The following is a 72,089-nucleotide window of genomic DNA, read 5'->3' as shown; positions in this document are numbered from 1 at the left end:
AAATGAATAAAATTAGCACCTTCAGAATTACTGTATACAGAATGTTGAAGCTACTATTGATCTTGTATCAACTTGTAACTTGGAGTACCAGCTCCTTTTATTTTCTGCGTAGCAGCACCTTTTTTTCATAGAAAAGCACTGGTTAGATATATTTGAGATAGACAGACAGAAAGTCAAAACTTTTGGAGATTTAACTGGCTCTTTAAAAAAAATGATATCAAATGAAGATTACAAAACAAATAACTTTAAAAACACCAATAATAATAATCGCAGAAAAAAGGCATTTTACGATAGCATTAATTTTCCAGGGTGATGAAGGAATGTAGCATCTATTAGTGGCACCTAAAATTGCCAAAATTATCACTGAAAATATTTTTGCCTGTTTCTGACAGATGAGATGGGATAAAAAGTAGTAAAAGCAGTAGTAGTAACAAAAAAAACAATAAGTAAAAAAATCTATGACCCCAAATATCCAAGATGGATGCTATTAGTGATGAAGTTGATATTTTACTGATTCTGACAGGATTTCTATCAGGAATATAAAAGATGACAAAGGAGAAATTTGGTTGAGAATTAATATTTTAGACAGGGCATTCGAGCAATATGTAGAGTTGTTCACAGGACACAGAGACATTTTAGAGAAATGTAATTTGTCTCATCATTCTGAGTTTGATGTGATAGATAAATTACGACTGAACAGAGAGTCCATTTTATCATTATAGGGCAAGTTAACAATTTAGCCCCGGTAATCATAATTTCTTGTCACCACATATTGCGGCAATGAGAAGTGATATATTGGTGGAATGTTTCAAAAAACACACACATGAACAGGGGCTCTCCTGAAAATAGTTGCAAAATGTAGCCCATAGGCTATAATGGCTAACCCATCGCCAGGGCCGTAGCTAGGGTAGTGCGGCCGGTGCCATTGCACAGGGCACAACAGGTCAGGGGGCACTGTGTGGGCCTGTCAAATTTCTGTCGATTTCCTGGCCCTTCCCCATAAAGCCATGGCCCTTTTTTGGGTGCATTATGTCCCTTTGAAAAATGAGGGGGGCACCAATGCTCTTTCTGGCACAGGGCACCAAAAAGTTTAGTTACGGCTCTGCCCATCGCTATAATGGCTAACTCCATCAAAAGATGGCATTGGCTACCGGGGCTTGGTTCATTTCATATTTTAGTAGCCCACCTAGAAACCTATGGGAACTGTTTTTGCAAACAAAATGGAGGGACCGCAGCAGATATTTTTGATATTTGCTGCTGTCAACTTTTCTCACATTTATGGGATAATGAAATTACTCAAAAAACAGCTGTTTTCATAGGATTTCCAGCAAAATAGTTTTAATAGATTTGACCTATTGATTAAAGATGATCTTGAAGTTGAGACACCACTATAACAGCCAGGGCCGTAGCTAGGGTAGTGCAGCTGGTGCCATCGCACAGGGCAGTCAGGGGGTGCTGTTTGGACCTGTAAATTATCTGTTTATAATCATTCTCACTTGTAGCTTTATCTTATTTCATCCCCAGCTTATCCTGGCCTCCCCTATCTTTTCCCTGGCCCTTCCCCATAAGGCCATTACCCTTTTTTAGGTGCATTATGTCCCATTATGAAAAATGAGGGGTGCGCCAATGCTCTTTCTGGCACAGGGCACCAAATGTCTAGTTACGGCTCTGATAACAGCCCACACTAATGCTATTCTAGGACTTGTAAAATGACTTGCCAGCCTACACTTTTTTGACACCGGTTAATTTCAACTGATTCTTTGCAAACAACAACATATTTTTGTGCGTTTTAATTGTTTTATGAAAGCACTGTATAAAATAGGTCTAAAATGTATTTGTTTTCCATCAACAGAAGTTATTAGTTTATTAAAGACTAACGACCTGTCCCAGCTACGCACAGGATGAATTTTGAATTTATGGTGATGGTCTTTTTTAACTAAGGTCTTATAAGATTGCCTTGTAAGTGGCATTAGTTGTTTTTCCTCCTGACGTCGACACGAAAAAATTTAGTTTTGATGTGACACGCAAAAAGGCCACGTAAAGTTGTCCATGAGCAAACCAGTCTCAGCTTAGGTCAACTCCAGCCACGTTAAGTGTCTGTCCCTGTGCTTTATTTATTGTCATGCCAAAGTAGACTCTTACCGGGAATTAGACTTGTGTAAAAGTAAATAATTTCACATAAATGAAATAAGAACGTAATAAAAGGGAAAAATTAAATTCTGTTTCAGTAATCAGGGCTTACATCAATTTTTCCGGAGAAACTAGATAATGCGTATCAATCTTTACATGGCGTAAAGTAAAGTCCATCGTTATGATATATCTTTAATGGTTTAGGAAGCGTAAGCTAAGAAAGCACTCGGATGTCTGTTTCTTCATTGATTTGCTTCACTAAACTTGTCACTGCTCGTCTCCTTTTTGACATACATTAATGTTTCATACACCTAAACCTTCCTCAACAAAGGCTCTGTGGTATAGAGAAAGCTGCATCAAAATCCATCCACTGGTTCTCGAGATCAGCCCAAACAAATAGACAGACATCTACAAGGGACTTTATTTTATACTACGAGGGTGAGTCAAAAATGATCCACACTCCAGTTATATTAAAACTTCTGTTGGCCGCACTGTCTTATCAACGATTTCCGTACTAGGTCGCTGTCTTCCCAGTCACTGCTGTGCAGGTTTGAATATGTTACGTCAGTTCATTTGTGCCAGCAGTGCAAGAAAAAAATAGATGCCCCACTTGTGATTTGCACGAAAGAAGAGCAGCGTGCAGTGATTCTTTTTTTGTGGCGTGCGTCTGATACCAATATTTATCGAAGACTTTGTGCACAGTATGTAGAAAGTGTTTTGTCGCGAAGAAGTGTGTATGAAACTATGAATGGATACAGAAGTTCAAAGAAGGTCGCACAAGTGTCAGCCATGAAAAAGGAGCCAGACGCCGCTCCACATCCACGACTGATGAGAATAGTGAGCGTGCATGTGAACTGATTCTGTTGGATAGACGAGTGACAGTGGATTATGTTGCAAATCATTTGCAAATCATTGCATTCGTGGCTCGCAGACTAGCCTAAAACATTGGGAATACAAAAGCTTGTTGACAGATGGACAAAGTGTATTTAAAAGCAGGGAGATTATGTCGAACAATAATTTGTCTTTTCTGAAAGTTGATTAAAATAAATTCTACAGCCACCCTCATATGAATAGATTGTCTATTAATTTATGTCTATTCTGTACATTAAAAAATATTTTCAATAATTATGTATTGAAAGTAATTAATTTCTTCTATAGTCCCTAAAATGTAGTTAAAAAAAAATGGCAGGTTATGGCTGCTGGCCATGGTTGTTGGCATGTCTTGTGAATCCTGATAGTACAGGTGAACTATCTAACTTAATTAACTATTAACTATTAATTATTATTAATTATTACCTAATGAAGCCAGATACAATGCAGGTCTTAAATTGAGGACCCTTGGTATGCTGAAAAGTTGCTTCAGGTGCCTTAATTGCTCTGGTGGTGTGCTTCAGTATAGCCCTGGTAAGATATACTATTCTTTACTAAATATTTCTAAAATGGTTAAAAATCAGTCTCTTATATAACATAACCATAACAACCCTAAGTGGCTGCCTAGCTGAGCTTCAGGAGTGGATGAGTGCCAGTTGGCTGCGACTGAACCCGGATAAAATAGAGGTCCTTATGATAGGTTACAGGACAAGGCTACAGCATAGCCAACCAACAGGACTTAAGCTTGGGGGCTTAGAGTTACAAAACACTGAACATGTGCGGAATCTTGGTGTTGTCCTGGATAGTGGCTTGACACTTAAACAACAGGTATCAGCCATAATGAAATTCTCATTCTTTCATCTGAGGAACATAGCCAGAATCAAACACTTAATTCCCTCAGATCTGCCTAAAGTCATACATGCATTTATATCATCACACCTAGACTACTGCAACGCCCTCTACCTTGTTCTCCCAGCAAAAGAATTGCACCACTTGCCGATGGTACAAAATGCAGCTGCCAGGCTGTTAACCAACCAGCCCCGTTCCAGCCATATAACACCCAATCTATACTCCTTTCACTGGCTGCCTGTCAGATGGCGAATTGTTTTCAAAATTGGCTTACTAACTTACAAAGCCCTACATGACCAGGGCCCAAGGTACCTGAAGCAGCTTCTGATTCCTCACTATCCCACTCGATTACTGCGATCTATTGATGAAGGACTATTAATAGTACCTACAGTCTCCTGGAATTCGTCTAGGGGGTAGAGCTTTCAGCTTTGTGGCTCCAACTCTATGGAACTCACTTCCCCGCACAGTTCAAGAGGCCACCACTCTAGAATCCTTAAAAAATAGAAACAAAACTCACCTATTCACCAAAGCATTTCACTAATGTCCCTTAATGTTAAGCTAGTTGTGTATTTTGTGCTGTAAAGGCAAATGTAAAGCACTTTTAGTCCTTTAGGAGAAAAGCGCAATATAAATAACATTATTATTATTATATATTGCTATATACTGGTATTTATATCTTGCAACATTAACACATTCTACATGTGTAATACTTAGTTATACTATCTTATCAGTAAACACTAAATTCTCATGGAAATTACATAAGTCTCATATTGTAGGAGTTGAAATGTAACCATCTGGTATATTTCAGCATAGTTCCTGTTATCTATACATATAATCACGTATATAATTAAGCACTATCCCTTAGGCAACTGTATAATTTCTTACAAAAACCAGTACATACATAATTACACATTTATGTATAAATTTTACACCCATTTAATCTGGACTATTCTAGACCATATAGCATGATGGGACCTTTAATAAAGACAATTAATAAATTGGAAATTGTGACGTGGTCAAACACAGGATTTTCTTTACTAACATTCCACTCTTGAGTTTTTACCAACTGCCATCACACGTATATATATAGCATGTAATTAATAGTAATAGGATGTTATGAATATAGGGCCTGATTCTGAGTTGGGAATAGAGTAAGAAATAGCAAGTAACTGTGCATCTTGGTGAAACCATGCTGCACTGCATGTGGGGCAGATTTAAAATGTGCAGAGAGATTTAGATTTTGGAGGGAGTCCAAACTGAAATCTAAATTCCAGTGTAATATTAAACCTGTCCAGCATTTGTGGGCTACATACCAAATCAGCCAGGATTTACCCCACATGCAATTTTTTTTAGATATTTGCACCCCTTGCATTGCAACATGGTTGTCAAGCCTGGATGCTTACTGGCTTCAACTGTAGGAACTAGGAGCGGAGGGCTAAGGGTAGCGGATGACAAGAAACGGGAAGGCAATATATATACATCCTCATCATACGTCTCTCCCAGGTGTTGTCGAGACCTACCCCAAGGTGTGGGGTCTAGTCCACCTAATGGTATTCACTAGTGACCCCTCTAAACGGGTTGTGGGTTTCGCTGCACCAAGTGAACAGGTCACAGCCCTTGGGGCAGGTACCTGGAGAAAAAACACAGAGATAGATATGGGGGGACTATATAAGCACTGACAAAGCAGGGAGTGTAAAGGTATGGAATGGAGTCACTGAAGTTCCAGCTGTATAGACCAGGGATGGGGAACCTCAGGCCCGGGAGCCGTATAAGGCCCTTGGAATCATTTGGTCTGGCCCTCAGAGCTTTTTTCTGCTAGCCTCATCTGGATAGCAGGATGCCTAGACTGGCACCCTGCAGCCAGAATCTATACAGAATCTGTGCCGCCTGGAGCGTCCTTAAGATGCTTCAGACGGTCACACCGCTGCCCTTACAGCTCCCCGGAGCATCCTCTGGATGCTCCGGGCATTGCTGTTATCACCAGCTATTGTGGCCCCGCCCCCATGTGACATCATACAGAAGGGGCATGGCCTGCACCAGGCCCGCAAATAATGTTATACTCGTAGCGATGATAGTCAGCACTTGGTATGAGACGCTGAATAGTGATGGTAGTTATCACTTGGTATGAGACGCTGAATAGCGATGGTAGTCAGAACTTGGTATGAGATGCTGAATAGCGATGGTAGTCAGCACTTGGTATGAGACGCTGAATATTGATAGTAGTCAGCACTTGGTATGAGATACTGAATAGCGATGGTAGTCAGCACTTGGTATGAGACGCTGATTAGCGATGGTAGCCAGCACTTGGTATGAGACGCTGAATAGCGATGGTAGTCAGCACTGGTATGAGACGCTGAATAGCGATGGTAGTCAGCAGGTCACGAAGAGAGTACACTGGAAAGGGACACTGTGGAGCCTGAGATGCAGTCACAGTAGAAACTACTATAGGAGCGAAGTAGTACAGGCAACTTCCTCTTGCCGGAAGTACCCTAAAATACCCCTAGGTAGCTGCTCATTGATCAAGGACACCAGCTGGCCGACCACATAACTACCATAGGAGAATACTGATCAGATTACATGAACCAACATGGCAGCGCTAAGGACCTCACCGCGGCAACCAGGACGCACACATGAAGGCTCTAGCAGTTCGTGGTCAGAATACTCATCCACTACATGTCTCTATGCCTGACGTCCAGACGCCTAGGAGCCCGAAGATGCCATCACAGATGTGAGTAACGGCCAATCCCAGGCTGCGACCATACTCTATTCACAAATATGAATCTGGCCCACATTCTGCTATAAAGCAGTCTACATCATACTTACCTACTCCTCTGGAAGATGCGGGAGGCTCCCGAATTTACCCCCAGCATCCTGCCCACTTCCTAGTGAAGTGGGCAGGATGGAGGAGATAACTGCCGGGTTTCGCTGCATATTTGCTGTGAATCGTGGCTCCATACAGAGGGGGCGGGGCTAAATTATGTGAAACTGTCTGACCTAGTAACCCGGCCCCGCCCCCCAAAGTGGCTTGCTGTGTATGCACTCTGGGCATCTCTCGGGGAGCAGATAATAAAAGTAGGTAAGTATGGTCTACATTGTATAATAGTTTTTATGATAAATAGAGATGCTGGAAATTTTTAAACTGGTTTGAAATTCAATTTAATTTCACCAGTTTGAGAATCAATATGTTATTGTGGTTATTTGTGGTACACTCTTCAATATGCAATGATTCAAATTTGTGGTTCAGCATTTGCAGCTCGCATTCACAGTTCACATTCAAGGTTCAATATTCACCTTCAAAGTTCATCCATGCAAAAAAAAAAACTAAAACAACTATTAAATTTAAAATGGCTACATTTAGTTGTTTTTTACACTTGAACAGAGAACATTAATGTATTTGAGGTTTGAAGTTTGCCATGTTCTTCATTCACATTCAAAAATTGTTAAAATGTGTTCAAGTAAGCTTTAACATGTTTGAGACACATCTATTATGTGTGAATCAACTTGTGTGAACTTGCTATAACGCATGCAAACACCCTCAATGATATTTAAACCAATCTCTACCATGTCAAAGCCTGTTTGCATTGATCAAATATACTATGAAGTTTAAGTAGAACTAAATTGCCATTTAATATTTAAAATTTACATTTCACTTTAAATTTGATTAAACAAACCAGTTTGATGAACAGTTTTACAATTTCAGCATCCACAATAGCTCTGTATAGCTGCATTTTGTTTCTTAACACACATACTGTAGAATTTCTTGGCTATAGCGGCAGTGGCAGAACATGGCATCTCTGGGCACCTTAGCAGTTATGGTCCTCCTTTCTTGAGACCACCACTTTCCTCTTCTGGCCATGTACTAGGGAATGCACATACACAGTGAAGGTTTGAGGGAATGCTCTCCTTCTGCTGCACAGGAGGTGTCTGTCCTACCGAATTTCTCCTTAGGACACCTGATTTAGGGCTCATACATAGGGCCATATTCAATTGCCGGCGAAAAGTCGTTATCGGCGATACTTTTTCGCCAATGGCGTAATTTTCGCTAATCTGGACTTATGCCCGTATTCAATTCTTCTGACTTTTCGCCAGTGCGGAAAGTATCACCTATGAATAGGTGTCGGAAAAAAGTGCAGAATTGGGGGCTTAGGGTACATACTTCCAGAAACCACCCAGCACCCCTTGGACTGGTCCCCTCAAAAAAAATTAAAAAAGTTACCCAGGACACCCAAAAAAAATTTCTTTGGGGGCGAAAAAAAAAAAAAAAGTAGGGGGACAAACTTCTAAACTAGCAAAATAGACTCAGGGGGAGTCCCCAAGCGGTAAAGCGGGCACACGCGCGATAATTTTCCGCCTACAAAACAGGCGAAGTAGGCAAAAAGTCCGGGACGCGAAAAAGTATTGCGTCTCTGCTCAAATTGAATACGGCTCTTAGTATGAGAGTTACGCAAAATAGTAAAAAAAATTATATAGGAGGGATGAAATTTGCAACAAGTAGCATAGTTAGTTAGTAGGTAGTTACTACATAACAGGGCTGATTCAGAGTTACTGTACACATAATTCTTTGCATCCACAATGCATGCTCAGAAATAAATGTGGATCTTCACCTGTATTAACAGTTGGCTGCATCTATCCATCTGCTTGTGAAAGTAGCCGTCATCACTATCAGAGGACATTTGCACCATCCCAATTATTGGTGCAAGAGATCTGTCTGGAACAAGATTGATCTCTGCATATACTCACTGCTCAATAAAGTGCAATTCCATCTCACACCCACGGAACACTTGTCCTACATGTGAAGGATCTGTTGCCGCCCAGTTACATCCATTTAGCTGCAAATGGTGATGTGACTAAAATGCGTACAGCTCAGAGCAGTCTGTAGTTGCTCAAAATTGCAGTCTCTGACAAGTGCAGTTACTAAGAATCTTGAGTCGCACGGTGCATGGTATCTGCGCACAGAGTTGCAGGACCAATTGACCTGCGCTGACTCTGGAATGTGTTGGGCGCCCCTGGGCAGTGACTAGGAGGTGGCAAAACAGATGCACAAAGATATTACGCCTGATGTGCGTGTTATGGGAGTGCAACAGGACTGCGGCCAAAGACATTAAAGCAGTCGCAGTATCGTGAAACTCAGAAACAGCCCCTGAGAGTGAGGACACACTCAGGGCCGGAATATAGGGGAGCAAAAGGGGCGGTCGCCCAAGGGCCCCCACATTTTTGTGGCCCCCACACTACAGCAAAACATTGCCGTGACCTGGAAGGCCCCCGGCAGTGTTACAGTGTATCCGACATGACCATGGATGCCACGGGGAACCCTGCATCACATCAGCTTTACCTTCGGTTCTGTTCTGCTGATCTTAAGCAAAGGGCAGCCACTTTACATGGGGGAAAATGGGGTGTGACCTAATTGCAGGAGGTGTGGCCTAAACGTGGGAGGTGTGACCACACCCCCTTAAGAAAAATTAAAAATAAAATGTATTTTTGCGCCCTGGGAAGGGGGCACGGGTAATTAGTAATTGCTCCCCCCCCTCTCGGCGCCCCTGCATGGGGGGATCACTGACTGGCAACAGCAGCGGTTGCGATTGTTCTTTGCTGGTCTGCATTCAGGAGCAGCCACTTATTAACCCGGCCAAGACCAGCAAGCAGATCTCTGCTGACTACTGCATAACCAGATGGGGAGCAACATCCAGCAGCACCTGTTAGAGCACTACTACATGGAGGACTATTGGAGGTATATATCTGGACTATTTGAACTGTATACTGTACAGTATAATGCAAACATTTTATCTTCCATATCTCCTTTCCCTTTTCCACCTACGGTCCCTGTTAATGTCTTATTGTTTGTTTATGTATGTAAGTCCTGTGTATATTGGTTAGCCCTGCTTTACTGGCTCACATTAGATAGTTAAGTTAGAAATGGTGTTTTTTTTATAGATTATAGGTATTTTTTATGTTTTGGCCAATATATTATTATTTGTATATACTGTAGTACTAATAATTAGTACAATAAATATCTTTATTTAACCATAATTTGCATACAGACACTTATTCAGTTATTGCACATATGCTTATAACTTTATTTACAGTACACTACCTTGAGGTGAGCACTCAGTTAACACCGTTTTTTTAATATATCTGTTATCTGTAAAGTATGAGTCCTCATTTCAAAGCCTCTCCCATACCAAACTTCAGGTGAGCCCCAACTTGAAGAGCACTTGCACCCACCGAACCCTTTTACATCAATATCACTATATATCGTATGACATCAGTGCGATATATAGTGATGTTTAGTAGCCATTCATGTACACTTAGCTGTCCGGCATCTTCGGGCACTGTCCGGCCCCTCCGCGATCCCTGGACGCAGTGAGAATAGACATATCGGGAGCCCGATATACCTGCTCCTCACTGCGCATGGGCAGGCGTCTGAGAGCAGCAGATCATGTCGGACCTGCTGCAAAGCATGCTGGAAAAGGGGGCGGAGTCAGTGCCCGGGCAGACAGCAGGGAAGATTGCAGCTTCCCTGCTCAATTCGGCTTGTGGTACAGATTACACCATCCTCAGATGGCGAATTCGTTCCTGGGCTGGGCTTTCCGTTCCTTTATGAATTGCACTCACCATACAAAAGTATGGTGATGCAATGCAGGCATGGAGCAGGGGTGCCGCTGGAGAAGGAATACCCTTCTCCACGGTAACCGGCCTCTATTCATAAAGCAGTGAAAAGTCCTGTTTTAGCCCTGTTTTCAGTTAAACAGGACTTTTCACTGCTTTATGAATAGACCCCCATGTTTGCATCTGGGTGCCGGACATGATATATTACGCTGCTATACTGCCAGTCACTGCATACATAGTAAGGGGCATAGTAGTGGCAGTGTTGGGCCATGGACGTTCAGGCAGGGGAGTTGTCAATTTTTTTCGTGGGGGCCCCCACAACTTGGTTGCCCCAGGGCCCCCACAAGTCTTAATCCGGCCCTGGGCACACTTTTTTTCTCAATTATGTTATGTATGGTAATAACTGGGTATTGCATTTTGGCTTTTACTCAGACTTGACTATTAATGATAATTTTTTTTTTATTAAACTATGTGACAGGGGTACTTTAAATGAAATATATTCTCAGTGTCTCATTTCTGTAGTAGTAACATATAGTAACCATCCTAAGATACCCAAAGAATGGAAGAGGCAGGATCTCACATTTCTCATTGTTTGATATTCCCATAGAGACAGACTGAAGAAATCCAGACATTTGAATAGATAAGCAAAGAACTGGAAGGTACGTGTCAGTCTTTTTAATGAAAACTTTAATGAAAAACATTGGAGTCGCAGTAGTCTTACCGGATTCCTCACATAATACAGAAAATTAAATCTTTGTAGACAACCGAAAAAAAAATCCCAAAACATGTCAAACAAGACTGAATAGATGTAGTTTGAAATAGGCAATGTATTGTAGATTTTCATTAAAAGGTTCAGGAAAAGAAAAAGATTTCATGCAAAATACTTCCATGTAACCTGCATGCAGCGCGGGTAGTGGAGGTGAAGGCACCCTCAGTCTCCTACAGTAAAAATCTTATTTTTATGTCATTGAATAAACAATTTCCTATATAAAGTGGGCTGCATCACTTGTTCCCCTTCACTAATTTACCTACAGTATGTATTCCATTATTTAAGATACAGCACATTTAAACAGAGTGAATCACACGCTTATTCAGAACAGTGCCAAATAGATGGATTGTACAAGCATTATAATAACCTATCATGAAAAACATCTTAAATTTAAACTGAATTATTTTTACATCAAAAATGATTGGACCCATATAATAGCATAACTGAGTGTAAAACCTCATGATTATGGTGATCATTTGCTACTGTGTCACTATGCACTGTAGTTATTATATAAAGCCCTGTATTTGCAACTTTCTCCAGCAGTCAGGAAAATCGGTTTCATTTAATTACAATTCTTGTGATTGATTGTTGGTTTTATCTGGAGGTGACACAATAGTACATCCAATGTCAAATCTTGGAGTACATGGGTATGAGGATACAGTACTCTATATACAGGACTGCACTCATTAGAGTGCTATACTGCAGGCATGCATTGTTAATACTGTGCTTATTCAGTAAGCAGAGGACAGCAGTGCTGTTTTACTGCAAGTTTGAGTGCTAGATTTAGCATTTGCCAGTGTCACACTAGCAGCTAGCAACGTCCTGTGGCTTCTTGCACATCACAGCCCTTCAGGGCCACTTTCTATGGAAACTGAGACTAGTATCATCTATATTCCTTGCAGTGCATAGATGATCAGGAAATCGAGATGACAAGTTCTGTGGCTGGAGGTGAATGGCCATTCTAAGTCTAATTACCTAAATTGCCACCTCCTTAATAGTTCTCACATTTTCTTTGTCATTTGTTACTCATACCTGTCTCAACTAGGCTATAAGATTTTGCTGACTTCTATTACCTCTGATCCTGGCCTGTACCTGTATTTTGGGTATGTAGCCAACCCTGACCCAGTATTTTGTGATTGGTACTGCCTATCTGCCACAAGCGCTGCTCAGCATTATCTAGTTGTTACTGTGTGTATGCCATCAACCCTGACACAGGATTATCTAATTGTTACTATCTGTATGCCAGCAGACCTGACCCAGCATTGTCTAATCATTAAAGTCTAACTACCACCAGCCTTGACCCAGGATTGTAATATCTACATAGCTATCTGCTGCTAATTCTGTTCCCAACTTAAATTTGGACTTCTACCAGCTGAACCTTAGACCTATGCCAGCATCACGTTACTCCAGTTACTCGTGATTTTCAATACATTGTGGTGAAAGCCTTTATTAATCGGGGTTGAAGACCTCAGAGCATTCTAGTACCAGTGAGCTTTTAAGGGAAAGACTGCCTGCTAAAGTGAAGACAGCACAAGGGTTACATCACCTCTCTAAATGTATTGCCATAACAATGAGAAGTCAACAAGGTGAATAATGCAGATATATAAATCATTTTAAATCATATCAGTCAGTATAGGTGTGGTGTGCATTGTTTGTATTGAGTCATGGCTTGAACAGATTGGAGGTGGGAAGTAGTGCTAATTTGTCATTATTTTCCAATTAGGAATGTTGGAAGAAACAATAATGTATATGCTGCTGACAGTGAAAGCAAAGTTATTTACTTTGCATACATAAGGGGAAAAAATATTTGAGTTTTATAGCAAAGTTGGAACTGTAATTTTGTACAGATAGACAGTAACTCTTCCCTTAAGACAATGGTGTCTATGTATTAAATATGACAGAAGTGCAATGAGATTTTACAGTCTATTTATACATTTTAAAATAAACTATCTTTCATATGTATTAAAAGTATTTTGCAGACAGTGGTTGCGAGCATTGAGGTCAAACTCAAAAATAAATTTTTTTTGGAGATTAGTACATACGGGTCACACCATAGTCCTAATGAGCCTTTTGCAGGAGAGTTCTGTGAAAACTCATTAGTAGACTATTGTTATATAGCCGGAATACATAGTGCAACTTTAAGAGGCTAAATTGCCACTACAACTATCTGTCTTTTTTAGATTATTTACCCACTGGTGCTAAAATGTATGTTAATCTTGTGTAAACAAATGTGAAATTAAAAATCTGTTCCAAATGAGATGTATATAATATTTGCATTTTTATACATCTCGTTTGTTTTGCACTTTGATGCATTGTGTTGAATGCTCCTATTGTAAACACAATTCATATGCAAGCAAGAAATATTTACATATGGATTAATACTATACTTGTCTACATAAATAATAAAAAAATATCCATGTCAACCGTTTGGTTGTCGACATTTTGACCACATGGACATTATGACATTCAGCATTTTGGTGCTGACCTTATTATTGTCTAGATATTCATTGTCGACATTATGACTACATCCTGTATTTATGATTTAAATTTCTATATATATTTTTTCTATTACATATATTTCTATGATATATTATATATTAGGCAGCAAGTTAACAGTCAGTTCTTGAAGTTGATGTGTTGGTAGCAGGAAAAATGTGCAAGTGTAAGGATCTGAACTACTTTGACAAGGGCCAAATTGTGATGGCTAATCGGCTGGGTCAGAGTATCTCCAAAAGAGCAGGTCTTGTGGGCTGTTTCCAGTATGCAGTGGTTAGTATCTACTAAAAGTGGTCAAAGGAAGGACAACCAATGGGCCAATGACAGGGTCATGGGTGCACAAGGCGCATTGATGCACTTTAGGGGCGGGCTAGCCTGTCTGGTCCGATCCCATAGTAGAGCAATTGTAGCACAAATTGCTGAAAAAAATCAATGCTGGATATTATAGAAAGGTGTCAGAATACACAGTGCATCGCAGCTTGCGAGTATCTGGGGCTGCGTAGCTGCAGACCGGTCAGAGTGCCCATGCTGACCCCTGTCCACTGCCAAAAAAAACCTATAATGGGCACGCGTGTCAGAACTGGATAATGGAGCAATGGAAGAAGGTGGCCTGGTCTGATGAATCACATTTTCTTTTACATCATGTGGACGGTTGGGTGTGTGTGCATCGTTTACCTGGGGAAGAGATGGTGCAGGAAGCACTATAGGAAGAAGGCAAGCCGACAGAGGGAGCATGATGCTCTGGGCAATGTTCTGCTGGAAAACCTTGGGTCCTGGAATTCATATGGATGTTACTTTAACACATACATCTACCTAAACTTTGTTGCAGACCAAGTACACCCCTTCATAACAATGGTATTCCCTGATGACAGTGGCCTCTATAAGCAGGATTATGCACCCTGCCACACTGCAAAAATTGTTCAGGAGTGGTTTGAGGAACATGACAAAGAGTTTATGATGTTGACTTGGCCTTCAAATACCAAAATCTCAAACTGATTGAGCATCTGTGGGATGTGCTGGAAAAACAATTCGAAACCATGGAGGCCCCAACTCGCAAATTACAAGACTTAAAGCTCCTGCAGCTAATGTCTTGGTGTCCGATACCACAGGTCACCTTCAGAGATTTTGTGGAGTCCATACCTCAACAGGTCAGAGCTGTTTTGGCGCCATGGGGGGGATCTACACAATATTAGACAGGTGGTTTTAGGTTATGGCTGATGGGTGTATATGGCAAACATTATTCTGGAACAACATCAGAAATATAATTTTTCATCACTCTGAGACGTTATCAGTTGGGTGACATTCTTGTGGCCAAAATGGTGCTATGTTTCTCCTGCCCAATATCAGACTCTCAATTTCAATGCACTGGCAGTTTTTTTTCTCTTCTACATTTGTTTTGTACCTTCTCATAAATTTCTTAACTGATAAACTGCTCACCACAAACCATTACATTATAAGGGGAAAAAGTGCAGTTTGGTGTCTATATTTCGGCTGATAAAATGTTGTATCCATAAAGTACATGTTTGTTATATCATATCAAAAATCCAACACTGGATGATTTTTTCTGCTATTTGCTGTACACTTAAGCTGGCCACACATCTAAAGATTATCTGTCCAACCAGCCAACTAGTTGATTGGTTGGAATGAAAATCTGGTAAGGTATACAATCAGCAATTTGTTCTCAAACGCTGGAAAATGGACCAAAACTGTTGTTTGAAGAAATAGTTTAGATCAAACATTTAACAAACTTGTCTGAACGAGCATTTTCATCTGTGTTCTGGCATTTAGGAGCAAATTGCTGATCATCATTTACTCCCATACGTTACCAGATTTTCATTCCAATCAATCAACAAGTTGGCTGGTTGGATGTAAGTTGGTCTAGTGTGTGGCCAGCTTTAGTTAGGTCTTTTTTTCTTATTGCATTAGTAATTCATTCATATTTTAAAATCTACAAAATGTGTTTTGAAATCTTTAAATCTCTAAAAAAAATTGTAAAACAGGACTCAATCAGAATGTAGAGATTCATCACATTTTCTTAAATTTCATGAACTTGTACATTCCTATATTGTTTTATCAGTACACACTAATGTACGAGAATCACTGTTCTGCTGCTTTTTAAAAAAAAAAAAAAAACTTGACACTGACTACTTGCAACCATTATAAAACAAAAATGTTGTTAGGCTGAAAGATCAAAGTGACAGAAGAAAGGACAGACTACTCTGGTTTACTGAGATTCCTCAAACACTTTATGTACAGAGTGAACATCTGATTCCGATATAAAAACCGCTCAGCTTCAGTCTGATTCACATCTCTCTTATATCACCAATTGTTTGGCTGAACAATTAACACAAAATGGGGCAGATGTATGAAGCTCTGGAAAGTGATAAAGTGCAGAGTGATAAACGACCAACCAATCAGCTCACAACTGTCATGCTACAGTCTGTGTTTGAAAAATGACAGGTGGGAGCGGATTGGTTGGTCATTTATCACTCTGCACTTTATCACTTTCCACAGCTTCATACATCTGCCCCAGTGTTCCGGGATAGTCAAATATTTAATAAAGGCGAAGAGAAAAAAATGTGATCTGGCTGTACTTTTACTTTTTATTTTCTTTATATTTGCAAAAGTTTCATTTCACATTATTGGGTATTGTTGTATTTTACATGGATGATATTTCTGGTTAGGTGGATTCCTATATTTAAATTATTGGTGGATTTCCTAATTTGATTTATCATCATTGTCCTAAGGAGATTTTGGTGCCTCAACACAAAAACATCATTGCTTTATTTACTTTGTCCTTTAAGTGTAGATGCTGATGATGATGATGATGATGAATGGTGGTTTAGTGATCCGCCCACCAGTGCTCCTACTCAGGGCTAGTTGCCACTCTTATGGGGGGACAACTGTGTGGGGTCTCCCTGCAAATACTGCAACCAGCACCTTGCTATGACATGTTAGGCTGGTCACACACAAGGAGCCCTGCAGTAATGTGATACACATTAGCAGTCCCTAGGTGACAGCCTGTAAACATATGTGGGTATCCCCCAGGAAAAACACAAGTTGGTTCTGAAAACATTGCTGTTCCTCACACACTTGTGGGTGGTGAATGTTGGAGTAATAAAGTTTTAAATGTGAAAAAAAAGTATTTTTTCATGTGGCCCTATGGGTCCAAGCAAGCCATGACTTCCATGAACTGCTTCGGTATGCTGGTGCTTTTATAGCTACAATCGCCAGCATGCCCTAACATTAAGGCCCCACTAGGAACTACAGTGTAATCCCTCTTTGCTAATTAATTATTCACTTACATCCACAGGAGTCCGAATTTACTTGTAACCACTGCTTTTTTCTGATGTTCTTTAATGATACATAGGGCTTTATTCAGAGGTGGCCGTACGGTCTACGACCGCACGGCCGCCTTGATGTTTGTCCAGTGTGCATGCGCACGAGGGAGCCGGCTCCTTCGTGTGCATGCGTGAGACCCGCTACGACCGACAGCGCCGGTCGTAGCGGGTCTCTTTCCAAAGGGGGCGAGCTGTCGATGTTGATTGACAGCTCGCCCCATTTGGAAGGCGGGCCGGGGGGGTGGCAGCCCAAACGGAGGCATTCCCATGGGAACGCCTGCCGTTTGGGGGAGGTCCCACTGACATCACTAGTGATGTCAGTGGAGAGCTTCCGGCTCTGACAGAGCCAGAAGCTCTCCGGGGCTTACGACAAGTGAGACCCTACCCTAGGGTCTCGTCGTAAGCCCTGATGGTCGCGATGGTCTCTGACCATCGTGACCATCACCCTAGCGGTCGTTAGAGCTGTGGGTGTAAACCCACAGCCTAACGACCGAAACAGAGGCGGGCGGTCAGGATGCAAGGTGCCGCCCAGTTTCTGAGCGACCGCTTGCATCCTCCGACCGCCTCTGAATGAGGGCCATAGTGCCGTCACCTTGTTTGGCAAGATTTATAATTGTTATACCTAGTTCCAAAAACAGGAACACTGAATTAATTGCAGAAATGAATACAATACACCTCTGAAGATAAGCGTATGGAAGCTGCTATATATCTTTACGTTAGGTGAGTGTCTCCATCTGATTTTGAGTACTGGTACCATTTAAGGAGAAGGTCCAGTGCTTTTCAGTACTATATGGGCTCTATTTATTAACATTATTTTTACTAAAATACAGTGAAAAAGGGTGTTTTCACACCCTTTTCACATTATTTTAGTATCACCTAAAGTTACTAAAGGGCAATTGAAGTAGAATTCGTAAAATTGTACTCCAACCCCTAATTATCACTTATTTTTAGTAATCAGATCGCATTTCCCATAATTGTATTGGGAAATGCGATCTGCCTGGTAGTTACTAAAAAAATAAATTGTGAAAAAATACCGGGGAAGCCCTGTGATAATAACGCCACCTGGAGGTGGCGTTATCCAGGGTCTCCCCCAGTTACCGGAACTGCTCCACTCTAACGGGCAGAGCAGAGCCCGGAGCCGGCCCCAGTGATCAGCTGCGTGATCTAAACAGACCATACGCTGATACACTGCAAAAAAAAACTTACCTGAGTCCAGGGACCGGTGATCGGGGCTCCGGTGATGTCCTCCCTCTGGTCAGCTGGTCTCCCATCCTGCACTGGGACCTGGTCAGCTAACCAGGTGCCAGTGCAGGATGGGAGATCAACTGATCGGAGCCATGGAGGACATCACCAGAGGTAAGTGTAATTAAGGGAGGGGGGTCATGGGGGGGTTGCGATCATTGAGGGTGGGGCTTAGCGGCGGGGGAGCGAAGCTTAGCGGCCGGTCAGCGCATGCGTGGGCACTTGTCATGGTATTTGTTGCGAAAATACTGTGATAAGTGTGTGGAGGGGATTTGCAGGGACTGTGGGTCTGATTCAGAGCCGCTCGTAAGCGGCCGCTCGTTCGTTCGGAGCGATGTTCGCACATCTGCACATGCATATTGGTATTAGTACGCATGCGCGAACCAGTCAGTGGGGTCAGAAATCGTGTGCCTGCTAATTTGAGTGACAGGATGAGGCGTTTGTGGGTGGTAACAGGGGAAGGTGCTTGAAAACGGAGAGTGGAGATCCGAACGCAGGCGTGCCAAACGGTCAAAACGGGCTTTTTAAGGGTGTGCATAATTAACAAAGCAGCGTCATCGACCACGTCAGTTGGGTGTCTTTTAGCCAGAACTGCTCGCATGATTGCGGTAGGAAAATGCTACCACAAGAATAGCGAGCAGTTCATTCGCCTTTCGATGTACTCGATTAATCTAATAAATAGCGGAGATGACGTATGATGCGAGCGGCCAGGGGGCATTTTTTACAAAAAAACGTCCGCATGTTTTGCTTGCTCGTTCAGACATAGAGGCATCAACAGACCGCAAAGAGCGAACGGTCAATTTAAATAGCCAGCCCCTTTTTCTGGACGAGCGAGCGCAAATAGCGTCCGGCTCTGAATCAGGCCCAGAGCTTTACCGCAAGCTCTGTACCTGCAAGGGATTTTTAGTAAATCCCTGTGATATTGGTTGTGATATTGGCAATGCGAATTCAGTCTGTAATATCACACTACAATCTGCATTCCAAATGTGGATTGTAGTAAATAGAGCCCTAAGTCACCAGAACTGGAGGATTGGGCCGATATATCATCGACATTGATGTCAGTGGGTGAGCTTCCGGCTCTATTAGAGCCGAAAGCTCACTGGGGCTTGCGGGAACGAGACCCTACCACAAGGGTCTCGTCGCAAGCCCAGATGGTCATGATGGTTGTGACCATCGCAACCATCACCTGGCCACTCGCTAAAGCTGTGGGTGGTCACCCACAGCTTAGCGAGCGGCCAGGAGGCCGTCTTTAGAAAAAAACAGGGACGCCCTGATTCAGAGCGAGCGCTCTCAAAGAGCGTCCGGCTCTGAATCAGGCCCAGAGTTTTAAACTTTTTATAAATACATTTCATTGGTTTTACAAGGACTGAAAGGCTGATTACTATTACTATATGTCGTGTGATCTTGGTGTGAGGGTTGAGCAAGAAGACCTAACCATCCTTCTTACCCAGAAACCAATGAAAACATCAGCATTGTAGCCATTTCATATCAAATGAGGGTCTTGTATTGTCATTATGTATTGTCATTATTTAATTATGCACACAGTCTATTGCAGTATTTAATATTTTTTCAATATGGTAATTTAGCTTTTATCAATTTTACATAATTTTCTCATGTGTATCTGTGCACATTGGCCTATTTGTCCACAACCTAGATATGTATTGACACATATTTTATATTACATTATAAGGTTACGTACACTCATGGCAGTGACGTGACATGAGATCAATGGTTGGGGAGGCATACATGTATAAAAACACAGGTTTTATATCAAAACTCTGGAAGCATGACAGGGAGTAAGATAGGGGAGGAAGTATGGCAAAGGAGGCTCTGGCTACCTTGACCGCACATCCCTGGTACAAATAGGGCAATGCCAATTTGAATTAAGTATTAAACCAAATGCTTTACACTTATATATCTTATACTAGCATCAGGTGTATATACACATGCTGGCAAAGCGGGCATAAATACTACTCTTTTTGATTTGTTTGTTGGGATTGTGTGTGTGTAGCCTTGATGGTGAGTAGAGTACTGTACACACAAGTGGTTAAATTGTAGGCAATGACCATTCACGTAGCTTAACATGGCTTTGTAGTTTATTTTGTAGTAGTGGATGTACAGACATACTCACTGTGACAGATATCTGGTTCTGGATGGAGCAGAGCCTGTACTGAAACAGGGGGCTGACCAATCATCAGCTGGTGACTGTTCTCTCAGTATGGGTGGCGGTGCAAGGCTCTGGAACAACGGATCAAGCAGTAAATGTCGTGGGACTCTGGAACTAAGAGGAAGACATCCGTCCTCCACAATGTCGCTCATAAATAAACAGTGACAATATGGTGCATGCGCAGATACACTGTTGGTGGCCATCTTGATAAGGGAATGAAGTATCCCTTGAGGAGCCATTTTGTTGGAGAATGTGAGTTGCACACTCCACTACTAACATTGTTCACAAGGCAAGATGCACTATAATTACAGATACCAATAGGCTTTTTCTTGCGGGCTGCTTTTGCTACATAAGCCAAAACTACGATGCATATCTGTCCTCCCCTAAATGAGCCTCTATATGTTTAAAACTTTTGTGTAGCTAATGTGTCAAAATGGGTGATTTATCTATTAAGCAGTTCATCTATATTAATGAGGACCACTCATCGTGGTCAGATAGTATTTCTTAACTTTAAAATACATGTTGTTTGATTAGACTAGAAATCATTATTATAGCGTTGACCTCTACAAGCTGCAAGGTTTTAATCCATCTTGTGATGTAACCAAATATCAGTGCATGCATATATTCCCAGTTGTATGGTGAATTTGTTGGCACTATATAAGTGGTCTATTTCACTCTCAGTGCTGCCTCAATTAGATTGTCTATACATACTGGGTGCAGTGTTAACTACATAAATAGATCTAGTGATATACAGTAGTTAAATTGTGGATAGTATATTAGACACTATTGATACAGTATGTTGATATACAAAATTCTGGATAGTGTATTAGACATTATCGATACAGTTGACCTGATTAAGTGGTGCACGCAGACGCCCACAGGCAGCAGCGCTAATGCGTTTCAGTGTGCCTTTAGATGCACCATCGGTTGCAACATCAAAGCTTTCACCAGCCCAATAGCAGGTGCAACTTCTCTGTCTGACCATGGAGTCCTGTGCCAGCGCTACTGCATATTTAGATGTCAGTGACATGCCCGTGACACGCCCGCGACAACTCCGCTTCTGGCTAGCCACCCCACTGTTATATCCCAGGAACGCCCATTGAAATCCACAGCATGGACACTGTGACTCGGACGCATGCACAGTACATTCAACATCGGCCAACTGCGTGCATTGTGTGCACCTCTGACTTAGCACCACTATGTTGATAAAAAAATGCAATTTACCATAGGTAAGGTGCAATTAAAATTTAATTTATTAATAGACATATTAATAGTAAGTTCAAATGTAGACAGGATAAAATATAAGAAAATAAACAGTAATAAAGATAAAACCTTGCTTCTAACTGGATCTCCCTCTTTGACTGATTGAAAAATCTATTTAGTAGAATAATTTGCACTAGAATGCATAAAGAATTGGATGTACAAAGTATCTTCCAGGGCGTCTGTGAGCGCTGCTCTATGTAGGGGGAACTTTTCACCTTATTTGGAAATACTTCTTTAAAATGGATACCTAAGGAAAGATGATTTATAACTAAAAACTTAATGAATAAAATAAAATCAGAAGACTCAGCATACGTGTACTGTTATGAGTGTTATGAGTAAGACTGGGTGAATTAAACATCAAACACAATTTTCTAGACATGACATGAAAAATGCATCACACATTAAGTTCTAATGATATAAATGTGATTAGAGTTCAACTCGGCATGGCAGATTTATTTCTTTCTCGATTAAAATCTACATATAAAATATGTTACTGCTTTGAGTACCAATTAGGTATGCTATGAAACTTGCTAATCACTTTTAGAAGTCATAAATGTATTTAAAGTTACATTTGTGACCGTTCTATGTTATGTGAATTAATGTCATTTGATTTTCTTTTATATGTTATTTATTATTTTGCTTTGATAATGACATTTCGCAGACTAAAATCAATAGCATCATGTTGTACAATGAATTTGGATTACATATTAATCAACACCTACAATGAATGTACTGTATGTCTTTATTAAATGTCCCATAACGTGTGTGTTACATCAATCTAGAATTATATTTATCTCAGACACTAACTGTAACTTTGTAAAATAATATTTCTAAGCTGCAACTGTCCTCCTGATTGTTATTCTATGCACAGCAGGGTTTTTATCCCCAAGAAAAAAAAATTCCCCAGATAATGTTGCAGAATTACTACAACATTCTAGCTCTGTAGCATGATGCATTGCAGTAGATACTTTTCTGATTGCCTTTTTTCAAACTCAGAGATTAAAAAGGGCAAATAGTTTAAAGTTTCCAACATCATTTATCGCTAAATTATATCACAGATTGTTTTCTTCTGTAAAAGATTGTAATATGCTATAAAGAACATATAAAGCAACAAAGTACATATATATGTGTGTGTATAAGACAGTCATCATTCCGCTCACACACAAACACTTTTGTCAAGACCTAAATCCTAAGCGAGGATCACCTATCCTTGTACCCATAGTGCCAGGTGCAAATCATCTTCCAAAAATGGCAAAACGTGTGGCAAAAATAAAATGTATATTACCAAGGAACACAAACTGGAAGTATAATACCGGCAGAGGCGAAAAACAAAACATAGAACTGAACATTGGAAAACTATAACAAAGGTACTTGCAATATATAAGGATATATCCCTTATACAAAGTGTAGCAGAAGTGTCAAATTCTCCCTTTCTATTATTTCAATATCTTATTATAGAAAAAAAGATTCTGAACAAAGCGCAACCAGCTGCAGCCTATGTCAACTTGAGGGCTTCCTTATTCAACCCTTATAAAAGTCTCACAATAAAATCAGTAACACTTTGGTGCTGCCAGATGTTCAACCAAGAATAAAGTCAAAAAAGAGTTCTTACTCTAAATATAAAGAGTCTGTATAAAACCCAATAGGTATAATCCAGAAGGGAAGTAATCTTCTTTTATTTTCTTTCCTTCAAATCTTTTCCATAAGCAATATTATTCCATGAGACTCTCAAAGAAAGCAGAAGACATATAATAGTGCAATACTGTTTGTGTTAAAAGAAAATGGAAATTATTTCTACACAATGCACTCACATGTAAATAACAAATATAGACATATAGCACCACCAATTAGGTGCAACAATCATGGGATTAGTTAAAGCTGGAGCATCAGGAACCTTTAGTTGGAATCTCCAGGAAGAAGGTAAGCGGGCTCCAGATACCCGCTCCCTCTTTCTGCGGTCCTTATGCTTCCATTTCACCACACCCAATAGAATGTCAGGTAACACCCACTTGACGCGTTTCAGACTTACTCGTCCTTCTTCAGAAGCGTGGTGTATGAACCTCCCTGACTGGGTTTAAATAGTACTTACAATAAGTAGATCCTCCTTCAAACAAACTACATTTGGTGCCTTTTTCCTTTCCGGAAGTGATAGAGGCGTCACGTCCTGGTATCGGTGGTGTTCTATCTCCATTTCACTGTGTCATCACGCAGCGCTTACCGTCCTGTCTCCATTTAACTGCGTCATCACGCAGCGCTTACTAGCTCCTATTTCCGGACTCTCAGTTCACACAGTCCACTTCCGGGGATCGTCACGCTCGTCCTCACCCGGAAGTGACGTTAATGTAATTTCCGGAAATCCTGGCTTTGTGTTCCATTCGTTATTCAACTCCGGAAGTAGCATCTCATGAAAGACTGTATCTTAAAAGTCCCTATATCCGGATAAAGTGCAAAACATCTGATTGAGATATAGGAAACAAAAAGGATAAAGATCTCAATATATACAATTAATACAATAAATACAATTAATCCTGAATGCATACAATAAATTATAATACATATATATAAAAAAATTATATAAAAAATAGTTAAATAAGAGAATTGATTATAAATTTCATTAAACATCTTCAAGTCACCCAACTTGTTAAAAATACATAAAAAATGAAAAAGATATTTAAAAACATAGGAACATTCATAAAAACCATTTGAGCTCAAAATCACTGTTCAATCCCTTAGGAACCAGTGTGTTGAGTTGATATATCCATCGCATTTCAGACTTGGATAACATCAATTCTAAGTCCTTAGATCTCCAAGTAGGACAAACCTGTTGGATTCCCCAAAATTATTTTAATTGACAGGTGGTAGATCCATGTACAAGTTTGAAGTGGGCCGACACTGTGTGTGTTTCTAGTCCCTTCTGGATATTATACAAATGTTCTGCTAGCCTTATTTTTAAATTATGGCTAGTCTTACCAATATACACCAGATTACATGTGCACTCTAAGATTTATATCACATTTTTGGAGTTACATTTGATGAACTCTCTAATGGGATGATTTACCTCTTTAACCTGAAATTCCTTTATTTTTGTGGGGCCTTTTACAGTTCTGCACATTTTACAGATTCTACATCTGTGGAAACCAATGCTTCCATTGCTGACTCTTTTATTTATTTCTATGGAACTTTTTACTAGTTTGTCATGCACTGAAGGTGCTTTTTTATAAATAAAAGAAGGCCTATCCATATTCTATTTCCAATCACTGGATCTTGTTTTAAAATGTTCCAATACTTTCTAAAAACAGCCTCAATCTCTTTGTACTGGGAATTGAAGCTGCTTATAAAAGCCCATTCAAAGCCACTGTTCTTATTTTTGTCTCCTTTTTCTGTTTTATTTTTTAATAAATCAGTACGTTCCATAATGTGCTTTTTCAACACATTGTTTGCTGTATCCTTTGTCAAGAAACCGTTTGGTCATCTCCTTTATTTGTATGTCGCATATCTCTTGTTCAGTACAGTTACACTTTACTCAAGCCAATTCCTATGATGTTGGTTATGCCTCGTAATGTAACTGTTTGAATCTGTTTGTTTCCTATGGGTTTTAGTTTGTATAACTCCATTTTTAACATAAATGTTCAAATCAAGAAAGATGATCTCTATTTTACTAATGGAAAAGCTCAATTTAATATTAAGACCATTCTCATTCAAAGATTGACAGAATGAGACTAATTCTTCCTCCGTTCCTTCCCATACAAAAAGGATATCGTCCATAGATGAAGAAAATGTATTGAAAAAAGGCCTGAAGTTTGCCCCAACAAGCCAGATCAATCAATTTGATCTATATATTGATTTACAAATATATATACATACATTAACAGTGAAAAAAATCTTCCTAATTAAAAATAAGGAGGATGGAAATGATGAGGAGACTGCAGGTCCCACTGGATCTAATTTTAAGCCAAAATCATCCTTCTATCCAACGTTTCAAAAAGGAAGCTTTATAGACTGCTTCAACAACATAGTAAATGCTGAGACAGCAAAAATTGGTGGAGAAAGAAGAACAAACAAAACATGTAATCTAACAAAAAAACAATTTCTATCCTTACAAGCTATGAAGGATGATCCTGAATTGATAATAAAACCTGCATATAAGGGTGGGGGTAGTTCTTATGGACAGGGATAATTATTTGGCAGAAATTAATAGCCATTGGAACAGGGTAACACTTCTAAAAAAACTAAAAAACTAAACAGTGACCCTACTAACAGAATCACAAAGGATTTACTAGTACTGACTGAAAAGGCAGTCAATAAAGGTGTACTAAGTAAATCAGAGTATGATTTTATTAATCTTAAATACCCATCAGTACCTACGATCTATATATTACCCAAAATCCATAAGAACCCCCTCCACCCCCCGGGGAGACCAATAATATCAGACACAAATAGTATCACTTCTAATTTGTCTGAAGTAGTGGATGCCTACTTGCAACCATTTGTAAACAAAAAAAAAAGCTTATTTGAGAGATACAAGCAATGTGCTAAATAAATTGAATGCAATTCAATGAAATGAACATTATACTATGATCAGTCCCGATGTCTCTACATTGTATACAATAATAGAAACTGATCTAGGCATTAGAGCAGTCTCTTAATTTTTAGACTCATCAGATCTTTCGGTTGATGTGAAAGAATTTATTTTAGATAGTATCAAATTTATTTTAATGAACAATTACTTCTATTTTAATGGTTCTTTTTATCTTTAATGTGTAGGAATGGCCATGGGCACCATGTTTGCTCCCAGCTATGCCAATCTCTTCATGGCATACTGGGAAGATCAGGAGATTTGGCATGATAATCAGCTGGGGGTAGGCCTGGTGTCCTGGCAATGTTTATAGACGATATCCTTTTTGTATGGAAGGAACTGAGGAAGAATTAGTCTCATTCTGTCAATCTTTGAATGAGAATGGTCTTAATATTAAATTGACCTTTTCCATTAGTAAAATAGAGATCATCTTTCTTGATTTGAACATTTATGTTAAAAATGGAGTTATACAAACTAAAACCCATAGGAAACAAACAGATTCAAACAGTTACATTACGAGGGATAGCCAACATCATAGGAATTGGCTTGAAGGTATTCCCTATAGCTAATTCATGAGAGTAAAGTGTAACTGTACTGAACAAGAGATATGCGATATACAAATAAAGGAGATGACCGAATGGTTCCTTGACAAAGGATACAGCAAACAATGTGTTGAAAAAGCACAGAATAGGATTAACATTATGGAACGTACTGAATTATTAAAAAATAAAACAGAAAAAGGAGACAAAAATAAGTACAGTGGCTTTGAATGGGCTTTTATAAGCAGCTTCAATTCCCAGTACAAAGAGATTGAGGCTGTTTTTAGAAAACATTGGAACATTTTAAAACAAGATCCAGTGATTGGGAATAGAATACTGGAGAGGCCTTCTTTTATTTATAACAAAACACCTTCATCATTGTGTGACAAACTAGTAAAAAGTTCCATAGAAATAAATAAAAGAGTCAGCAACAGAAGCATTGGATTCCACAGATGTGGTATCTGTAAAATGTGCAAAACTGTAAAAGGCCCAACAAAAATAAAGGAATTTCAGGTTAAAGGGGTAAATCATCCCATTAGAGAGTTCATCACCTCTAACTTCAAAAATGTGATATACGCCTTAGAGTGCACATGTAATCTGGTGTATATTGATAAGACTAGCCGTAATTTAAAAATAAGGCTAGCAGAACATTTGTATAATATCCAGAAGGGGCTAGAAACACACACAGCGTCGGCCCACTTCAAACTTGCACATGGGTCTACCACCTGTCAATTAAAATAATTTTGGGGAACCAACAGGTTTGTCCAACTTGGAGATCCAAGGACTTAAAATTGAGGTTATCTAAGTCTGAAATGCGATGGATATATCAACTCAACACACTGGTTCCTAAGGGATTGAACAGTGATTTTGAGCTCAAATGGTTTTTATGAATGTTCCTATGTTTTTTTAAAAAAAATTAATTTTTTATGTATTTTTAACAAGTTGGGTGACTTGAAGATGTTTAATGAAATTTATAATCAATTCTCATATTTAACTATTTTTTATATAAACATTTTTATATGTGTATTATAATTTATTGTATGCACTGAAGATTAATTGTATTTATTGTATTAATTGCATATATTGAGATCTTTATCCTTTTTGTTTCCTATATCTCAATGTGATGCTTAGCACTTTATCCAGATATCGGGACTTTTAAGATACAGTCTTTCATGAGATGCTGCTTCCGGAGTTGAATAACAAATGGAACGCAAAGCCAGGATTTCCGGAAATTACATTAACGTCTCTTCTGGGTGAGGAGGATCGTGACGATCCCCGGAAGAGGACTGTGTGGACTGAGAGTCCGGAAATAGGAGCTAGTAAGCACTGTGTGATGACGCAGTTGAATGGAGACAGGATGGTAAGCGCTGCGTGATGACACAGTAAAATGGAGATAGAACACCACTGATACCAGGAAGAGATGCCTCTCTCACTTCTGGAAAGGAAAAAGGCACCAAATCTAGGTTGATTGAAGGAGGATCTACTTATTGTAAGTACTATTTAAACCCAGTCAGGGAGGTTCATACACCACGCTTCTGAAGAAGGATGAGTGAGTCTGAAACATGTCAAGCGGGTGTTACCTGACATTCTATTGGGTGTGGTGAACTGGAAGCATAAGGACCGCAGAAAAAGGTAGCTGGTATCCGGAGCCCACTAACCTTCTTCCTGGAGATTCCAACTAAAGGTTACCTGATGCTCCAGCTTTAACTAATCCCATGATTGTTGCACATAATTGGTGGTGCTATATGTCTATATTTTTATTTACATGTGAGTTCATTGTGTAGAAATAATTTCCATTTTCTTTTAACACAAATGGTATTGCACTATTATATGTCTTCTGCTTTCTTTGAGAGTCTCATGGAATAATATTGCTTATGGAAAAGATTTTAAGGAAAGAAAATAAAAGAAGATTACTTCCCTTCTGGACTACACCTATCGGGTTTTACACAGACTCTTTATATTTAGAGTAAGAACTCATTTTTGACTTTATTCTTGGTTGAACATCTGGCAGCGCCAAAGTGTTACTGATTTTATTGTGAGTCTTATTTCAATATCCTCAAATATTCCAATATATGAGTACCTCAAGGTAATGAACAGGGCCGTAGCTAGGGTGGTGCGACTGTTGCCGCCGTACAGAGTGCAGGATGCTCTGTGGTGGAATCGGCCGCCGCTGCTATCTCCGTCTGCCGGGTGCCCGCTGCAATACTCATAAGATACAAATAAAAAATAATACAATAAGCACACCTAATGTTTTTGAGCAGCTTCCTTGCTTATTATTATCTTAATAGGAAGTAGAGAAATGTATCATATGCAGGAAGTGCTTCGTGTAAAGATTATATGATAGTGTAAAAATTACAATAGTATGTGCATTAAATACTTAATAGTGTATATAGTGTTTGAAATATGTATATTGAAAAAAGGATATATATATATGAACATGTGTGAGTTCAAACTGAGACCATATGGACACAATGATGAAAATTTAAATTAAAACACTAGTCCTGCTGCTAGATCAGGCTTAGGCAGTTTTTGCTCACTAGCAACAGATTCCCTAAGCCTCATCTAGCAGCAGAACTAGTGTTTTATAGTAAAATTCATATTTATTCCTAATGCAGAATCATTATAATTGTCAGTGGTATCTGGAGTCTCTAGGTGCCTATAGGCATTAGTGTGTGGCATAATGTGTAAGGGACATTACTGTGTACCATAATGTGTAAGGGGAATTACTATGTGGCATAATGTGTAAGGGGCATTACTGTGTGGCATAATGTGTAAGGGGCATTACTGTGTGGCATAATTTGATTTGGGGGTACTATAGTTTGGCCCCACCCTTCCCTGAGAGAACATATTCCTTTTCTGGCTGCGCGCCATTTGCGCGCACTGTCCCTTTTTAAAATATGGGGGGCCAATGCAGTGCAATGCAATGACTAGCAGTCTATCGTTGAGAACTGCCTGATGACAATTGCAGTATACAGTATAACAAACTAGATATGTGCATAAAATATTAAGGAATGATAAATATAAAAATATACAAATATATACACTATTTCCACAGTAAACCCATCATTTAGACTCCATGATGATAATTCAATCAATACTGATATTCAAGGTCTGTAAAATATGAATAAAAAAATCAAAATTTCAATCAGACTTGCAGTTATAATGTATTATTTAAATGAAGATTAAAAACTCAGCAGGCTGATATTTTTAGCCACAGGCCAATGTGGCCCTTAATCCATCCCTGCCCCATCCTTGGTATTGCATAACTGTAAAATGAAAGGCTGTACATCATTGGATTATCATGATGTACAATTAGACTAATTAGATGAAGCCTACTTCATCTCCTTACAATGGATGGCACTTTAGGCAAACTGGTGGTCAGGGGTTTTCAACTCCAAACTTCATGTTGTCAGGATTTTTTTAATTGTGTACAGGTGAGTTAATCTATTTTGCTGGGTCAGTAATTATTCCCCTGTTTCTGCAGACACAAATCTGGAAAACATGATTTGTTGGAGGTACAGTACATGAGGAACATCATAGATGATTGATTGTGAGTAGTGTTAAGAGTAACAATCAGGGCTGGATTAAGGGGGGAGGGGGTGACAGGGGTGAAGTAATATATGACTTATAGATATCAGTTAGGTTTGCATTGTTTATTTCTCTCCTTCTAAATATAATTTTTTTCTGCTGCTATAAATATAAAATTTTTAGATTTCCCTCAAGAAAGATTGGCAATATTTTATATAATTAATACTGGTTGTCAAGTGGTCTGAAATTAATTGAAATTTTATATATATGTATATATATATATATATATATATATATATATTAATTAGTAAGGGATCATTAATAATGCATGATTATTCTGACAACTTCATTATTTGTGTACAATTTATATGATATATCATCTTTTGACTAATAATATAACACTTCATTAATTTACTGTATGGTATTGAAACCTTTTGCAAAGAGATGGGATAAATTTATGACACAGATTTTATGTCCGCTATCTAACTTTTTTGGATGAGTGATTTACTGTAAATCCTACTGAAATTAAGTTGTTAGAATTGGTGCCAGTAAATTCATCAACAAGCCACCACTGCATATATTGCTTAAAGTTCTTGGCTAGTGAAATAAAAATCCACTTATTTAGCCATTTATATCAAATACATGAGTTGTAAATTGTTATCTGGAAAAATAAATGTATTCAAGTTTTTTTACGAAGAAGTTGGAATTTTTAGCGGTCATGTACATTCAGTTAAAAAATATAATTTAGTACTCTTTCTCCTCCATACATTTGGTAGTCCAAGATTATTATTTTTTACATTGTTGCAATTCTATCAAATACAGCAAATTATCAGTGTTGCAAATTAGCTAATATTATTTAACACTTGTTTTTAATTAGAAGTAGAAGAAATAATAATGTTTAAAAATTTAGCATTATTCAGTTCAGCACTCCTCCTAGTGTAGCCTATTCAATTTACAACCAGGTTACCAATAATCTGAAGACATAAATCATAATTCACAAATAGTGACTAAAAACCTTGAGTCTCAAAGTCAAAAGGTAGGAAGGTGTACTAAAATGGCTTTGGATTTTATTTATTAGTATTAATTTTTTTGGGGGGAGGGGTTGTTAATAAAAAGTCCCCAATGTGTTCAATAAAAATCAGTGTCCATATCCTCTCTCACATGAAGAAAGACCCATTCACCAGTGTTACATTGTATGCTACCATCACATGGCAGCGATCTACAGTATATTAAATTAGGTTTAGGTACCGGGAAGGGAGTGTTAGATTTAGGGTACGATGAAGGGGAGGTTAGGTTTAGGCACTGGGGGGAGGTTAGGTTTAGGCACTGGGGAAGAAGGGTTAGGGTTAGTGCTTAGCATACTTACCTATGGGTGTCGGGATTCTGCTGTCGGTATTCTGACCAGTGGCATCCCGACCGCCGGCAATCCATACCCAACCCAAACTGGAAGCTGATAACTTAAGTTGAGAGCTCTTCCTGTAAGGTAGAAAGGGGAAACTCTCCAAAAAATCAATTTATAAAGTCTGACGCCTGTTAGATTTAATCCACATAGCCTTAGGTAAGTAATGCACTCACATTTAAACAAAAGACACTTCAGTGAATTGTGATAGTGGAGTTTTCTCCATGGAAACTCCAAATCTATGCTTGTTTCATAACTTTTAAATGTGGCTGCAATTATAAATATATATATATATATATATATATATATATGTATATATATATATATATATATATATATATACACAAAATGAACACTTATATCTCGCTTCCACTGGTTCAGCTGCACCAATTAGGTGAAACTCTGCTAGTAGAGGACCTAATAATAGAAATGGAAAAGAGGGGGTACCTTTGGTGGGCTACAACTTTCAATATTAGTTGAATAAGAGAAATTTCCACCACAGGAGGATTTATTGCAATATTAGCTGTTGGTCAAACACAACTTTCTAGTTACTCTTCGAATCACCATTTGTTTATGTTTTAGATATTAATCATAAAATAAAAGCCCTATGGCAGTCCATAATTCTTATACCTGAATATTTTATTCTTGGTATATCAACAGAGGCAAAAATATATAAAAAATTTACAATTCAAATCAATACATAAATAGCATAAAACAACTTTTAGTAAACCTGCCCCAGTACAGAAGGATAGATGTTATCTGCCACCTACACCCTAACAGGTGTAAGCTCTTAGGAGGACCTCTCATGTGACAGGTGCTGGTTTTTCAAAGTGATGACCCTATGCATTTCGTCCACATATGTTGTTGTCTTCAACAGAGATAAATACTTAAAAAAATAATAATAAAAAAAAATATATATATATGTATATAGATATATATATACAAAAAGTAAATAGGTTCACACAAAGTCCCATGTAATGTATTTTTTTTTATAAAAACAGTTCTTTTGCCGATTCCAATATTTAATGCTGATGCAGCTCACTCCAGCGGACCCACACCATGAGTCAAAGACTTGAAAACATGAAAAAGAAAATGATGGAAGCGCACCACATGAGTAAGTATAACAACAAAAGATTTTACTTAATATATGCTCATGCACTTTGAAAAACAAGTAAATCAGCCTCACGATCCTTCCCCAGGGCCTCCGGATAGCACCCGTTCCTGGATCACGCTGGCTCCACAAGAAATCACCGTCACGGATAACACTTCCTGGTCTCCGGCTAATTGGAACTCGGCATGTGACGTCAGTATGTCCATGTGGTTTTGGAGGACGCGTATGTACTGACATCACATACCGAGTTCCGATTAGCCGGAGACCAGGACGTGTTGTCCGTGACGGTGATTTCTTGTGGAGCCAGCGTGATCCGGGAACGGGTGCTATCCAGAGGCCCCGTGGAAAGATTGTGAGGCTGATTTACTTATTTTTCAATGTACGTGAGCATATCTAAAGTAAAATCTGTTGTTGTTATACTTATGTGGTGCGCTTCCATCATTTTCTTTTTCATGTATATATATATATATATATATATATATATATACAGTCAGGTCCATAAATATTGGGACATTGACAGAATTTTCATATTTTGGCCTCTATTCACCACCACAATGGCTTTGAAATGAAACAAACAAGATGTGCTTTAACTGCAGACTTTCAGATTTAATTTGAGGGTAATTACATCCAAATCAGGTGAACGGTGTAGGAATTACAACGGTTTCTATATGTGCCTCCCACTTTTTAAGGGGCCAAAAGTAACGGGACTATCAATTCAAAAGCTATTTCATGGACAGGTGTGGGCAATTCCCTCATTATTTCATTATCAATTAAGCAGGTAAAAGGTCTGGAGTTGATTCTAGGTGTGACATTTGCATTTGGAATCAGTTGCTGTCGACTTTCAATATGAGATCGAAAGAGCTGTCACTATCAGTGAAGCAAGCCATCATTAGGCTGAAAAATCAAAACAAACCCATCAGAGAGATAGCAAAAACATTAGGTGTGGCCAAATCAACTGTTTGGAACACTCTTAAAAAGAAAGAACACACCGAAGAGCTAAGTAACACCAAAAGACCCGGAAGACCACGGAAAACAACTGTGGTGGGTTTCACAGAAGAATTATTTCCCTGGTGCAGAAAAACCCCTTCACAACAGTTGGCCAAATCAAGAACACTCTCCAGGAGGTAGGTGTATATGTGTCAAAGTCAACAATCAAGAGAAGACTTCACAAGAGTGAATATAGAGGGTTCACCACAAGATGTAAACCATTGGTGAGCCACAAAAACAGGAAGACCAGATTAGAGTTTGCCAAACAACATCTAAAAAAGCCATTACAGTTCTGGAAAAACATCCTATGGACAGATGAGACAAAGTTCAACTTGTACCAGAGTGATGGGAAGAGAAGAGTATGGAGAAGGAAAGGAACTGCTCGTGATCCAAAACATACCACCTCATCGGTGAAGCATGGTGGTGGTAGTGTCATGGCGTGGGCATGTATGGCTGCCAATGGAACTGGTTCCCTTGTATTTATTGATGATGTGACTACTGACAAAAGCAGCAGAATGAATTCTGAAGTGTTTCGGGCAATATTATATGCTCATATTCAGTCAAATGCTTCAGAACTCATTGGACAGCGCTTCACAGTGCAGATGGACATTGACCTGAAGCATACTGCAAAAACAACCAAAGAGTTTTTTAAGGCTAAAAAGTGGAATGTTATGCAATGGCCAAGTCAATCCCCTGAACTGAATCCGATTGAGCATGCATTTCACTTGATGAAGACAAAACTGAAGGGAAAATGCCCCAAGAACATGCAGGAACTGAAGACATTTGCAGTAGAGGCCTGGCAGAGCATCACCAGGGAAGAAACCCAGCGTCTGGTGATGTCTATGCGTTCCAGACTTCAGGCTGTAATTGGCTGCAAAGGTTTTGCAACAAAGTATTAAAAAGTGAAATTTAGATTTAGGATTGCTTAGTTTGTCCCATTACTTTTGGCCCCTTAAAAAGTGGGAGGCACATATAGAAACCGTTGTAATTCCTACACGTTCACCTGATTTGGATGTAATTACCCTCAAATTAAATCTGAAAGTCTGCAGTTAAAGCACACCTTGTTTGTTTCATTTCAAAGCCATTGTGGTGGTGAATAGAGGCCAAAATATGAAAATTCTGTCAATGTCCCAATATTTATGGACCTGACTGTATATGTATAAAATGAGCAAGAAAGTGTGTCTGTTTGTCCTTTATACATGGCCAGAGTTTTGGACATAGCTCCACCATATTTGGCAGGGTGGTTTAGTTTGACCAGGATTAGGTTTTTGCCTAAGTTTGAACTTCATCAGGGTCACACACTGTCACACAATCCATAAAAATTGGCACACTATTAATTTAGTTTTAACAAAAAGATAACAGTGTTTTGAGTGCACTGGTCTGAGATATCATTAAAATATAATTTTTAATTAATTGATTTAAATATTCTGTGTGTAAACAGTGAAATATTTAAAATCAACCACTTTAGTAAGTAGAAGGGATCTTTATTTTGTCCTCTACTGTTTCAATTCATTTAAGCACTTTATTCCCTATACAGATCTATAATATTGTGGTCAAAACATTCCACTATGTCTTCTATGTGTGTTGTTCAGATTGTAACATTGGATAAGATCCCTTGTAAGCATAGGTTTTGATAGTCAATTAGTTATAGGAGTATTGCTCAATAATGTAATGGTTTAAATGTAGCATAATAGAATTGGAGATGTACACATTTTTACAATCTGCTGCTAGACACCCTTTACTTGCAGGAGCAGTAGCAGTTCAGTTCAGTTCACGAGTGTTAGTTCTAATTAATATCAGTTTCAGGCGTCGGCCATTTAATTTGCAACAAATACTTTTTCAGAGACATATAAACCTATCTGTTTATTATTAAATTCCCCTTGCATTTTGGGCATACATTAAGCCCTCAAATTATACAGCAGATGGGGATAACACACACATGGTGTATTAGTATAGGAGCACAGAAGAAATGCTAACAGTGAGGTATCCCTCACAGATTCCAATTAATTGATCAAAATATTCTGTGTATAAATGGTGAAATATTTTAAATCAACTACTTTAGTAAGTAGAAGGTACTTTACTGTTTCTATTCATTTAAGCACTTTATTTCCTATAAAGTGCTTAAATGAAGCACTTTAAAACCAATCGGAGCTCGCTGACCGGCAGCCAATCAGGAGCTGCTACTGCTGATTGGCTACTGGTCCTCGAGCTCTGATTGCCTTGCAACGAGTGGCGCTGTCTGTCCATGTATATATATATATATAGATATATATATAGATATATACATAGATACATGTATATGCAAAGAAAAGGGAGAGTGTAAAAGCTAACATACATCTAAGAAAACAGCAGTAAACATGATTCACTTAGCCACCAGGTCAGCAAATGTCAGTATCTCCGGAACAACACAGTATCCACTCCTTTAGCAGCAGCGATATCTCACAAGACCATACAGACTCCTTGTAGTGTCTCCAGGCACCGGGACTGGCATGAGACGTCTCCACATCCACCGTCAAACAAGCCACGTTCAGCGTGTTTCGGCACCGTTATGACTTTGTCAGCGGGTGTGGCTTTACTCAGACCTTACTCACTTTTTATACCAGCAGACTAATACGAGCAACAATGGCAGTGTTTATAAAAACAGCACAAAATCAAACATTAGGCCATTAAACCAGAAAATGTACTGCACATGCACAGTACTGGTCTGCAGTCCCGCTTTCAGTCCGGTAGCAGACTGTCCATGATTGACAGTCTGCTGCCATTTCTGGGTGGGGAGGTGGTGGTGACGGCTTCCGTTTCCCAAAATGGAGAAGTGTCACCGCCGTTGGGGCAGAGTTGAGATGCTAGGATCTCCGTCGGCTGATGAAGTTTTCCTGGCTTTTTTTACTCATCTGCGTCTATACTCATTGATTTGTGTTACATTATATGAACAGAAAAGTGATTTTTAGTTTATCATACAGTGAAATAGACACACTCAGCGTAACATTTTGAATATTCATTTGTATTGTTTCCAATTTGTTTTGGGGACTGGTGTACCCAATATACAAAATCATCAGCAGAGTGGATCGGAGCAGATCGTGTGCAGGGGCCTCTAATGTGTCTCATTTCGGGGGAGTGAAGCCCCAGCCTCTCTGGCCACCGGGGAAGGGGGGGGTGCACGCGTGTCATCCATCGATGTTGCTAGCCTATTTATAATGGGTACAGGTTGTGCGATGCACATGGGCCCCTGCGTCAAGAGGGGGCCTGCAAGGCACACCCTGCACCCATACTTCTTGATATACCTACCTCTCCGAAGTCCCACAGAGTAGCGCTACACAAAAAGCCTGGAAAATGGCCACCGTGGCCATTTTCCTTGTGTTTTAGGAAACCACCGGGAAAATGCTGCGTCATTTTCCTAGTGATCTGCGCATGCACAGTAGAATCCGGGCGCACCCTAGGGCTGGAGTCTACTGCTGTTATCATTTCGCTGACGGCAGCCACAGAGAGATGAGTGGTCCCCAGATGGGGAGTGAACACAGGCCCCCTCCTCTCTTAATATGCCCCTGAGCTGGGGACACCATCCCAGAGAATGACACCCAAATAGCAGAGCAGCTCTGCTATTTGGGTATCATCCCCTCAGATGGTGGCATCCAGTGCAGCCTGCACCCACCGAATCCCTCCGAATAGTGATGCCACTGAACCAGAGTACCACAGTACTACAACAAATGATTTTATTATATAGGCAATGCCTGGGTGGTATAATACTGCTTCCATTTCCTCACAATTGATCCAACAGTTCTGACTGGGATATCCTTCATATCTTGTACATGTCTATTTGGCATAGTTATCAATTATTGGGTACCAGAGCCGATAATTATAATTTTCTATTGCCGCTATTTGCATCGATATGACATTATGTATAAGCAGAATGTTGTATAAGATTGTTTTCCGTCAAATTCCAATTACAGATGTAAACATATTTACAGACAATATGGGCCAGATTCAGAGGTGAACGCAGAGCTGATATGTGCGCAGTTACAAAGTTTTGTATTGTGAATGCGCCCTGACTGTCTGCGCACAGACATGCAGCACAGAATTGGATGCGCTGTCTGTGAATTTTAGTTCTTGGGAGACAACAGCATGGTAGCAAAGCCATGTGGGCTTGTCGTGGGCATGTCACTGGAAGCGGCAGAGACACACGCACAGCCGCTCACACAGGATGCCATATACTCAGAAGGAGAGACTGCCCCTTCCATAGGGCTGGTGTAAGTTGCGATGGCGCATCCTATGGTGTGACAGATGGTGCATCTAAAGATTCACTGTACAGAAATGCACTGTCTTCAGAATCTGAAAGTGGGCAATCAGAGGCGGCATTGGCATAAATACGTAGGAGCGACTGAAGCTGCTGCTGAGTCTGCATCCACCATAGAATCAGGCCCTATAGCAGTTATCAATAGTTACTGCACATGTGTATGCTTTATAGGTATTTAATGAAGTTCCCAGCACTGCAGGCAGTAATTAGCATTGCTAATCATTGAGTAGCTATAAATAACTAAAATACTATTATGTAAGACTACCACAAATGTCAGAGCAGGTAACTATAAAACAGTAAATGTACTGTTAAATTAGAATGCCAGCAATTACAATAACGAATGCCAACTATCTAAATCTAACATTTTCCGTAGCCTTTGAGCTCTGCTTGAACATGTGAGAAGCAGTAAGATGTGAAGGAACAGCCAAAACAGTTTTCCAAATTACAGCATTCACATAAAGCAGAGACTTAAAGTTGGGTTAATGAATTTGAACTGCATGAATAGGCTGTAATAATGGAAGGGTAACAGAGATAATCAAGATTATTGCACTATGTCTGAGAATAGAGAGAATGAATCAGGAATACATCATCAACAATAGCTGTCATATTGTGTTTTGACATATTAGTACTTTGAATTATTGTTTAATCACTTGATTATTTATATCTTACATTATGTCAGTTCCTAAACATAATAATAAGCTGATGACAACCTTTACCAGTTGTTGGATGAACATCTTTTGATGTTCATTTTAGACACATTTTAAGTACAACAACATTGCCCTCTAGTGGTAAAAACAAAGATTACTACTGTATTTACAGAAATACTCTAGCCTATAAGTGGAAATGGAAAGTATACTGTATATTCAAATATAATAATAATAATAATAATAATAATAATAATAATAATAATAATAATAATAATAATAATAATAATAATTGGTACAATGTAGTACACATACAGTAAGTAGTTGTCTATTACTAATTGCAAAATACTCAATAGAACTACATTACAAAGTAAGGTGTTTCATTTACATTAGGGGCCTGGGGCTGATTATAGAGTAGAGTATGTGTCCCTGGCTTTTCTACCAATACACTACAATGAATAAAAAGGATGTGACAACAACCAATGGTGTCATTAGGGCGGTGCAGGCCGCACTGGGTGACACCATCCTAGAGGGTGAACTGCTCTGCTACTTTGGTGTTATCCCCTCAGATGGTGTCACCGAGCAACAGTTATGCATGCCGCGCACATGGGCGCATCATTTACTGTGCTGGGAGAGGCTGTGGGCTGCCCAGCAGCTCTCGGAGCGATGAGCAAGCCCACAGCATGACGAGAATGGAGTCACAACCCCAAATTGGCACAAACCAGGGGGCATGGCTTTACAGACACAAGGTCACATCCCATTAGGTGCACACAAGCTTTACATACTGCCGTACCGGGTGTCACCACACAAGGTAACGTCACTGACAACAATCCCTGTAGTCGTGGTTTGTCTAATGTGAATGTGATTTAAATAGGCAATAAAATATATGAAAAATAATTATGACAAAGAGCTATAAACAAATACAACAGCTACCAGCATCCTCTGACAAAGTAGTGATCCCTAAAAAATACACAGAGCACTCTATTGACAGATATACAGTACAGGGACCATTCTAGTCACCGATATACAATATAAGGACCATTCTAGTTACCAGAACGAATCATAAAAAGGTGATTAATACATTTACTTAGTAAATTCCCACTGTAGATGCAAAAAATATATACTGACGTGGCATGAAGCAATCTATTTTACTACACTACACTACAGCCCAAATGTGACCCACAAAGCCTCACTTAATAAATCAAATTCCAGATCTGACTCCCTACGCCATGTCATCACAGTCCCCTGCATCTCATAGCAGCCTCCTGCTTCTTACTCCTACACCCTGCATCTCACTACAGCCTCCTGCTTCTCACTCCTGCCCCCTGCATTTCACCACAGCATCCTTTCTATTACCACAGCCCCTTGCATCTCGCCACATGTCCCTGCTTCTCACTCCTGCCACTGGTTCTTACCAGAGCCCCGCATCTCACCACAACCCCCTGCTTCTCACCCCTGCTCCCTGCATCTCACCAGTGTCACCAGAACCCCCACTGTTGCTGCCCTGCTGCTGGCTGGGGCTTGGCCACTGGGATGTGCTTGGGAGAGCAGCAGGTTTATGGATGAGAGATTTATATTGCAGCTACGGTAAGCATTATCAGCAGCATGTCCCCAGCTGCTGAACATGGTGATGAGCATTGTTATCTTTGCACAATGTACCCTGTATTTCCTGGGCTTCCTATTGAGCTTCCTTGCCATGGTGCCCCTGTCCAAGAACAGCGCTGATTTTCGTGGGAGGTGCCTCCTGTACACCAAGGGCATGTGGCTGAGTGGGAAAATCATGCTGGAGAGGAAGCACTTCACAGTCGATGAGTGGTAGCCAGAGTTCACCTGCGGGTTCAGTGTATGGATAGACATCGAAATCCAATGATGACTAACCATCAATGTTTTGTTCTGATGGTAGTGTTTTTACCATTGGTTGTGGTCCAATGTTTGCCACATCGAGTGGAAATCATTTTATGGTGTTCCGATGGTTGTTTGTTTTTGTTTTATAATTCCTGATGGCTATGTCTCCCCTGGCTCCTGCCTGGCTACAGTGTTTGCATCAAGGAATCTGCATGGGTTTGTTGGAGGCTGTCTCCCACTCTCTGTCTGCCTCAGACATGATCCTGCTTAGTCCCTAATCCTTCCCCTCTCTAGGCAGCTGCTAAGCAACAGGGCACATTGCTATCTCTGATTGGCTCTCACTGTCTCAGAGAGCTAATCAGAGAGCAGCCCGCACCCATGCAGCCGCAGCAGTCAGTCACTCACACAGCACAACAGTTTTTTTCTGTAACTTGCTTCAGTAAAATCGTCACTGCTCGGCTCTCTTTTCTCACAGATGAATGGTTGCTGGCTGACTTCAAGGCTCTATTTATTTCACGTGGTTGTAAACAGCCACAGAATCTGTATAATTCAAATGTGTCCAGGTTTAAAGGGAAAGTATGGTGTCTATATATGTAATAAATATTTATATTGTGTGGTTTGAATTTATATTTCTGGCAAAAAATTTTTTGTAGTATAGAGATATAATTGCATGCAAACGTTTGGACACCTCTAGTCAAACTGCATATACAGGACCTGTGTTCATTTCTATCCTTCGTAACACTTATAAAAGAAGCTAAACTGGAACTCAGGTCCTGATTCAGACCCGGTCGCAAGCGCTGAGCGCTCACAACCGGGTCGTTGGTGGCCCAGAGCGCATGCGCACAACGGAGCTGGCTCCGTCATGCGCATGCGCGAGACCCGGATAGCGACGGGCACTCTGTCACTCCGGGTCTCGCAACAAAGGGGGGAAACTGTCGATGTTGAGTGACAGCTCGCCCCTTTTGGTGGGCGGGCCGGGGGGGTGGCTGCCCAAACGGAGGCGTTCCCATGATGTCAAGTGATGTCAGTGGAGAGCTTCCGGCTCTGTTAGAGCCGAAAGCTCTCTGGGGCTTGCGGCCACGAGACCCTACCACAAGGATCTCATCGCAAGCCCGATGGTCATCATCATGACCGCTCGCTGTAGCTGTGGGTGGTCACCCACAGCTATGCGAGCGGCCAGGAGGCCGTTAGAAAAAAAGAAAAACCCGGCCCTTATTCAGAGCGCACGCTCTGTCAGAGTGACCGGGTCTGAATCAGGGCCTCAGTGTTCTTGCAGGCCTGCAGGATAATTAAAAGAGGAATTAGGAGCCAAATTCAGCTCCCCACAACAACTAGGTAAATTCACACCTTTGACCTCCTTTTAAAAACCATTTTTTTCATTTGCTGATTGTTTCTATGACTGTTGTCTTTTTCCTGCTGCATGATGTATTTTAACTGCAAGTTTCACTGATTCTGCAAATTTAGGATACCGTAGACTCTACAGGATGTAATCCCAAACATGACATATATCACACATTTGCACGACACATTTATTGCACAATGATTGTTTATTATTTTTTAATTCAATTGATTGTTATGTGCAAAAATTAGCGAACATTTCCAGTTGATCATGAATAATATTTTTAGGTCTCACAACTTTAGTGTTAGGTCTTAAGCCAGGTTCACAAAAATCCAGAGTTCTGACTTTAAAAGTAGTCAGTCACAACAAAACACTGATTCTGGGTCCAGGAAGGCAGCAGCAACATGTTTCTTCCACCTCTGTGGACTTTCTCAGCTATGATATCTTTAATTGTCTCCAATTGTTTATTTATTTATTCTTTGCTTTAATTTCAGAGTATACTGAAATATTAAAATGCATCAATTTCAATAAAACTGGAAAAATGGTGGTGCTCTAAAACTTTTGACTGGTATTGTCATTTCAAAAATGTATCTATGGAATTTCACAGTTCTTGCTCATAGAAAGTCAAGTTTCATCATTAAAATTTTGCACTGTGAGCCACGGTTGGTCCCCTGGTAGAAGAGTCAGAGCTAATTATTAATACTGTAAATTGAAAAAAGACCCCTAAACAATATACAACATGAACGGAAAAGTAGATACAATAAATACAGGTTGCCCTACAGACCTCAATTGGTTATTAGACAACTTTTATAACATGTCTTAATGTATGCTGGACACCTGAGACCATTGCCTTGCCGGGAACCCGCCAGCAGCCCTCTCCGCGCATCCCCAGCCCGGGACTTACGCCAAGACAGCGGAGCGCGGCCCTGAAAGTGAGCACGGTTCCTGACAGTGGCATTTCAATATATTGAATAGTGTTCCTTAATAATTTGTAGCTCTTGATATATGTCCTACTACTTTTCTTATTTTTATTGGGTATCAGAAGAGTATTCTTATTAATTAGTAACTTATTAATGTAGACATTAAGTTGTCATTAGGATGCTCTCTGTATTGTACTTGGTCACTGGGATGCTGTTTGTATTGTATGGCAATCACAGTGATGTTCTGTTTTAACTTGTTGATGGACTCAATACACATTTCACCTGGCAAAATACATGTTTCTACTCCCAACTTTACTAACATATATTCTTCTTTAATTTTTTCCCTATGTAAGAATACTGGTGAAAGTCCAGCATACTGGACCTCATTCAGAGTCGGTCGTTGCGGCACACGGTCGTACGCATACGATGTTTTTCTTTGTGCGCCTGTGCATGGCTAGCAGTGCGCATGTGCGTACGAGCTCCACCGATTACAAATACTGTCGGTCGTAGAGCTTACACAGAAGTGGCTTGCTAAAGTTGATTGACAGGAAAGACCGTTTGTGGGAGTATACGGGGGTGGTGGTCTGGAAACGGAGGCATTCTTCAGCGTTTCCAGGCGTTTTAGGGGAGTGCATAAATTACCTGCTTCGTACGACCAAGAATTGCGGATGCATGAAAACGTCACTCTACGAACAGGCTGATCGTCCAGGCTAAGGTAGGCAAGAAGCGTCCATAAGCCACACAGTATAATCCAGTGTTGGCTAACCTTGACACTCCAGCTGTTATGGAACTACATAACCCAGCATGCACTGCTACAGTTTTGCTATTAGGGCATGCTAAAACTGTGGCAGGGCATGCTGGGATATATAGTTCCACAACAGCTGGAGTGTCAAGGTTAGCCAACACTGGAATCGTTAATCTGATGTTCCCTGCGATGTTTTGATTTTGAAACACACAAACCAAGCAGCTAAGATTGCTGCATTGTAACTATTAACACTGCTAATTACCTTGTAACTCATTTCACTTGCGTGTGCATTAGTGAATTCGTAACCAAAATGTTTCTTTGTGCTTTTTAACCAGTTATTTGCTCAAACAGTTTTTAAAACATCTAGCATTGTGTTTTGCGTAGCAGCCTTTTCAGATACCACACTGTTTAAACCTTGTATACAGTGATATAGTTAAAGTTAGACATTTTTGGTATGAAATTATTTTATTTTTGTGAAATTTGCCTTTCATCACAATGTCAAGAATAATTGTTTAGGCAACATTTGTATATAATTAAAATAAAGAAAAAAAACATTTTGGTTAAAAAAAAAGAGCTTGAGACATTGGTGACCAGAAATATGGGGACTGGACAACAGGTGAGGGAGGAGATATCCAGGGCTACTTGCGTCATTTGGGCCGGCTCGGAGGAAGAGGTAAGCTACGGACAGCCGACTGGCGTGTAACACGCCGACTGGCCTGGCCAGAGGTAGATGGGATTTCCTCTGGCCTAGGCATAGGGCTCTCCATACTTTCGGGGGTGACTGTTGGGCTGCCAGAAGTGGTGGTCCTGGGAGGAAGGGAGTCTCGCTCCATCATGGCAGGTGGGTTGGCCTGCTCCTGGGTATTGGCCAAACAAACTAGGGCCCCAGCAATGGTCTCCAGGGCCACCGCCACCCTCACCAGAGTGGTCTCCATCTTCAGAAGAACACATGTGTTATCCTGAGTTTGGGAGACCAACCTGGTGAGGAGAGGCACTGCTCGGTCTGATGTTTGCCCTGGAGTAGACTCCACAGGGTCCCCAGATGGAGTACTTGGATCTTCCCCTGCAGAGTCCCCATCTGTGCTGGATCCAGACCTGACCTCAGGAGTAGGCACTACCTCCTCTGAGTCTGGAATATAAATTAAAAAATTTTATTTGTTTTTCCCCCAAAAAAAACCAGACGTTTCAGCTTTATACTTTTTGGCTTACAAAATTAAATTACCTTCTTGCACATGTGGAGTGTTGAAGTCGGCCATGTCAGTGTCCATAGTGGACACGCCGACTATCTCCTCTTCCGTCACACATCCCTGAGCCAACGTCTCCAACCTTGTCAAGGCCAGGTTCTCTCGGGATGGGACCACCACTTGTCCCCGCAGCATGGTCCACCCTACTCCGTAGCTTCCTCTTCAGTTGGTATTTGAAATCCATCCAGCTGTCAATGTTATTTTGGAAATTTTAAGTGTTAGTTTTTTTAAATAAGATCAAGCTTTGGCCTTCAGTACACTCACAATATCATTTTCTTACCGTTTTTTTACGACTTTCTGTGTTCTGTAGGTTGTCCCCACACCATTAACAGCCCTGGATATCTCCTCCCAAATCCTGTCTTTGGCTCCAGCCCCCATATTTCTGGGTGCATTGACTAGGTTCCCCATTGTCATGGTCACCAATGTCTCAAGCTCGATCCGTGAAAATGGAGGGTTTCTTGGCCTTGGCCTGCTTGGGCCCGCCTCCTCCTCCTCTACTGCTGGACTTTGATTCCCAGCACCTACAACAATTTTTCAAATAGTACAATTTTTTTAAATATTTTATGGGAAATATGACCAGTTCTTGTGTTGTGTAAAAAATGTGATTGGAACTTACCTGGTTCAGTTGGCCTCTGCTCACCATGCTCCTCGCTTGCCATTCTGCTAACCTGTGAGAGAGCATGAAAAATACTGCTTCTGTAGACTTTTTTATAGATGTGATCGCATCCCTGGATTGGTTACCCGTGCATCCTTATTTCCCTAACTACAAATGCACACCTTTCCTGCATTCTGTAATCACTGCGTGGGTTGGGCTAGATGTGAGCGCATCCCTGGATTGGTTACCCGTGCATCCTTATTTCCCTAACTACAAATGCACACCTTTCCTGCATTCCGTAATCACTGCGTGGGTTGGGCTAGATGTGAGCACTAGATGTGAGCGCATCCCTGGATTGGTTACCCGTGCATCCTTATTTCCCTAACTGCAAATGCACACCTTTCCTGCATTCCGTAATCACTGCATGGGTTGGGCTAGATGTGAGCGCATCCCTGGATTGGTTACCCGTGCATCCTTATTTCCCTAACTACAAATGCACACCTTTCCTGCATGTTTCAATAATTGGTGTTTGGTTTCTTTATTTAAGGCAAAGCCAAATGTTCCCTTACCTGTGGGTTGTAGTTGGAGTGTTTGGTGGTGCAGGAGGTGTTTGATAATAGCTAAATAGTTTGAAGTTGATTGAGATGTGCTTGTGTGTGTAGTTTGTGAGGTGTTTGTTTGAAGTTGATTGAGAGGTGCTTGTGTGTGTAGTTTGTGAGGTGTTTGTTTGAAGTTGATTGAGAGGTGCTTGTGTGTGTAGTTTGTGAGGTGTTTGTTTGAAGTTGATTGAGAGGTGCTTGTGTGTGTAGTTTGTGAGGTGTTTGTTTGAAGTTGATTGAGAGGTGCTTGTGTGTGTAGTTTGTGAGGTGTTTGAAGTTGATTGAGAGGTGCTTGTGTGTGTAGTTTGTGAGGTGTTTGTTTGCAGTTGATTGAGAGGTGCTTGTGTGTGTAGTTTGTGAGGTGTTTGTTTGAAGTTGATTGAGAGGTGCTTGTGTGTGTAGTTTGAGAGGTGTTTGTTTGAAGTTGATTGAGAGGTGCTTGTGTGTGTAGTTTGTGAGGTGTTTGTTTGAAATTGATTGAGAGGTGCTTGTGTGTGTAGTTTGAGAGGTGTTTGTTTGAAGTTGATTGAGAGGTGCTTGTGTGTTTTTTATTTTTTTGGTATTAATTTATTTTGGTTGTGGGTTTTTTAAAATTTTTTAAAATATTTTTTTAGCGTTGTTTTTTTTGTGTTCCTTTCTTTTTGGGTTGGTTTTTTATTGGTGTTCCTTTCTTTTTTTTTGGGGGGGGGTTGGTTTTTTTGTGGGGTTTTTTTGTGTTTGTTTTTTGTGGTGTTTTTTTGTGGTGTTTTTTGTTTGTGTTCATTTTTTTGTGGTGTTTTTTGTTTGTGTTCGTTTTTTTGTGTTAGTTTTTTTGTGGTGTTTTTTGTTTGTGTTTGTTTTTTGGGTGTTTTTTGTTTGTGTTCGTTTTTTTGTGGGTTTTTTTTGTGTTCACTAATTTGTGGTGTTGGTTTGTGTGTTCCTTTTTTTGTGGTGTTGGTTTTTGTGTTCCTTTTTTTTGTGTGTGTTTTGTTTATGGTGTTGTTTTTGCTTAGCAAAATTTGATTGCTTTGGAGTTTGAAAAACCCCGTAAGTTTTTGGGCTTGATCCGGTGACTTTTTTTGTTTGGTTGGCCGGCCTTTTGTCTTCTTCCTAAATCCAACGTTATTTGAAGAATCAAGTAAGTGTGCCAGCCTACTGCATTTTGTTTGTTATTTTTTTGGGATCAACAATCATAATCTTCATTATTTTTTGTTTTTTATTCTAATTTTTTTTTTAAATATTTAAGTGTTTAACACTCCTTTTTGGTCTGGAATCAGGTAAGTGTCTATTTTTCAAACATACACTTATTTTTTAGTTTATTCTATTTTTTTAACAACATTTTTGGGGAATATTGTTTATTGTTCTATTTTTAAATTCTAATTTGGAACATTTAATAACAATTCATATTTGCGAGTTTAAAAATTAAGCATGGTTTTAACACTAAAAGTAGTAATATTGTTTTGTCCTTAAAAAATGTTTTTTGTTTATTTTTCCCTCTCATTTTTAAATCGAACAACAAATACACATGTAGTGATTTCCGAAGATGGCACTGCCCGACCCTGTAAGAATATGCCCCATTATTATAAAGCTAAGTATTTTTGCACAAAATTCACAATACACTCTGGAGAACCAATTAAAAATATAAATTTAACTTTACAGAGCGATGTTGGACAGCTAATAGTGGCCATGTTGACCCCCACCAACCTTCCTCAGCCTCCTCCTGGGTGTAGGCATAGTGTTACATTTCTGCACCTCAGGCTCCTTCCAAACCACTGTGGGGCTGGTGGGTGGTCTCTCCTAGCCCTCATTTTCACAGATCCTGAGGCGTGTGCTAGATGCATTTTTCAATTATCTAGCACATTTTATTAGTATGCCTTTGGATACGGAAGCCCTTGATGTGGTAAAGCAGAAGTTTTTTTAAATTGCAGGCTTTCCACACGTCATAGGGGTAGTGGATGGCACTCACATAGCACTTCAGCCCCCTGCATGCAGGGAACAAATATATAGAAACCGCAAACATTACCATTCCCTAAATGTAATGGTGCTATGGGATGCCTCCCTCCAGATCCTCTCCCTGAATGCTAAATTCCCAGGCTGCAGTCATGATGCGTATGTGATCCAGCATTCAGGGATTTGGCCCAAATTAAGCACACTGCAAGCTGGTGATGCGTGGATTCTTGGTAAGTAAAAATCCAATATGTCTTTCTAGTAATAGTGTAAACAGGTTCTCATGGTAAATGTATATCTTTTGGTGTCCCATTTCCATCAGGTGACAGTGGATATCCTTGCATGCCCTGGCTGCTGACTCCTTATTTGACTCCCACACCAGGGCCCCAAACTCACTATAATGCTGTGTTTACTGCCACCAGGCAGGTGGTGGAGCGCTGTATCGGCCTTTTAAAGGGCCAGTTCCAGTGTCTCCATCACTCTGGTGGTGCACTCATGTACTCACTGGATATGGTTTCTCGCATTGTGGTCCTGTGTGGGATTTTACACAACATTGAGATAAGGAGTCGAGTACTCATGCAGCCAGAGGAGGCCTTGCCAGAGGATGGCCCCCCGGAGGAAGGTGTTGTGATGCTGTCGGGGGGGCCAGATGTTGTTTCACATTTTTTTAGGTATGCATATTTACATTTTTTGGAAAAGAAAATACAATTTTGCAAAATGTATTTTAATGTGGCCCTTTTTCTTTTGTTTTCTTTTCCTACCAACAAAATCACAACACTTTCCAAAACACGGATAAAAAATGGAACCCATTGGCAATACCCTGTATGTTTTTGGACAACTAACACATTTTGCATGGATATCCCCCAACATGTTTAGTTAATTTGCCTTTTGTTTTAGTAATTAATATGTTTTCCATTCCAAAATCTGTTTGTTTTTTACTATACTTGTTTATGTTTGACTAAGCCAGATGTTTAATTTGCCAAAACCATGAGGACATTTGTTATGTGTGAATCTGTTATGTTTTTTTTTTTTACCATTAAAAGCCTGTTGTCAACATGTTTGTTATGTAATAAATGTTTTAAATGATGCATTTAAATGATGTTGTTGCTTGTTTGTTGTAAAAAATTGTAAGCCATTTTGAGGTGTATAATGTATGCCAATCCATAATTGAAAAATAAACAACATTACTGCAAATTTTCTTAAGGTTTACTAATACATGTTTTAAGTTCTTACACTATGGAAAGGCACCCACCTTTGTTCCTAAAATTTTTCACATGCACCATTACACCCTTTAATGTGTGGCAAAAAAGAGGACAAATGTTGGAAATAACACAACTTTATTTTTTTTTATAGAAATGTCATAAAAATGTAAAATAAAAAAAAAATACTACACATCCTCCAAATGTCCCACTAATCTTTGGAGGCAGCAGTAGGCATGCATTAAGTAGCCCGAGGTCTCTCGCAGCTCCTCCCCAGTTTCCCTCAGAATGTGGGTTAGATCTGTAGAAAATTTGTAAAAAATGCGGATTAAATACTTCATTACAATTAGAAACATTTGAACATTACACATTATTCAATGTACCAAAAAGTGTTTAAACACACTGATGTTACGGTGTGTTTGAAAGTATCAGACACACAACATTATTAATAGGTTTCTACTTTTCTGTTGTTCAACTAATTTTAAACCCTAACTATGTGGCATAAGCCAAAATCCACTATGATGATGTTACAAATAATGGGAGGTGTATTCTTAAGTCATGATGGCCATATCCTTAAAACACAATGCATGTATTCACTTTTAGAATGTTGTTGATAAACCAAAAAAATTTATTATTTGTTTGCTATAAAAAACATCACTTTGCCTAAGTACATTAGTACATTTTAAACACAGTGTACACAACATCAACAAGGGTAGTCTGGTTCCTAGCACCTTAGCAAGTTTGGTGACAGGTTTTTTTACATTGTAAAATACTAATCCAAATTTAATCATTAGTTCCTCAAACTCCAAAAAAATTTTGAAATAAAAAAAACCTATATTTTTGAGGACCCCAAAACAAAAAAAAGGGCCAGACAATAAACATAAGGTTGTAAGTCTGAAAAACAGCATTACTGTGCAATGATGTTAAACCCCATACAGCAAATTTTCAAAACAACAAAAAAAGCACAGAAATTTTAACAAATGCATGGATAACAACAACACCCCAAAAAATTAAAATAAAAAAAACATACCCTGAGAGTATTCAGACACAGCAACAGATGGTGCCGGCGAAGCTTCGGGTGAGGGTGAATATTCGGGAGTGGGGGGAATGGTGGAAGGGGAAATGGAGGCGGAAAGATCACAGGGAGGGGAGATTTGGGATGAGTGGGCAGGGGAGGGAGGCAGACTTGGGGAGGATTGGAAGAGGGAGGGAGGGTTACTGAGGGAGTATGGTGGTGGGGAGGGAGGGCTGGGTTGAGGAGATGCAGGTGAGGGCTGCTGGTTGGTAGCTTGTCTTTGGACTCGCCATGCCCTTCTCTGTCTCCGCTGGGCTTCTAAAATGTAAACATAAAAACCCAAAAATAAAGTTTTGAATTTCGGTTACACAATACAAGTACACATTCTGTACAATAGGGACAACATACAGGAGGGTTTTTTAACATTGACTAAAATAATTGGAAAAGCAACATACATTTTTAACAGTCCACTAATTAATACTTTTAAACAAACGCATACTTACATCTGTGTATTTGCAAACGCAAATTCCTGAGGAGCACAGGCGACCGGCGGCCCAGGTCTGACCAGTGACGCTCTAATTGGGCAATGTTTCTGCGAAACTCGGCTGATCGGAGGGCTCGCCTCACCTCTGCATAGATGGCCCGTTTTGTCCTATTTGAAATGGGTGGCACAGCATGGGTGATACGCCTGTTCATTATGTTGACCAGGACAAGCAGCTCTCTCCTGGTAAACGCTGTGGCTCTCATGATGGCAATGGGCGTTTTTACAGAAAACATGAAATATACATGGGGTAGAAAAAATATGATTGGCTAAAATATTTACACTTTCATCAAAAACACCACTATTGGCCAATCCTTTAATCATGTGTCCCAAAAAATAAGGTCACATTTGATTGGCTACAACACGCAGTGTGCAATTGCAAACATAAGAGTGCAAATGAGCCTAATGCAAAATGCACATGTATTTATAAAGTTTACACAATTAGCAAACGGACATTCACAGTTAATAAACCTTACTTTGTTTTTAACATTGTGTGAAAAAATAAGAACGGAGAAAACAAACACGAAATGAACAATAAAGTTTATTGACACATGATAAAAAACTCGTTTGAAAGAACAGCAAGAGTTAAACACTTAATTAGATAATTGACAACAAGCTAATAACAAGCTGATCGATAGCACATGTAAACATGACATGTGACCATCAAAACAGCACATACGGCCGCAAACATCAGAACATAATTAGCATACAGCGACTGACAGCGCCTGACTACGATTGACTCGATCGTTCGTTCAGATCAGTCGGTAGCTAGTGGAGGTGCAGTGCTAACGAATGGGCATCACTTTGTTTACGATCGCCCTGCCGTACGATCGGATTTTGCGGTCGTTGGTCGTACGACCGTGCGGCCGCAACGACCGACTCTGAATGAGGTCCTCTGTGCTTCAAATAATTTATTTTTGAGTAAAAAAATAATGGAAAATCAATTTATTCTTTTTAAAACTTTTAACAAGTCCGATGTTAGAGATGTTAAAGTTGGCTCTTTGCACTAGCTCTGAGCTGCTCTAGCAGTGAGGACTGTGGGAGAAGAGGCATGTGATGTTTTTTAAAATAATTAATGGACAGGTATCTTGGAACACAGCTACCTCTGCTTCCTCAGACTTGGGGCCAAATTCAGGGTCAGTACCAGGGGCCACAGAGACCAGCTAATATAGGATGGCAGATATCACATGCCCTAGAAAATATGTCTAATGATCCTTTATTTCCATGAGGCATTTGTTTTGTAGCTGATTATTGTAGTCAGGAAACGCACTGATGCAGAATGTGCCGCAGCAACAGGCATAAAGTAGCTTGGTGATTATCTTGCTGATTTACCATTGTTTGCTCAACATCTAAGATAAAGAAAATGTGTAAATTGTTTTCCCATGATTATATTTATTTCTAAAGATTGAAAAGAAAAACAAAGATAATTACCTTATTTGCACTGGAATTTGTATTATAATATATTTCAATAGTTGGGTACGGGATGCCAGTGCTCAGAATCCTGGCACCGGCATCCCGACTGGTTTACACTGACGATTCCTACCAGTAAGTAGGCTAATCCTAACCCTACCCCTAAACCTAACCTTCCCTCCCCACAGACTAAACCTAACCCTCTACCTCCCCCTGCAGCCTAAACCTAACCCTCCCCCCCAGCAGCCTCAACCTAACCCTCCCCCTAGTGCCTAACTCTAACCCTAATACTTACCTTCGGGATGTTAGTGGTCGGGATGCTGATGCCAGGATTCTGACTGGTGTAATTTTAACCACCAGGATTTTAACTACATCCCATTACAACAATAATACAAAATACACTTTTGGATTGATTTTTACTAAAACTTTTTAGATTCCTTTTTCTAACATGGGCCTAACTGAGAAAAACGTGTATGTCCACTAATTATACAAAACCTGTTTCAATTGTATACATGTCATTTATTAATAAGAAGGAACCAGTTGTATCATAAAAATTATTAAGCACCATCTTTGCTTTGGGTTTAAATTTAAAAAGAGTATTATATAGTATAAAAAAAAATTATTTGCTGAAGAAAATAAGGCCTTTTAAGGTGTAAAAGCAAATTGGTTAATATATACTGTATGCCTGTCTGTGCGTCCTGCATGTCTCTGTCTGCTGTCCTTTTTCTTTCAGCAGTCTTATCTGCATGGGCAGGGCCTGGCCGGGCCCAGATGACAAGGGGCATGGTCTAATCATGGGAGGCATGGCCACACCTCCTTAGAAAACAAAAACACGGAAAAAAAACATTTGCACGCTGGGAGGTGGACGCTGTGAGCCCCTCAGCCCGGCACAATCAGCGTGATCACTCCCCCCATTGGCCTAGGAGAATGCGCCAGCTGCTGCTTAGCAGCTGTGAGCAGTCTCCCACTGCAGCCCAGCACACAGAAGCGTGTGCTTGGCTGCTGTGATGTAGAAGGGAGGGGGGGTGTTGCTGGACCCGGGCCCCCGGTGGGCCCCTCCAGCAAGCACGGGCCCGTGTAATTTGTAACCTCTCCCTCTGGGCGCCCCTGTGCATGGGAATATGAATGTAGATATGAATGTTCTAGGAAATAGTTCAAACAAAGTTTAGCCAACCCAACAGATATGATCCAGTCATTGTATACCTGAAAATGAAGTTAGAGTATAAGCAGATAGTAAGTGCAATACATCTTCACGGTTTTGTAGATGGTGCTGCAGATAATGTAGAGTCTAGCACAGTGACCTTCTCTGTTATATGCTTCCAAATCCATTGCCTGGTGCCAGTCATTAGCTGCCTGCTGGTGTGATGCATCTTACCACCATGTGCAATTCTGACACCTTAACTTTTTTAGAGTTGAAATTAGCCAACACCATTTTATGCGGAGGTGGCTGGAGCTAGGACCCGGCTTCTCATGTAGAAACATTTTCTTTTATTAACTTTATTGCCGTCCGTTATAATATTTTTTTCTTATGGAGAAAAAGGAAAGCATTTCAATCAATGAGTTGCCTTTTGTGCCTAATATATAGTGAGAATGTTTGACTAGCACCCATTTAAGTGAAAGGATTTTGCCAATCCGTGGTGGCGTTTCAGTGTGTGTACAGTAACAAGTACAGCCTTTGTGATGCCACAATGAACATAACAATTGTTCATAGAATTTAATAGTAGCTTACAAGCTGCAAGTTTCAGCAATCATGAGATCCTTAGAACACAGCTACTGTACCTATGACTAGCAAACAATACACAAAAACTACTAATAGACATATTCACATCAGCTGTCTACCAGAGGCTCCAGCAACTGCAGTGCGGTTGGGGCAATCTCAGGAGGAGGCAGCCTGAACACCTCACTAAGCTCTGACAAGTTAGCATATACATTTCATGAGAAAAATAGCTACTTTATGTTTAGAATATGTCAAACAGGCCCAAATACTAGAGGACTCTGGAATTTTGTAGTTAGAATAATTTTATCTACTATCAATATGTAACACCTGACACCCCCCCCCCTCTTCCCCCCATAAACAGAAAAGCAATGCTATGTAATTATCAATGTTAAAATCTACATTAAAATATGTAAGTACAATAATAAAATACTATAATAAATATAAAAAAAATGTAATTAATTGTGGCTTGTAATTATGGCATATGAAGAGCCTATTCAAACTCTACATTGTTTTTTTATATTATTTCCTTAAATTATATCAAGATTGGTAGATTTTGTAGAGTAGTTATTTTTTGAAAAAAACAAAACACAACTTTTCCCAAGGGTAGGCTGCACATGTAGTGATGCTGATGCACTCCACAGGACTTTGGACCTCATTCAGAGTCTGTTGTTGCGGCCGCTCAGTCGTAAGATAAAAGGGGCCGGATATGCAAATGAAGCGCTCGCAAGTTGCGTCATTAAGATGGGATCGTTAGCTGGACGAGCGAGGGGAGGATGCGGCCGTAACACTAAAAACACGCCCTCTTCTCGTTCGCAACACACGTCATCTCTGGGCATATAAGGATTAATCGAGACCATCGGGATCCATCGGAGCTGATCGCAGAGCTAAAGGCTGACCATACATCTCTTGAGCACTACGATCTATTCACTTTAATAACCACCCATGTCACGTGTGCCATGACACTACTTTGTTAATTATGCACTCCCATTAAACTCCCCTCGCATAGTCAGGCACGCCTGCGTTCGGATCTCCACACCTCTGTTCACAAGCACCTTCCCCTGTTACCACCCACAAACGGCTCATTCTGTCACTCAAACTAATGACCTGGCTGCGTTCAAGGAGAGAGAAATTTCTGATCGTAATAGCTAGTTTGCGCACGTGCATTGTGAGTTTTACGCATGCGCAGTTTAGCGAACATCGGTTGCGTACGACCGAGCGGCCGCTACGACCGACTCTGAATGAGGTCCTTTATCCCAGGTTGTTATCAACTCAGGACCAGTGATCTGCAGTGAGCAGGAGCTGTTTGTCTAAGTTCCTGTTTACTGTTTAGAATAGACCAGTGGTTCTAAAACTCGGTCCTCAGGACCCCACAAGGGTCACATTTTCCAGGTCACTTAGCAGTAGCACAGGTGTACTCATTACTCACTAACACGTTTTAAAAGATCCACAGGTGGAGCTAATTATTTCATTTGTGAGTCTGTGAGGAGACCTGGAAAACATGCACTGTACCATCATGGATCTGCCTACTCTCAGCCTCATTCCTACCTATAGGGTCATAACTAAGGGTATGTGAGCAGTGGCTTTGCCCTGGGTCCAGGGCTCTGGGGCTTTGCCCCTACCCTAGGGATGCCTTTGGATGCTCCAGGCATGCATCCTGCAGCTTGCTCAACCTGAGGATGATTCAGGCAGTGCTGTATTTCCCGATGCTAGGGGCCTCTGTATGACATGATGATTTCACGTGTTCAGCAGTGGGGCCGACACAGGGTGCAGTGCTACCCTGCTCTGGCACTGCCTCACCACATCCCATCCCCTATAGCCTGGGCTATAAGGCTGGAGAACCACAGCTTCAGTGTCTGAATTTTGTGTTGCAGTTGCACACACTAATCTGGCTGTACTGCTTCTTTGCATATTTGTTAGCTGGGAGGGGGCAGTGTGGGGGAAGGGGGCATGGCGCAGGATAGCAGGGGTGTGGGGGTGTGGTCCTGTGATTGATTCATCATGACCCCACGTCCACTATACAATGCAGTGATTACTAGCATTATAAAGCAGGGGCAGGGCCACAATGACGTGTTTAGCGTTGCAGTGACAGATGTATATAACTAGCTATGTAGGTATTAATAATAAAGGTGCAAAAGTGTCTAATGGTTATAAATTGGCTTGTCACATAACATTAGCAGTGGGCAATACATATAGAACTGGTGTAACAAAGAGAAGAAATATAACCATTAGCAAATAAATGTGTGTTTTCCTTTGGAAATTAATTTGATGTATACAGTAACTTCATCTCCTATTTAAAATATGTCTGAATCTCTAGCTGTACCATTAATGTTAATTTTGCTTATTCTATTTATTACATCATCTACAGTATTGACTCCTGACCTGCAAATAGTTTGCAAATGACAATAGTCATATAATATTCTTGAATGTAATTAAGAGGATGCAGTCAGGAAGCTGACGGTTGAAATGCCGACCGTCGGCTTTCAACTGTGAAATCCTGGCAGGGTACTGATGACAGGCATTGAAATCCTGATGCCTGTCATTAGACGTAAGTTGGAAGCCGGACACCCGGCATACCGAACGAAGGTAAGCAGGGCGCCAGGCGCGGACAGCTACGTTAGGTTTCAGGGCTCCCAGGGGGACTTAGGGTTAGGCACCCTCCACGGGAGGGTTAGAGTTAGGCTAGGGAAAGGGGGGGTTAGGGCTAGGCAGCCCCCCCGGGAGACTTAGATTTGGGCTGCGGGGTTAAGTTTAGGTGCTTAGCGTGGGGTTAGGGTTAGGCACTAGGAGGGGAGGTTAGGGGTAGGCACCCCTAAGGGAGGCTTAGGGTTAGGGGGGGTAGGGTTAGCATTACTTACCTAAATCCGCTTTCAGGATCTTCACCCCTGCCAGGCTTCCAGCATCAGGATTTGAACTGCCGTCCATGCAACCGGCGGTAATACATACTGATTCCGTAATTAAGATGTGACTTTATTGCCATCTATTGGCAACTGTTTTTGCCTTCATTTATGTGTAGCAATGTCCTATTAATCACGGACATTGCTACATGGGATGTGTTGTAGACAATACAGTATTTACTGAACATATCAGACTAGCATTGCTACTTTTAAACAAGAGAGTGTCAGTTTTATAAACAGGTCTGAATTTATTCTAATACACAATAAGGTACTAGTGGGCATGTGGCTATACAGAAAACATATGTAGTGCTAATGTAACATGGTTTAATATATGTGTTACTTGGTAATTGAGAGTAGTATTACTTGCTAAAGAGCGTAATTGACGCCATAGTCGCATATATGTTTTTCTGGATTGATGTAAGCATGCCTGCCGTAAAAATGCAGAGGCAAATATACATTTATATATATATATATATATATATATATATATATATATATATATATATATATATATATATATTAGGGGTGTGCACCGGCCACTTTTCGTGTTTTGTGTTTTGGTTTTGGATCTGGATCTTTCTTCGTGTTTTGGATCTGGATTGGTTTTGCCAAAACCACCCTTCCGTGTTTTGGGTTCTGGGTTTTGTGTTTTGGATCTGTATTTTTTTTTTAAAAGCATAAAAACAGCTAAAATCACAGAATTTGTTGGTTTCTCTGCTCCTATGCTATTATTAACCTCAATAACCTTAATTTCCACTCATTTCCAGTCTATTCTGAACACCTCACACCTCACAATAGTTTTTTCATGTCCAAAAGGTTGCACCGAGGTAGCTGGATGACTATGCTAAGCGACACGAGTGGGCGGCACAAACACGTGACCCATCTAGGAGTGACACTGCAGTGGCAGACAGGATGGCAGTTAGAAAAACTAGGCCCCAAACTGTACATAATGCAAAGAAAAAAAAGAAGTGCAAGATGGAATTGTCCTTGGGCCCTCCCACCCACCCTTATGTTGTATAAACAGGACATGCACACTTTAACAAATCAATCATTTCAGCGCCAGGGTCTGCCACACAACTGTGGCTGAAATGATTGGTTCGTTTGGGCCCCCACAAAACAAGCTGGCAATTAATGTGTCCCTGCACAAACTGGCTCTACGGAGGCAAGATGTCATCCTCATCCTCCTCATCCACCGATTCCTCACCCTCTTCAGTGTGTACATCCTCATCCTCACAAAGTATTAACTCGTCCCCACTTGAATCCACCACCACAGGTCCCTCTGTACCTTCTGGAGGCTGGTCTGCCTGGAAGAGCTGATAATTCATTTTGATGAACATCATCTTCTCCACATTCTGTGGAAGCAACCTCCTACGCCTTTCGCTGACAAGGTTCCCGGCTGCACTAAACACTCTTTCGGAGTACACACTGGAGGGGGGGCAACTCAGGTAAAATAGAGCCAGCTTGTACAGGGGCCTCCAAATTGCCTCTTTTTCCTGCCAGTACAGGTATGGACTGTCTGACATGCCTACTTGGATGCTGTCACCGATGTAATCCTCCACCATTCTGTCAATGGTGACAGTATCATATGCAGTGACAGTAGACATGTCAGAAATTGTTGCCAGGTCCTTCAGTCCGGACCAGATGTCCAAACTTGGTCCTGCCTGCCCTGCATCACCGCCAGCGGGTTGCTTAGGATACCTAAGTTTTTTCCTGGCAGCCCCAGTTGCGGGAGAAAATGAAGAAGGAGCCATTGACGTGTCACGTTCCGCTTCAGCTGACAGTGTGTTCACCAGCAGGTCTTTGCACCTCTGCAGGCTTGTGTCGGCCGGAAAGAGAGACACCACATAGGCTTTAAACCTAGGATCAAGCACGGTGGCCAAAATGTAGTGGTCTGATTTCAACAGATTGACCACCCTGGAATCCTGGCAAAGCGAATGAAGGGCTTCATCCACAAGTCCCACATGCCGAGCGGAATCGCTCCGTCTTAGCTCCTCCTTCACTTTCTCCAGCTGCTTCTGCAAAAGCCTGATGAGGGGAATGACCTGACTCAAGCTGGCTGTGTCTGAACTGACTTCACGTGTGGCAAGTTCGAAGGGCTGGAGAACCTTGCACAACACGGAAATCATTCTCCACTGCGCTTGAGTCAGGTGCATACCCCCTCCTTTGCCTATGTCATAGGTGGATGTATAGGCTTGTATGGCCTTTTGCTGCTCCTCCATCCTCTGAAGCATATAGAGGGTTGAGTTCCACCGCGTCACAACCTCTTGCTTCAGGTGATGGCGGGGCAGGTTCAAGAGTGTTTGCTGGCGCTCCAGTCTTCGGCACGCAGTCGCTGAATGGCGAAAGTGGCCAGAAATTTTTCGGGCCACCCAAAGCGTCTCCTGCACGCCCCTGTCGCTTTTCAGAAAATTCTGCACCACCAAGTTTATTGTGTGAGCAAAACATGGGACGTGCTGGAATTTGCCCAGATGTAATGCCCGCACAATATTGGTGGCGTTGTCAGATATCACAAATCCCCAGGAGAGTCTAAGTGGGGTAAGCCACTGGGCGATGATTTCCCTCAGTTTCTCTAAGAGGTTGTCGGCGGTGTGCCTCTTACTGAAACCGGTGATACACAGCGTAGCCTGCCTTGTAACAAGCTGGCGTTTCTGAGATGCTGCTACTGGTGACGCTGCTGCTGTTGCTGCGTAAGGTGATACATCTACCCAGTGGGCTGTCACAGTCATATAGTCCTTAGTCTGCCCTGTTCCACTTGTCCACATGTCCGTGGTTAAGTGGACATTGTGTACAACGGCATTTTTCAGGACACTGAGGACACTTTTTCTGACGTTTCTGTACAGTCTCGGTATCGCCTGCCTAGTGAAGTGGAATCTAGACGGGATTTGGAACCGGGGACACACTACCTCCATCAATTGTCTAAATCCCACTGCACTAATGGCGGATACCGGACGCACGTCTAACACCAACATAGCAGTCAAGGCCTCAGTTATACGTTTTGCTTCAGGATGACTGCTGTCGTACTTCATCCTCCTCGCTAAGGACTGTTGGAGGGTCAATTGTTTAGTAAAAGTAGTGGTGTTCCTACTTCCTCTCTGGGATGATGAACGACTCCCAGCAGCAGCAACAGCAGCAGCGGCAGCAGTAGGCGTAGCAATGCAGGATCCTCCGGAGGAATCCCGGATAGGAGAGTCAGTCATGCCAGTGACATGGCCTGCAGGACTACTTCCGATCCTGACTAAGGAGGAAATTGACGAGGAGGGAGTTGACGGTGTGGTTTGCAGGCGCTTGGATACAACAGGACAACGGGATTTAGGTGTCCCTGGACTGCTTACGGTCTTAGCCAAAGTTTCTGAACTTGACAGTAACTTTTTATGAACGCGCTGCAGGTGCCGTATAAGGGAGGATGTTCCTAGGTGGTTGACGTCCCTACCCCTACTTATTTCACCTTTACATATGGTACATATGGCAAGACAGTTGTTGTCCGGATTTGGATAGAAATACTGCCAGACCAAAGAGGTGGAATGTTTGGTCTTCTGCCCAGGCATGACCGTGATGGGCTTTTTCATCCCACGGACAACAACTGTCTCCCCCGGAGCCTGATTTAAACAAACCACATCACCATCAGAATCCTCCTCGCCAACATCCTCCTCAGCGCCAGCTACACCAGTATCCTCATCCTGTTGTACTTCAACAGTGACATCTTCAATTTGCATATCAGCAAGTGGACTGTGGGTGCTCCTTTCAGCACTTGCAGGGGGCGTGCAAATGGTGGAAAGAGCCACCTCTTCCCATCCAGTGCTGGGAAGGTCAGGCATCGCAACCACCACCACACTTGGACTCTCCTTGGGGATTTGTGATATCTTCTTAGAAAGCACAGTTCTTCGCTGTGCTTTTGCCAGCTTAACTCTTTTGATTTTTTTAGTGGGAGGAGGGCTTCCATCGTCATGTGAAGCTGAACCACTAGTCATGAACATACTAGGGATCGACCTTAGCCGTTCCTTGCCACTCCGTGTCGTAAATGGCATATTGGCAAGTTTACGTTTCTCTTCAGCTGATTTAAATGTCTTTTTCAAGGTCATTTTCCTGAACTTTGCCATTTGGGATTGTATGTGCCCTCTACTATGACATTGGGCATCGGCCTTGGCAGACGACGTTGATGGCATGTTATCGTCTATGTCATGACTAGTGGCAGCAGCTTCAGCACTAGGAGGAAGTGGTTCTTGATCTTTCTCTATTTTATTTTTATCGGAGAAAGTTTGGTCCTCCATTTATGTTATATCGATTTGATATATACGTGCGGCTAAACACAGAAAATATATATTTTTTTGGTTTGGACTGGAGTGTACTTTGGGGGTTACAGCACCCTTTAACGGTCAAGCCAGCCGGTCCTTATGACACAGGCGCACTCTTGGCACTACTTTGTTGATGCACGTGCGGCTACTGCGCACACAATTCACAAACACAGAAAATAATTTTTTTTTTGGTTTGGACTGGAGTGTACTCTCGGGGGTTACAGCACCCTTAACGGTCAAGCCAGCCGGCCCTTTACTTATGACACAGGTGCACGCTTGGCACTACTTTGTTGATGCACGTGCGGCTACTGCGCACACAATTCACAAACACAGAAAATAATTTTTTTTTTGGTTTGGACTGGAGTGTACTCTCGGGGGTTACAGCACCCTTAACGGTCAAGCCAGCCGGCCCTTTACTTATGACACAGGCGCACGCTTGGCACTACTTTGTTGATGCACGTGCGGCTACTGCGCACACAATTCACAAACACAGAAAATAATTTTTTTTTTGGTTTGGACTGGAGTGTACTTTGGGGGTTACAGCACCCTTTAACGGTCAAGCCAGCCGGCCCTTTACTTATGACACAGGCGCACTCTTGGCACTACTTTGTTGATGCACGTGCGGCTACTGCGCACACAATTCACAAACACAGAAAATAATTTTTTTTTTGGTTTGGACTGGAGTGTACTTTCGGGGGTTACAGCACCCTTAACGGTCAAGCCAGCCGGCCCTTTACTTATGACACAGGCGCACGCTTGGCACTACTTTGTTGATGCACGTGCGGCTACTGCGCACACAATTCACAAACACAGAAAATAATTTTTTTTTTGGTTTGGACTGGAGTGTACTTTGGGGGTTACAGCACCCTTTAACGGTCAAGCCAGCCGGCCCTTTACTTATGACACAGGCGCACTCTTGGCACTACTTTGTTGATGCACGTGCGGCTACTGCGCACACAATTCACAAACACAGAAAATAATTTTTTTTTTGGTTTGGACTGGAGTGTACTTTCGGGGGTTACAGCACCCTTAACGGTCAAGCCAGCCGGCCCTTTACTTATGACACAGGCGCACGCTTGGCACTACTTTGTTGATGCACGTGCGGCTACTGCGCACACAATTCACAAACACAGAAAATAATTTTTTTTTTGGTTTGGACTGGAGTGTACTCTCGGGGGTTACAGCACCCTTAACGGTCAAGCCAGCCGGCCCTTTACTTATGACACAGGCGCACGCTTGGCACTACTTTGTTGATGCACGTGCGGCTACTGCGCACACAATTCACAAACACAGAAAATAATTTTTTTTTTGGTTTGGACTGGAGTGTACTTTCGGGGGTTACAGCACCCTTAACGGTCAAGCCAGCCGGCCCTTTACTTATGACACAGGCGCACGCTTGGCACTACTTTGTTGATGCACGTGCGGCTACTGCGCACACAATTCACAAACACAGAAAATAATTTTTTTTTGGTTTGGACTGGAGTGTACTTTCGGGGGTTACAGCACCCTTTAACGGTCAAGCCAGCCGGCCCTTTACTTATGACACAGGCGCACGCTTGGCACTACTTTGTTGATGCACGTGCGGCTACTGCGCACACAATTCACAAACACAGAAAATAATTTTTTTTTTGGTTTGGACTGGAGTGTACTTTGGGGGTTACAGCACCCTTTAACGGTCAAGCCAGCCGGCCCTTTACTTATGACACAGGCGCACGCTTGGCACTACTTTGTTGATGCACGTGCGGCTACTGCGCACACAATTCACAAACACAGAAAATAATTTTTTTTTTGGTTTGGACTGGAGTGTACTTTCGGGGGTTACAGCACCCTTAACGGTCAAGCCAGCCGGCCCTTTACTTATGACACAGGTGCACGCTTGGCACTACTTTGTTGATGCACGTGCGGCTACTGCGCACACAATTCACAAACACAGAAAATAATTTTTTTTTTGGTTTGGACTGGAGTGTACTTTCGGGGGTTACAGCACCCTTAACGGTCAAGCCAGCCGGCCCTTTACTTATGACACAGGCGCACGCTTGGCACTACTTTGTTGATGCACGTGCGGCTACTGCGCACACAATTCACAAACACAGAAAATAATTTTTTTTTGGTTTGGACTGGAGTGTACTTTCGGGGGTTACAGCACCCTTTAACGGTCAAGCCAGCCGGCCCTTTACTTGTGACACAGGCGCACGCTTGGCACTACTTTGTTGATGCACGTGCGGCTACTGCGCACACAATTCACAAACACAGAAAATATTTTTTTTTTTGGTTTGGACTGGAGTGTACTTTCGGGGGTTACAGCACCCTTAACGGTCAAGCCAGCCTGCCCTTTACTTATGACACAGGCGCACGCTTGGCACTACTTTGTTGATGCACGTGCGGCTACTGCGCACACAATTCACAAACACAGAAAATAATTTTTTTTTTGGTTTGGACTGGAGTGTACTTTCGGGGGTTACAGCACCCTTAACGGTCAAGCCAGCCTGCCCTTTACTTATGACACAGGCGCACGCTTGGCACTACTTTGTTGATGCACGTGCGGCTACTGCGCACACAATTCACAAACACAGAAAATAATTTTTTTTTGGTTTGGACTGGAGTGTACTTTCGGGGGTTACAGCACCCTTTAACGGTCAAGCCAGCCGGCCCTTTACTTATGACACAGGCGCACGCTTGGCACTACTTTGTTGATGCACGTGCGGCTACTGCGCACACAATTCACAAACACAGAAAATAATTTTTTTTTTGGTTTGGACTGGAGTGTACTTTGGGGGTTACAGCACCCTTTAACGGTCAAGCCAGCCGGCCCTTTACTTATGACACAGGCGCACTCTTGGCACTACTTTGTTGATGCACGTGCGGCTACTGCGCACACAATTCACAAACACAGAAAATAATTTTTTTTTTGGTTTGGACTGGAGTGTACTTTCGGGGGTTACAGCACCCTTAACGGTCAAGCCAGCCGGCCCTTTACTTATGACACAGGCGCACGCTTGGCACTACTTTGTTGATGCACGTGCGGCTACTGCGCACACAATTCACAAACACAGAAAATAATTTTTTTTTTGGTTTGGACTGGAGTGTACTCTCGGGGGTTACAGCACCCTTAACGGTCAAGCCAGCCGGCCCTTTACTTATGACACAGGCGCACGCTTGGCACTACTTTGTTGATGCACGTGCGGCTACTGCGCACACAATTCACAAACACAGAAAATAATTTTTTTTTTGGTTTGGACTGGAGTGTACTTTCGGGGGTTACAGCACCCTTAACGGTCAAGCCAGCCGGCCCTTTACTTATGACACAGGCGCACGCTTGGCACTACTTTGTTGATGCACGTGCGGCTACTGCGCACACAATTCACAAACACAGAAAATAATTTTTTTTTGGTTTGGACTGGAGTGTACTTTCGGGGGTTACAGCACCCTTTAACGGTCAAGCCAGCCGGCCCTTTACTTATGACACAGGCGCACGCTTGGCACTACTTTGTTGATGCACGTGCGGCTACTGCGCACACAATTCACAAACACAGAAAATAATTTTTTTTTTGGTTTGGACTGGAGTGTACTTTGGGGGTTACAGCACCCTTTAACGGTCAAGCCAGCCGGCCCTTTACTTATGACACAGGCGCACGCTTGGCACTACTTTGTTGATGCACGTGCGGCTACTGCGCACACAATTCACAAACACAGAAAATAATTTTTTTTTTGGTTTGGACTGGAGTGTACTTTCGGGGGTTACAGCACCCTTAACGGTCAAGCCAGCCGGCCCTTTACTTATGACACAGGTGCACGCTTGGCACTACTTTGTTGATGCACGTGCGGCTACTGCGCACACAATTCACAAACACAGAAAATAATTTTTTTTTTGGTTTGGACTGGAGTGTACTTTCGGGGGTTACAGCACCCTTAACGGTCAAGCCAGCCGGCCCTTTACTTATGACACAGGCGCACGCTTGGCACTACTTTGTTGATGCACGTGCGGCTACTGCGCACACAATTCACAAACACAGAAAATAATTTTTTTTTGGTTTGGACTGGAGTGTACTTTCGGGGGTTACAGCACCCTTTAACGGTCAAGCCAGCCGGCCCTTTACTTGTGACACAGGCGCACGCTTGGCACTACTTTGTTGATGCACGTGCGGCTACTGCGCACACAATTCACAAACACAGAAAATATATTATTTTTTTAGCACTTGGGGGGAGCACCCCTGATGGACAGAGCACCCCCTGGACAACACTACAGCACTCCTTTAGGACTGGGACACTGCACAGGACTTTGGAGTGGACACAGCCCCTATGGAGAACTGACTGCACAACACAGTCCAGCCAGCCCCTATGGACTTTGAAGTAGTGGACACAGCCCCTATTAACAACAGCAGCACAGCACAACACAGCCAGCCCCTATGGACATTGAAGTAGTGGACAACAGCAGCACTACACTACACTACACAGCCCTAACTCCCACCCTCCCTCTTCACTGTCCACAGCCGAGTGAGAAAATGGCGCCGACGCGGGTACCTTATATAGGATCCAAAACCCGCGAGACTCGGAAGGCGGGATGATGACGTTTTGCCTCGATTTCAGATCCGAGTCAGGCGGGAAAAGTCGAGCCTGACTCGGATCGGACTCGGATCGGGGGGGCTCGGGGGGGTTCGGATTTCAGAAATCCGAACCCGCTCACCCCTAATATATATACTACCGTTCAAAAGTTTGGGGTCATTTAGAATTGTACTTATTTTTGAAAGAAAAGCACTGTTTTTTTCAATGAAGATAACATTCAACTAATCAGAAATACACTCTGTACATTGTTAACGTGGTAAATGACTATACTACCTGCAAACGTCTGGTTTTTAAAGGAATATCTACATAGGTGTATAGAGGCCCATTTCGAGCGACCATCACTCCAGTGTTCTAATGGTACATTGTGTTTGCTAAGCGCGCTAGAAGACTAATGGATGATTAGAAAACCCTTGAAAACCCTTGTGCAATTATGTAAGCACAGCTGAAAACGGGTTTGCTCGTTAGAGAAGCTGTAAAACTGGCCTTCCTTTGAGCTAATTGAGTATCTGGAGAATCACATTTGTGGGTTCGATTATACTCTCCAAATGGCCAGAAAAAGAGAACTTTCATGTGAAACTCGACAGTCTATTCTTGTTCTTAGAAATGAAGGCTATTTCATGTGAGAAATTGCCAAAAAACTGAACATTTCCTACAACAGTGTGTACTACTCCCTTCAGAGAACAGCACAAACAGGCTCTAACCAGAGTAGAAAGCGAAGTGGGAGGCCCCGATGCACAACTGTGCAAGAAGACAAGTACATTAGAGTATCTAGTTTGAGAAATAGATGCCTCACAAGTCCTCAACTGGCAGCTTAATTAAATGGTACCAGCAAAATGCCAGTGTCAATGTCTACAGTGTAGGGGCGTCTCCGGGATGCTGGCCTTCTAGGCAGATTGGCAAAGCAAAAGTCATATCTGAGACTGGCCAGTAAAAGGAAAAGATTAATATGGGCAAAATAACAGACATTGGAAGAGGAAGATTGGAAAAAAGTGTTATGGACAGACGAATTGAAGTTTGAGGTGTTTGGATCACATAGAAGAACATTTGTGAGATGCAGAACAAGTGGAACGATGCTGGAAGAGTGCCTGATACCATGTGTCAAGCATGGTGGAGGTAATGTGATGGTCTGGGGCTACTTTGGTGCTGGTAAAGTGGGAGATTTGTACAAGGTAAAAGGGATTTTGAACTATTTGCAGGTCCACAGGGTAGCATGGCACTCCATTTTGCTATGCCATGCCATACCCTGTGGACAACGCTTGATTGGAGCCAATTTCCTCCTCCAACAGGACAATGACCCAAAGCATACTCCCAAATTATGCAAGAACTATTTAGGGAAGAAGCAAGCAGCTGGTATTCTGTCTGTAATGGAGTGGCCAGCGCAGTCACCAGATCTCAACCCCATTGAGCTGTTGTGGGAGCAGCTTGATCGTATGGTACGCAAGAAGTGCCCATCAAGCCAATCCAACTTGTGGGAGGTGCTACAGGAAGCGTGGGGTGAAATTTCTTCAGATTACCTCAACAAATTAACAGCTAGAATGCCAAAGGTGTGCAATGCTGTAATTGCTGCAAAAGGAGCATTCTTTGACGAAAGCAAAGTTTGAAGGACAAAATTATTATTTCAAATAAAAATCATTATTTCTAACGTTGCCAATGTCTTGACCATATATTCTATTCATTTTGCAACTCATTTGATAAATAAAAGTCAGTTTTCATGTAAAACACAAAATTGTCTGGGTGACCCAAACTTTTGAACAGTAGTGTGTGTGTGTGTGTGTGTGTGTGTGTGTGTGTGTGTGTGTGTGTGTGTGTGTGTATATATATATATATATATATATATATATATAGGCATGTAAACTTGGTATACAGAGATAACAGTGCTTAAATGTAGATAATAAAATCAATAGGTGTTTTAGATGTGTGTGTATGAAAATTAAGATAAAAAAAATCAGTGAGCAAAGAAAAATGGATAGTTAAAAAATCTATGTATTATCTGTGTAATAATATAATGTACAAACATATCTTCCAAGATACTGATATGATGGTTGTCACTGTCATCGGCGTAGGTGCGCAGGGGTGCTGTGCTCCTGTCTGTCGGGGGGCTGCTGTCCAAAATAATAAATAAACAATTTTTATTGTGTGCGTGTCAGCCACACCTGGCTGTCACTGTCATCGGCCTAGGTGCGCAGGGGTGCTGTGCTCCTGTCTGTCGAGGGGCTGCATAAACTTTTTTTTTAAGTTATTGGGTTACAAAAAGATTTTTTTTTTAATCTTAAACATAGCAGAAATGTTATCCTAACAGCTTATAAAGTGATATGCTCTAAAAAACTAAAGCCTATATTTATGTACAGACCTATATAGAGTAGACATCCTAAATTCTAAAACTGTTCTATTCAAAAAACGTAAACAAAAGCAAAGATTATAAGTCTAGTGTGTTATAGTGTGTTATTATGATGTTAGAAATGAATATAGAAGGCCAAAAATTGGGTGGACCACACATGGCTGATTGATCAACCATGGCGACTGGATTAGTGTCATAAGGAAGAGGAGACTGCAAACTGGGTGTCATGTTATGAGTTGGCCATATGGGATATGTTGCTGTTAAGGGATCAAGCTGATTATCATTATCAGTGAACACATTATTATTATAGTTGTTGTTATTTTGGGTTTCCATCTCCTGAAGGGTGATTACCAACAGACAGAGACTACCTATCAGCTCAGGCATAGACACTTCCTGAGGAACAGAGCTATGTTCTCTGGAGGGAAGCCAAATAAGTGGGAGCCCCTGTTTCAACATCTGAAGTTCTTATCTCTCCACATCATCTATTATAGGTGAAAAAAAATGTAATCGGGGACATCTAGCTCCTCTTTCTGTACCCTGCTCACCCATTTTGGACAGGAAGTCCAGGATGGATGGTTTGGAAGGAGAAGGCCTAGCAACAGATGGGGATGGTCATTATCAAGACCTGGCACCCCCAGTGGGTGTAGTCTGGGAGGTATTGGTTGGCATGCAGGCAGCAGAATAACAAAGGCCTCCATGTTGTCTGTGCTTACTATTCCGTATTTCAGTTTGCGATTCAGGTAGGAATAAAGTCGGCTACAGAACACAGTGACAGAATCACTGGATGTCTTAGTGCTTTCAGGCCGAATACGATCCATTAATTCCCAGACAGATTCCGGACAGATGAATCCTTTGCTTGTAATAATCTTTGGTAATTCCTGGCAAAGGTGGGTGTCATAGCCAGACACTTTGAAGGCTGTAACTTTGAACTGCTTTATAGAAAACATGTGAATGAAACATCCACACTGCAGAACATTATGGAGAAATCCCTTGAAGTTCAGTACCTAGAGCATCTTTTTTTCATGTTCTTTGAAGCCTCTCCTGACTGTGAAGAAAGATTCTCCACACTGTACTCTTCCATTGTGACTTTTTAATGGTGATTTCAATGGTGTCCACTGGCTGAGATCCATCTCATCTGAGGGTTGGGTTTTCCCCATGCAAATGAGACAATTCACATCCAGAAGGTGACTCTTATGTTTAGCCTTGGTGTCAGTCCCTCTTTTGGCAGAATTTGCACAATCTTGGTCTTGGGGACACCATGATGAATCAGACAGATCCTCCAGGGTAAACATCTGATCTGGTGTTGTATCTATTTCTATTAAACATTTGTGTGTGAGTTTAATCATCTGACACTTGTGGTGTGTCAGGATGCGGCCTGGAATCAGCCGCTACTCACCTCTATGCTGGTGTCCTTGGGCTTAGGTGTCCAGATGCTGGGAGTGGAGGTGAGTGTTGACTGAGTATTCTCCATGGGGTCCGCTAGGGCTTCCGTGCGTGTGTCCCGGTTTCCGTGGTGCCGGGCATGGGCGCAGCCATGTTGGTTCATATCACCTGACTAGTCTCTCCCAATGGTAGTCCTGTGGTCACTCAGCTGATCCTCTGATCCAATGATCAGCTACCCAGGGGAATTTAAGTCTCCCGGAACAGGAAACTGCTATTCAACTTTGCTGTTCCAGTGCCTGTGATTCTCACCAGTGTTGCTCTGTTATTTCCTTCCGTGTTGCTTCAGCCTGCTCAGTTCTCTAGAGTTTCCTGTATTAGTTTCCATGCTAATCCTCAGTCTGAGACTTTAACTCTCTCACAGAACTGCAGTGTTTATGTATTTTTCCTGTGTGTCTTTGTATATGTGCTGCTAGTTCTATTGCAGCTTCTCTGTGCTACCTAGGTGTCAAATTTCCTGCTAATCACTAATTAGCTCCCACCTGGACATCTAGCAATCCCCAGTATATGCCTGTGTTTTTCTGTACAAATCAGCACCTGCATCTCTAATCATTCCCAGTATATGCCTGTGTCCACTCTGCTCTGTGTTTGTCTGTGCAAATCAGCACCTGGATATTTAACTATTCCCAGTCCATGCCTGTGTTCTAGCATTCAGATTCTTATCCTGTGTTCAAGAATTCAGATCCATCTCCAGAGTTCAAGCATTCTGTTCACCTCCAGTGTTCTAGCATTTAATATAGTCTTGGTCTTCCGCCATTCCGAGGTACCTGTCCAGAGGGCCGCAACCTGCTCACTTGATGCGGTGAAAACCAAATCCCAATTGGAGGGGTCACTGGAGAAAACCACCAAGTGAGTTAGACTCCGTGCCTCTGGGCAGGTCTAGTCAAACCTGGGTTCAGCCACAACTAGGAGACCTAGCTACAGAACCCCCCGGCTCACCTTCTTCCACAGAGGAACACTTGCACCGGATCGTGACATGGTGGAGGTCTTTCTCTGCTTTCTAAATGATCTCCAGACACAAGGTAAAACTTAAACCTTAAACTGAAATGTTGCATTTAATGCTCTGTTCTGCTTGTTCACAAATCTGAGAAGTGGACAGTGGGAACAATGGCAACTTGAAGGCCACTAACTAACTCTGTTTTTTTTAATGTCCCTGTACAGGTTGCAAAATTCCTTTACAGAACAGAAGGTTTGCAAAGGATTATTTAAGGCAATTGTTTATCTATTTTTGGAAAGCACACTTCCTGTTCCTGGTCCCCTTCTGGGATGAAAAAAATCCACTCCCAGCAAGCAGGCATGGTGCTCAAGAAACAATTCCCAAGAAAGACACAACATAAGACCTAAACCTTAAATCTGAAATGTTGCATTTAATGCTCTGTTCCGCTTGTTCACATATCTCATATGGTTAAATGGATAGTGGAAACAACAGCAGTTTGAAGGCCACTAACTAAATCTGTTTTTTTTAATGTCCCTGTACAGGTTGACTTTACAGAAGGTTTGCAAAGGATTATTTAAGTCAATTGTCTTTTGGAAGCACTCTTCATGGTCCCCTTCTGGGATGAAAATCCACTCCTAGCTGCTGAAGCAGGCACAGGATTCTCAAGAAAGACACAACGTAAGGCCTTAAATCAGGGGTAGCCAACCTCGGTCCTTGAGAGTTCACGTTTTCCAGATGACCTAGCTGGTGCACAGGTGTGTTCATTACTCACCAAAACATTTAGAAAGATCCACAGGTGGAGTTAATTATTATAGTTTTGATTCTGTGTGGAGACCTGAAAACATGCACTGTTGGTAGCTCTCGAGGACCAGGGTTGGCTACCCCTGCCCTTAAATCATAGATCTTTTGCTTGTCCACATATCTCTGCTGGTTAAGTGGCACTTTGAGGCCACTAACTATGTATTTTTATGTCCCTGTACAGGTTGGGAAATGCCTTTATAGAAGGTTTGCAAAGCATTATTTAAGTCAATTGTTTATTTTTTTTGGAAAGCACTCTTCCTGGTTCCCTTCTGGGATGAGAAAATCAACTCCCAGCAGCAGCAGCCATGCTCAAGGATTCTTCTGTGGAAAGGACTGATGTAAATGTACAGTATCACATTTTTTTTATAAATGCCTCCACCCCTCCCCTTCTCCCTCATAAATTTTCTTTGGAATCAAAAAATGAAATAAAATTTACTACCAATCAACCCTTCCTGTCCCTGCCCTACCTTCTACATACATACTCCAACTCCCTCAGGCCTCTCTTGAATAATAAAAGTATTTCCTGATGTGCCATGTTTGAAGTTGAACTGCCATGTGTTTGTGCCGCCCACTGCTGCAGCTTAGCTTAGTCAGCCAGCTATCTTGGTGCAAATTTTGGGCCTAAACTAGATGAACAAATCAATATTGTGAGCTGTGAGGTAGTCAAAATTGACTGGAAACGAGTGGAAATAAATGTTATTGAGGTTATTAATACCATAGGATCAAAAAAGGGCCAATTTTATGTGATTTTAGCTGTTTTTTTATTTTTTAAGAAAAAATCCAGATCTAAAACCAAAACACGAAAAAAAAACACGGAGGTGAGGTTTTGGCAAAACCAATCCAGATCCAAAGCCAGGGGAAATCCAGATCCAAAACCAAAACACGGGGGTCGGCGCACATCTCTAATAAATATATATATAT

Source organism: Taudactylus pleione, unplaced genomic scaffold, assembly GCF_031769625.1.
Source record: "Taudactylus pleione unplaced genomic scaffold, aTauple2 ptg000376l, whole genome shotgun sequence".
Taxonomy (NCBI): Eukaryota; Metazoa; Chordata; class Amphibia; order Anura; family Myobatrachidae; genus Taudactylus; species Taudactylus pleione.
The sequence above is the reverse complement of the archived record's forward strand: the minus strand, read 5'-3'. Positions refer to the sequence as shown.